At 42.9% G+C, this 60,948-nt stretch overlaps 2 protein-coding genes and 1 non-coding gene across 3 annotated transcripts; 2 read left to right on the top strand and 1 right to left on the bottom strand.

The window, feature by feature from the left end:
- The first annotated feature begins 8,840 nt into the window (after positions 1-8,840).
- On the top strand, positions 8,841-38,687 carry slu7 (SLU7 homolog, splicing factor). Its single transcript, XM_007906657.2, has 16 exons — positions 8,841-8,992; positions 9,905-10,108; positions 12,398-12,551; positions 14,056-14,136; positions 14,854-15,018; positions 17,062-17,133; positions 18,228-18,275; positions 18,980-19,111; positions 19,993-20,090; positions 25,424-25,491; positions 25,599-25,738; positions 26,529-26,690; positions 26,929-27,033; positions 27,815-27,892; positions 29,176-29,289; positions 38,059-38,687. Exons 2-16 carry the CDS (start codon positions 9,936-9,938, stop codon positions 38,236-38,238), a joined length of 1,770 nt encoding a protein of 589 aa, XP_007904848.1. The 5' UTR covers positions 8,841-8,992; positions 9,905-9,935; the 3' UTR covers positions 38,239-38,687.
- A 5,907-nt stretch (positions 38,688-44,594) lies between these two features.
- Positions 44,595-52,191, top strand: LOC103187242 (C1q and TNF related 2). Its single transcript, XM_007906656.2, has 3 exons — positions 44,595-44,940; positions 48,598-48,849; positions 51,309-52,191. The coding sequence occupies exons 2-3, from the start codon at positions 48,603-48,605 to the stop codon at positions 51,938-51,940; spliced, it is 879 nt and encodes a 292-aa protein (XP_007904847.1). The 5' UTR covers positions 44,595-44,940; positions 48,598-48,602; the 3' UTR covers positions 51,941-52,191.
- A 3,807-nt stretch (positions 52,192-55,998) lies between these two features.
- Positions 55,999-56,070, bottom strand: trnae-cuc. Its single transcript has one exon. It is a non-coding gene; the product is annotated as a tRNA-Glu (tRNA).
- Between the last annotated feature and the right edge of the window lie 4,878 nt (positions 56,071-60,948).

The following is a 60,948-nucleotide window of genomic DNA, read 5'->3' as shown; positions in this document are numbered from 1 at the left end:
ACTCAGAAGGTTGTGGGTTCAAGCCCCACGTCAGGACTTGGAATCACATAGTTTGGGCTGACACTCCAGTGCAGCACTGGGGAGGTGTCACGTTGCCAGAAGTGCCATCCTTTGCATGAGACTTTAAACCGAGGTCCTGTCTGCCTCTTCAGGTGGACATTAAAGATCTTGTGGCACAAAATTGAAAAGAGAAGGGAGTTTCTCTCTCCCAGTGTCTACCTAACAAATCCACTAAGTCACTCACTGTTTGGGGGACACAGCTATGTGCAAAACTGGCTGCTGCCCACAAAATACACATTATATCCTGTGAAGCGCTTTGAGACGTCTCAACGATATGATAAAGCGCGATATCAAATGTAAGGATTATTATTATTACAAATGAATAAACTCTCCATTCTCAGTGCTTACCGAATGCCAGTGCTGTTCTGTACTTAACCTCGCCATTGAATTCGCCTCAGTGGAGAAATGTGTAAACCCAGCACGTTCTGAACTGCATGAGATCAGAAACTTGCCTCATCATGAACAATGGGTGTGAACCAGAACACATAACATCACCCGACCACCCAGCTCAGTACAGTACTACTTTAAATATCACTCAGCGGAGGTTAATTTTCGGGTTGAGTTAGCGCCATCAGCAAAATGTTCAGGTTGAGTTAACCATGTGTAAAACATAGGTTTTCAGAAGGGATTATACATGCCTTTAATTATGTTATTAACAAAGAACTCACACTCACCTGTAATCCTTTTCACTAGTCGTTAAGGCAACTTTAAATTATAGCCCCAACCCCCTACTCACACACACACACACACCGAATGTACATGAAGAGAGTCTACTAGGGCAAGACATCACGATCGATTGTGAGTCCACAACACCAGGGGAGGAAACTGGAATAAGGAAATTATAATGTCAGTACTGTTAGAACGAAGAGGGTGGTGAGAATATGGAACTCATTGCCCAAATCTGTGATTGCAGGAAAAAGCATCAACTTATTTACATTTGTAAAGCGCCTTTCATGTCGGTAGGACGTCCCAAGGCACTGAACAGTCAGGATTAGGACCCGAGCAGGGGAGAGTGCAGAGAGGGTTGGAGGGTGGCTGAAGGCATGGTCAAAGAGGAGGGTTTTAAGACTTGCCTTGAAGGAGGCAAGGGAGGCAGCGAAGGGAACGTGAGATGGAGTTCCAGAGGGTGGGGGCAGAGAGGCTGAAGGCCTGAACGCCGATGATGGGGATAGACCCGACAGGGGACATGGAGGGAGGAATTTAGGAGGAAACTTGATGTGTGCTGTATTGTTCTGTGTAATTCTATTCAACTTGAAGCCAAATCCCAAGCATGGCTCAGCAGTGCTCCTCACTCCACTATTACCAAGAGGTTAGAGAGAATCAAGAAAGCTCCATGTCTGACAGAACTGTGGCATAATTTGTTCAAGTTCATGTTTGGCTGGGGGAAGACTTGAAATTATGCATTTGTTAATTTACTGTGAGTTAGGCTTACAGTCCGGTTGATTTTTTTAATGAAGTCCAGAGTTGTTCACAGATCTGCTGTGAAGGGAGTGTCACATGCACCTTATTTCACTTATGTTGCTGTTTTGCAGTTCCATTAATGTCAAAACACCTCAAAGCACTTCACAGGTCGTTGCTGTAAAGTGGAGTTAGTGGCTGTGTTGTTTTGTAGGCGAATACAGTAGCCAATTTAGATTTCAGTAAAGTCCCAATTACGTTACAATATATTCTATGAAGAGCTTTGAGATGTCTCAAAGACGTGATAAGGTGCTATATCAAATGCAAATGTAAGGACTAGTATTATTGTTATTACATCAGGCATTCAGACTTGTCTTTAATAAGCCCCAGATGAGGGTCTAAGGTTTAATGTGGTTTTGCAACATTAAAGTGGTATCGTGAACATTATACAATGTGGTGGAGACTGAATAAATGAAATCTGAAACAATAATAATAATAATCCTTGCATTTGATATAGCGCTTTTCACGTCTGGAGGACGTCCCAAAGCGCTTCACAGAACACACTGTAAAGTGAATTGACTGTATATTTGTGGGCGAACAGATCAGCTGATCAGCACCTGAAGGACAAAGATATGTTTAAGGTTTCATCAGAACTCAGGGGTTGTGATGAATGGTCACATCATGAAATGTTAATCTACTTTACGCCTACTGAAGTTAATGAGGCAGAAGCTAACAGACCTGACTGAGATCAGCCAACGGGGAAATCAACTGGGATTTGAGCCTGCAAAACCTCTATCACTTAATGCTGTACTAAGCAGTGCCTTTGCTCACTGGGCCATTGTGAAGCTATGAGGCAGAAGTTCTGATGTGGAGAGTTTTGAAAATCCCAATGTCACTTGGCAGCATTAGCTGTTAACATCACCCCGAACAATAGCCTGATGATGTCTCTCTCGGTTGTTCCATCAGTCACGATGCCATAAACTCTGGTGTGGGAATCAGGGCAAATCTATTATGTTGTATAATGTGATCCAGACGAGGGGTCTAGTGGTGTTATATAAATCACAAGAGCAAAGCTCGAGTCATTTGTGAAGGTCAGACAGACTCTTTGATTAAACTATGGCCTTTAAATCCCTCCACTATTTTATATAATATATACTTTCCTTGATTATTCCAAAATATATAATGATTCAAAAATAATTGGGTCACTCAATCCATGACTGTTTGTGGGACACTGCTGTGCGTAATTGACTGCAGTGTTTCACCCACAAAACACATTCAATCCACTTTACAATATATTCTGTGATGCTCTTTTGAAATGTCTCAACAACGTGATAGGGCGCTATATCAAATGCAAGGATTATTATTATACTGTGACTTTGCAATCTACCCTTCTCTTTCCTCAGCCCTCCCCACACACACACACACACACAAGCATAAGGTGGAACGCATGTCATTTGTCTGTTACATTTGGTGCTTCCAATGGTTGACAGGAAGGATTTGATACACATTTTGTGTATGAAAAAAAGATTTGTACAACTGCTTGAAAAAAATGCCAATTATCATATATTTTGAGGGTAAAGCCCATAAATACTTTTTGCGAAAATTAAGAGGTGCAAATGCAAATATCAGTGTTATAGTTTACACAATCATGAGCTTTCAATGGTTGAAGATATGGTTAAAGTGCAGGCTATTCTGGATACTATTTTTACTGTCAGACAGGGCAGCTGGTCACCAATGGACCAATTTATTTATGGACAGCAAATAAAACAATGACAAATTGCCATTAAAACAACACAAGGTTTTTCAGCAGATTGGATAACCCTCTCAAAGGCGTTTAACCGTTTATCACAAAAACTGAAAACCTATGGCAGAACTCGTCTGATTGGAGGCACATTAATAAGAAATAAATATTAACTAATAACGTTACAATCACATACAAATTTACATTTATACAATTTTGGGAGGACATCATAGAGAGCTTGGCACCCAAGCTGGGGGAGGGAGCTGAGGCCAGGGGGTGTTGAATACTCCTTTAATTAACAAAAGGGCCAACAAGAAAAAGGGCAGGAAATACAACACCACCTTGCATTTATATAGCGTCCTTCACACGGGATAGAGTCCTGGAGCGCAACAAAAGGACACTGGGATTGGGACAAAGTGTGTGGAGCAGACGGGTGGATTATTGATAATTACTCACAGCAGTGTACCACAAACAGTCGTGGAGTGAGAGGCAAGTTTTATTTTGGGGCTTGTTGGCCAGGATACCGGGAGAGATAAACTCAATTCTCTTTTTGAATAGTGCCGTGGGATCTTTAACGTCCACCTGAACAGATGGGACCTCAGTTTAACATTACATCCAAGGACTGCACCTCCCCACCCACCCCCACATCCCAGCACTGCATCGGAGTGTCAGCTTAGACTATGTGATTCCAAGTCACAATGTGGAGCTTGAACCCACAACCTTCTGACTCAGACAAGTGTGCTAATACTGTCACAGAAAGAACAGAAAGTGCGGTCAAAGAGGATGATTTTGAGACAAACCTTGAAAGAGGTGAAGAAAGGAGCAAGTTGGAGGGACTCCAGGATGGGAGTTCCAGAGAGTAGGAATGTTGATGGTTGTATGAGTATTTATTACAGGCATTTTTATGGAATAGATTAAAAAAAAACTTTTTAAATGGTCGTGAGTAAAATGTCCTGGAAGTTTGTAACGTGATTTCTACAGATAGATGCTGTGAAGCCAGGTTGAATGCTATGTGTTGTCATATGGCATTGGGATTAGAGCTTGTGGTTTGAAACAGTAGCATCAGGAGGTTCTGCAGCTCTGCCACATGCTGATGGAATTTTAAAACCCACATTGCATCTGCTGGAAGGTTTAGGCCTATAAAGCTGCTGTGTTTCACATCGCATCTGGCATGGGACTGCTGATCCTGACATTTAGTGAGACAGCTGATACACCTTTGGCATTCATCGTTGCTTTTACTGATGATTTCTGTTCATACCCTTGCTGAGAGCAACCCATCGCCCGTTCCCTTAAAGCTGGGATTCTTGCTCGCCTATAAATACCCAGTTAGATGTGATGACGATTTCAGTTTGATTCCTTGAACACTCTAATTGACAGGGAAATTATTTAATTGTGTAACAGTGTTAGCTTTGACCTTAGCAGCAGAAAATCTACAGTCAATTCACAACACAATACAGCAACAACAACACAATTGCATTTTTAAAGCGCTGAGTCCTCCCAAAAGGAATCCTCCCACAGGAATCCTCCCAGATGAATATAAAGATGAAATGTCTGTCTATATGTCAGTCTGTGTGTCAATCTACATTCAATATTGGATTCTTTGGTTGCAAGCATGACTGCAATGGGTACAGTTAGTCTAATAAATGAAGGCAATTAATAAATGTAATGCCGATTTCATTGGCAGTCACTAAGTGGTCACCATTTAGCCAGTTTTTACAGAATGAATTTTAGCTACATTTTACAGAATATTATTTGATAATTAAATGCATTGTATAATATTACTTGTTAGATTCCTGCTTTTATATTATTTTAATCACTCTAAGGTTTGAAACAAATACATGAAGCATTGCTTCAGCTGTAGAAATCTGTTTTTAATGTTTCTGGATGTGGAATAAAAGTGCCCCTTCGAGTTCAGTCCCCAACAGTGACAATTCCTTAAACAATGCCCTGCTTTGCAGAGCCTGTGCTGGCGAGACACCACAAAATGATTCTATATTGCAATCTCCCCCATTGTTGTCAGCAAGGGATTTCTTCATGTAGATCAGTGAAGGGGAATAATACTGAATGATCATTGTTGAGTCCTGTAGCTTAGTGGTTAGAGCACTCACCTCACAAGTGAGAAGACCTGGGTTCGCTTCCAGGGCAAGGCAAAACGTTGGGCAAGTTTTGTTACTCTGCACGCCTGTTTACCCAGCAGTAAATGGGAACCCAGTTGTTAGTTGATTGGCAGATTGCTAATCCTTAAAAAAGACATTTGGGGAGAGTGATTCTCATTCTGGGTGAATTGTCTCAACATACGTGGAATAAAAGCTGTATGTTACACACATGAGGTAAAGGTTCATCACATCGCTGTTGACCACAATAACACACTGCAGATATCACTGGGTGTGTTAATCCACTACTGTTTGTGGGACAATGCTGTGTACAATCAGGTGCTGCACTTCGCCCACAAAATATACAGTTAATTCAGTTTAGAGTATATTCTGTGAAGCGTTTTGAGATGTCTCAAAGATGTGATAAGGTGCTATATCAAGTGCAAGGATTATTATTATTATCACTGTAAGACTGTTACCTTGCGTAGCCCTATCATTCTAGGCCTGCATTCTGCCCAATTGGAGGCATTGCACCCAGTGATATCTGCAGTGTGTTATTGTGTTCGACAGCGATGTGATGAACCTGTGTGTAACATACAGCTTTTATTCCACGTATGTTGAGACAATTCAACCAGAATGAGAATCACTCTCCCACCAGTGGTTTTAAGCACAAAAGTTAGGCAGCTGTGTGCTTACTCTCAGGCACCAAACACGAGCTGTAGTCATAGCAACTTCTGTCTAATAACTCCCACTCAGCTTTCTGTGACATAACAGTGCCAATCGTAAAACACACTCTTGCTGTGGAAACTATTCCGACACAGAATAACTGAATTATTCACCATTGAAAAATGGTAGACCGCCTGCTGAATAAAATCTGAATCATATTGGAGACATTTGCCCCTTTCTATTAGCATAGAATTGTACAATTTTACATCAGCAACAACTCGGATTTATATAGCACCCTTCATGCAGGTAGTGTCTCGAACAGTGGCGGAGCTTGACACCAAGCTGGGGAGAGGGGAGGTGACCGTAGGCACAGGTGCGATATCACAGTCCCACTTTCCCTCTCTCAATCTCTCTGTCCCCAAACCCTTTTATATTTTCTATTTTGAACAATTTGTCCAATTCCCACTTAAAAGCTATTATGGATTCTACTCAAACCATTGTTTTTGGCAGAGCATTCCATGTCCTACTCACCCGCTGTGTAAAAGCATTTCCTCTAACCTCTCCTTCAATAATCATTCATACATTTGATACCGTGCCTTTCACATCAAGAGGACATTTCAAAACGGTTTCACAGGATTCTTTACTGTTAGAGCCAACCATGAAGTAAATACCAATTTTAATTGGGGGATTGTTGGCCAGGACACTGGGATAAACTCCATTTGTTTTGTTTTTTGGTGATGATCTTAAATTTATGCCCTCTAGTGACTGATTTATTGACTAATAGATTAATTCCTGAAGCTAGGGGGCAGAGTTCTGAGGAAAGAGGTAGGATTTCTCTTTATAGAGAAAAGGAAATTGAGTTTGAATTTACGCTAATCCAATATCAAAAATAGACACATTGTCAAAAAAATTGCAGTTCACTTTAACAAAGGGGAAATAGAAATTTCTTAGAAATCTTCTGGAAAAAATTACAAATATGTAAGTCACTTAAGAATGTCTGTAATTCAACCGTGTGATGTGCTTGAACACAAGAGGTCAGGGTTCTGCCAAAGGCTGTGTTAATATTGAGAAGATGATAGGAAACTGAACCCAGACAATGTCTTCAATATACTCAAGACTTTTGTTTGCGAAATCCAATTTAACAGGTTCTTTTGGAAATGTTCTTTATTAATTTAATGTTGCATGATTTGGTATTGATCTGGCACTGGGGGCGGGGATCCTTCCCATTTGTCTCCTGATCGCATTTCAAAGCCCCAATGAGAAGAGTGGTCCAAGCTGGACAAGCAGTGAAAAGCTTGCCAGACAGTGCTCTCCCTGGCAAGCTGTGAGGTTTTAGCTAGTTAAGCCCAGGCAGTATCTCAACGCACAAGGTGTCCAAGCCTTGGCTCTTGCCAACCTGTGTCTAATACTTTTTGGAATTACCTAAGTAGAGTGCGTCTTTCCAGGAAGAGAGTGCACATTCCGTTCTAGACACCGGCAAATGTTCATGCAAAGGTGGCAGACATAAGTGGAACTCTCAGTCTGGTTTGGATGCTGGTGATGGTTTTCCACATGTCAGACACTGGTCAGACCAAAACTGTGTTCTACATTGAAATTTTTTTTCCCCCTACAATATTGCTACTGCTCTAATTCTGCAGCAAACTGTATACAGAGTGTGGGATATCTGATCCGGGGATAACATTCGAGTGGATTATTTTGATGCAATCAGGGCATTGTGTAAATGTTTTTTTTATCTATTTTAATCCAGAATCGAAAATATGCAAATGTATATATAATTGTTCTTCTACCCAAATATGTAAGTGCAAAAACAGCACCTAAATCGTTTAATCTTAATACAGTGGGTTTGTTTCAATTTAACATTTCTAAATGTCTGTTGCAGTAAACAATCAAATGGCTAAACTATTGATAATATATAATATATGTCAAAAGGTGAAAACTGAGGCCATTATAAAGAGGGGAGAGCAAGCGAGGTACGTTTTACAAGGTGTAAATTGATGGATTAGGAAAAAGAAGCCTTTTCAATGTGAACTGAAACTAAGATCCTGTTTGTTTTGAAATATATATGACCCTGTATGTGTACGCAATGCAAAATTACATTTATACAGCACCTTTCACGTCAGGAGGATGTCCCAAAGCATTGGACAGTCAGGGATTTGGATCCAAGTGGGGTGGGGGGATGGAATTGGGATCAGGGAGGATAATCGAGGGTGTAGTTGAATAGGAGACCTTTGAGATGTGCCTTGGAGGCAAAATAGGGAGTGAAACGAAGAGGATGTGGGATGAGTTTCCAAGGTTGGGGGTAGAGAGGCTGAAGACACAATGGCTGATGGTGGGTGGGCCAGGCGGTGGACATGGCGCAGGCTCCTCCTGAACAGAGTGGGGTGGGGGGGGAACAGGTTGATATTTATAATGTATATATGTGTGTTCGCAGATTCAGTTCACCATCGGTGGGCGCGCTTTCAGCCGCTGAATCCCTCCACCTCAATTCCACCTTCCCCATCTTTAGGTCACATCTGAAGACCTCCCTCTTCTGACTGTGCTATGGTCACCTCGAACCCGGCTCCACATCGTGCTCCGCCACTGTTAAGTGGTCTGGGAGGATACCTTGCCTGAGGGGCACTATATGAATGCAACTTCTTGTTGTTGGTTTACAAAAACATGGTCACCCTACACTAGCACTCCTTTGAAAAGCAGTTTGATGCAGTGAGAGAGGGGGTTAGGGTCGATGTTCTGGAGTGGATCATGAGATCAGATGGGCTGTGAAGGGCCGACTCCACTCCGCTCACTCTGTGACGTCTTATTGTAAAGCCAAGATGGCGGATGTGAAAGCGGGTTATCAGGCGAACACGGCGGCGGCGCCTGCGCACAGAGACCGGAAGTGGTCTCGCGCGGCCCTTGTTTACGTTGGCGGCGGCGCGAGCAGATTCCGTTGGTTCTCGACAGCAGCGGCGGCGGCCGGAGAGAGAGAGAGGGAGAGAGAGAGCGCGCGCGCGCGAGGCAGGAGGAGGAGAGCAGAGCTGGTGACACAGAGGCTGTGAGAGACAGTTTGTGTTTTTGTGGCTCGAGGCCCGGTCTCGTGGCGAGACTCTCCGTCACTCGATTTCCAGGACAGGTCCAGAGGCGGTGGCTTTAGGCCCGCGAGGGGGACGCAGTGGGGGGGGGAGAGATGAGGGACTGCGTGTGGGTGAGAGATGTGTCTGTGGTGAGGGGCTGAGGTGCCAGGAATAGGGTTTGGGGGAGGGGCTGAGGGTGGGGGGTAGAAGGTGAAGCGCTGAGTGGGTGAGCGGTGTGTCTGTGTGGTGGGGGTTCAAGGTGTGTGTGAAGGTGAGGGCAGGTCGAGGGGGCGCGTGTGGGGGAGTCGAGGGCGCGCGTGGGGGGGGGTCGAGGGGGCGCGTGGGGAGGGGGTCGAGGGGGCGCGTGGGGGAGGGGGTCGAGGGGGCGCGTGGGGAGGGGTCGAGGGGGCGCGTGGGGGAGGGGGTCGAGGGGGCGCGTGGGGAGGGGGTCGAGGGGGCGCGTGGGGAGGGGTCGAGGGGCGCGTGGGGGAGGGGTCGAGGGGGCGCGTGGGGGAGGGGGTCGAGGGGGCGCGTGGGGGAGGGGTCGAGGGGGCGCGTGGGGGAGGGGGTCGAGGGGGCGCGTGGGGGAGGGGGTCGAGGGGGCGCGTGGGGGAGGGGGTCGAGGGGGCGCGTGGGGGAGGGGGTTGAGGGGGTGCGTGGGGGAGGGGGTCGAGGGGGCGCGTGGGGGAGGGGGTCGAGGGGGCTGATGTAAATGTAACTTGGGGTGCAGGAAGGGTATGTGGAAATGTTCCCCACTGAAGGTTTGAAATCCTGTACGATTGGCTTTGCAGTGTAACGGCAGCTGAGTGGGAAGAATCCCCGCGCTGGTGAATTACTATAACAAGTTGCATTTATGTAGTGTCTTTGATGTTGGTGTTTCTTCCAATCCACAGATTAAAATCAGAGTCCTGAGGAGAGAGCATCATGGCATCTGGAACAATGCAAGTTGCAACCTCTGCAACCTCCGAGGTGTCTGGTGGGGTGATGGGCCTTGATGAGCCAAAAAAGATGACCAGGGAGGATTGGAGAAAGAAGAAAGAGTTAGAAGAGCAGAGAAAGCTTGGTAACGCTCCAGCAGAAGTTGATGAAGAGGGAAAGTGAGTAACATTTTAACATTTGTTGTGAGGAAATAATATGCATATTATGTAATATCAGAATAGTGAGAATGACATTTTCTCTGTAGAATGGCACAAAGTATTTATTTTCCTTATTTAAAGATGTAACTTTGAAATAGTTGGAGTTGTGAAGAGGGTCAACGCACTTTCCAGTGGAATCAATATCAATTCTACTTTAACTATGTATGTGTACGGGGGTGAGAGAATTTACCTCCAGTAAGAAAGTGACCATTAAAAGTGAAAGAGGAGGAGTAGTGAATAATGTGATTTTGATTCTGTCTGTTGCCTAGTATATCCTCATAAGGGATACAGTGCAGTTGATTTGTCTGTTCAAACATTAATAAAACCTATATTTGAAAGTAATGTGGTGTCAAGTAAATTTGCAAATAAATTGGAGAGCCAGCCAGGAGGCAATATACGGGGACCGTGTAATGAGTCCGTCTAGCTCAAGTGAATAATACCACCCATAATTCGGACCTGACAGTTTACTTGACCTGCGTAAAGGTGTAAGGTTGGAAAGAACAAATCCCGTTAGGTGATAAGGATTAAAAACCTAACACCGGAGGAGGATACTGGTTAGTAACAGAGGATCGATTGCTTATTCGGATGCTTGTCAAGTTTATTGATTACCAACAGAAACAGCCATGTGTTAAGATTAAAGAAAAAGGCAAAGGGGACCCAAGGGGGTTGCCCAATTCAGGGTAATGTTGATACATTGCAAAAACAACTTCAGGATGAAGTTGAGTACTCGGCGAAGCACAGGCAAGAATTTTGACGAAAGGCGTCTAAGGGAACAGGCTAAATCCCAGGAACCTAGTGACAAATTGGAGGAGCATTACCAGCGCCAGCTAAAAGAAAGACAGGAAATGGTGGACTGTCTGCGGGCTCGGGTTAGCGAGCTGAGCGGGATGGTGGGTGCACAACAAGATGTTGTGAACTTAACCGCGCAATACAGTGGATACTATGGTGAGGGCTCAGAGATGTGGTGAGTTGGAAAAGCAAGTAAAAGACCTCCAGCAAAAAATATTGGATGCAAGAGGGACCTTGAGGGAGGAGATAGAGAGGGGTAAGACTAAAACCGGGGGAAATCACCAGGGATGTCAGCGACAGATTATTAAATTGAAAATGGCACTGGGACACAGGCAAGTTAGGGTAGCCCCTGTACAGCATGTTGAACCAGGGGAAGGAGCCAAAAATGCTGATGATATTAATTGGGATAATCTAGAGGATAAGGGACCCCTCCTAGAATGGGACAAGGAGAGAGAAGAGGAAGTCAGGGTCCCAGGGAAAGACCAGGAACATGTTATAATTGGGGAAAAGCTGGGCATTATGCCTACGGATGTCAAGCAGACCAGGGGGACCACCCTTTGGAGAAGCTCCATGGAATAATCTTAATAGCATAAAGCAATATTTTAAGACAGAAAAGGGAGAGATTGGAGGCTCTGTTGAATGTTCAAAGGATCAATCACCCACAAAATGGGAAGCCAGACAGGGAGAGGCACACGAAAAATTAAAAGGGCATAAAGTAGCGGCCTTGGTTTGGGGGAAAAAAACTGAAAAAGTGCAGAAGAATAAGGATTCACTGCAAGGTTTAAAAGACATAGCAAGACAAATTAATTCTACAAAAGAATCAAATCTGGAAGAAAGGTTGGGACAAATGGTTACTTCTGAATTTGAAAGGTTACAGAAGGAGTTAAAAGCGATGAGACAACTGATTGAGCAACATATAGTTCCTAGTGTTCCATTGATCTGCCTCCAGACAGAACACAGAGATGACTTATTGGCTAATCTGAAAGCACTCAAACAATTAAATCTGCTTGATACTTGTGAGGAGTCAGAAAAGGTCAAAATGCTGTTCTCTCAAATAAGGAAATTAACAGAAGTTGAGCAAGAGAGTAGGATGGGTTTAGTGGGGNAAAAAGCAAGAGAGAGAAATTTAAACAACATTTTTTATATTCAGGCTGCAGCCACTGACTATGAGCAGTTGAAATTCACTGACTGCTAGCACTCTGGCTTGTGAACTTGTGTTCCTGCTTACTGCTAGGTAAACAGGCGTGTGGAGTAAGGAAACTTGCCCAAGGTTTCACCCCTCCGGGAATCAAACCCAGGTTTCTCGCTTGCTCTAACCACTGAGCTACAGAACTCCACAATATTTTATGCAGCACTTTGAGACATCTCGAAGATGCGATAGGGGGCTATATCAAATGCAAGGAAACATTTGTTAAAGGACCATCAAAATTTAAACTTACTTGTCTCACTCTCTCCTGATAGAGATATCAATCCCCACATTCCTCAATATATTTCATCGGTTCCATGGTATATAGATCCCTCCAAAAGACCAACACTCAAACATCAACGGCCACAGTTTGAGCAGCAGCAACAGTTCAGTTCTATTGGAGACTGGTTCAAGAAGGGAGTAAAGCAGGTACGCATTGAAAGTACTGTCTCATGTGGTGTCCCTCAGGGCTCTGTCCTCGGTCCCCTCCTCTTCACCCTCTATATGCTCCCCCTTGGTGACATCATCCGCAGACATGGAGTTAACTTCCACATGTATGCGGATGACACCCAACTCTACCTTTCCTCCTCTACTCTCAACTCCACGACCACCAATGTCCTGACAGCTGCCTGTCCGACATCGAGTCCTGGACGAGAGACAACTTTCTTCAGCTCAACATGCGAAAAACCGAGGCCCTCCTGATTGGCTCACGTCAGCGCCTCCGCACCTCAGGCGCTGACACCATCAGCATCCAAGGCTGCACTCTCCACCTCTCAAAGCAAGTCAGGAACCTCGGTGTTCTGTTCGACTCTGAGCTGTCCTTTCTCCCTCACATCCGCACCACAACTGGCACCGCCTTCCAGCACCTCCGGAACATCGCCAGACTACGGCATTACCTCACCCCTCACGCTGCTGAAACACTGTTCCACGCCTTTGTCACCTCAAGGCTGGACTATGGGAACTCTCTCCTCGCCGGCCTTCCCGCCACCTCCCTCCACAAGCTGCAGGTCATTCAGAACTCTGCAGCTCGTGTACTGTCCCACACCAGGCTTCGCGACCACATCACTCCCACCCTCGCTCGCCTCCACTGGCTCCCCATCCCCCAGAGGATTGATTTCAAGATCCTCATCCTCACCTACAAGGCCATTCACGGCCTTGCTCCCTCCTACCTCTCCAACCTACTATCCCCCTACCTACCCGCCCGTACCCTCCGTTCCTCCGGCTCCGGTCTGCTCCACGTCCCCCGCCCCAATCGCCCTACCATCGGTGGTCGGGCCTTCAGCCTCTCAGCCCCCAGGCTCTGGAACTCTATCCCCCAGTGCCTTCGCCGCTTCCTCCCTCTCCTCCTTCAAGGCCGGTCTCAAAACCTTTCTCTTTGACCGAGCCTTCAGCTCCCCTCTCGACTCTCTTCCCCCTCCTCGCTCCCTCCCTTCCCTCCCCTCACTCCCTCCCTTCCCTCCCCTTACCCTGACCATTTCCCCCCTCCTCGCTCCCTCCCTTCCCTCCCCTCACCCTGACCATTTCCCCCCTGCTCGGGTCATGACCCAACTGTGCAGTGCCTTGGGACGTCCTCCTGACGTGAAAGGCGCTTTATAAATGGAATCTTGTTGTTGTTGAAATGTTTTTCTCTCGCATTCTGCAGCCTTTGGATCTATGGCTTGGGGTATTATAAACTGGCTGGTAGATGTGTCTGAAATAAATTTCTTAGTGTTTTCTGCAGTGGAGAAAAGATTTGGCAGGGCAGGTAATTAATTCAATGTGTTGCCGTGCACCTACTGAATTGGGAGCAGCTTTAACTGTAACCCCTGGGGAAACATATTCCTCCTGATCTTTTCTGAATGCAATCTGTATTTAGTGGGAATTTCAAATCTCTAGGTGGATAACTTCAGGAAAAGTTACACTTTGTTAAAAATGTTGTTTGCTCCTTTTGCAGGGTGCTGTTTTAACCAAATACCGGCGAGGTGCATGTGAAAACTGTGGAGCTTTAACACACATCAGGAAGGACTGTGTGGAAGTAAGTGATTTTCACGTGGTGTAATTCTTGGTGTACACTTTTGTGGAATGTATTGAATCCGTCTTCCCTCTCCCTGTGTTCCTATCTAACTGGGACAACAGAGCTACAAATGACCTGTTTAAGCACTCCATGGCTGCTTATGGGACATTATTGTACACAAATTGGCTGGAAGCCCATTCATAACAGCTTTTAAGAGAGAAGTAGATAATTATTTGGGGGGACAAGTTTGCAGGGATATGGGGAGAGAACGGGGGAGTGGGATTGAATTGGATAGCTCTTTTCAAAGAGCTGGCACAGACACGATGGGCTGAATTGCTACCTTCTGTGCTGTATAATTCTATGATTCCCCCACAAAATACAATCGCTACACTTTATAGTAAAATCCTGTGAAACACTCTGAGAGCCTAACATTCTGTTTCTCTAATTGATTGGTGGTCTCTGGAGTTAATAATTCCATTTTTTTAAACAATCCACGATTATTTGTGCAACACTGCTGTGCATATTCATTTTACAGCATATTCTGTGAAGCACTTTGAGACGTCTCAACAACACAAGGCACATATCAAATGCAAGGATTATTATTCTAATGCTCTATATTAAACATTTTCCTGTCCTTCATCCCTAGTACTCCTTCCCTTTTCCCTATACTTCTGAATGATTTATTTGCACATAGATCCTGCAAACCTTTTTCCCTGATATTTTACGTCATTTGATTAGAGACCCAGAAAAGTGGGAGCAAAGTTTACTGGCAGCAACATTGCTCCAGATGAGCACATACAATCAACGTTTCTTTTTGACTACGATGGAAAGCGAGATCGTTGGAATGGATACGATGCAGAGGAGCATATGAGGATTGTGGAGGAATATGCAAAAGTTGACTTGGTGTGTAATAATGCATTACGTTTCCTTTCAGCAGAATAGAGTAATAGCTATTACTGAAAAGTCCAAACTAAGTCCAGTTTTAGCACCAAGTGGTTTCTGCTACACTGAGTGCTGATATTGCCAGCCCTATTCAGGGCCGTACATGAGCGATGTTTTAAGAGCTATTTCATTTGTTTAAAGTGTGCAACCCTACAATTGTCTTAATTTATTTCTAAGTTTAACAGCAATCCCTAATTAAAAGAATTTGATTAGACCCTTTACTTGTTTAAAAAGCCCAGTTTATTTTGAGACATGCTACAGTGTTTAAGAAAATTGTTGAGGCCTTTATTCTTTATTCTACTAACCTGTGCTTAAATGTTGTTAAGTTTGTGACCATAGACTTTTGGGACCAAAACCAGATCAGTTTGCAGTGGAACAATTGAGGGGAGGATTTATTCGTTTTTATTGCTTCAAAGTGCTCTCACTATGATCAGAGAAGAGTGGCACATGTCTATTAATCCTCAACGAGTGCTAGTTTCTAATCTTATTGCAGAACCAGGAGGGTGACCTGCTGTTTAATATTAAAACTGCTCCTTAATTCTAGTGGCAAGGCTTTGGGGAAACCAGATTCGTTGGCACTACCTGTATTTATAAGGTTGTGGCATTGGTCAATGCTCTAACCAAACCAAGGTGGTTGGTCCCGGCAGTTGTTTCCAACACGTATTGCATTCCCACTTTGTGGAAATGGTGCAAAAAGTGAAGTATAAACTAAGCATAACTAACTTTCTTTCCTCATTCTTTTATGAGATTTCCTAGCTTATTGCCTCTTTATAATCCTCTGAGCATTGTTGAAGGTCTGTCTGTCAAAGCACTGACAAAAAAATTTGACTTGCTGAGGCAAGGTTTAAAAAAAATTCTACTTTGTGGTCTGTAGAGGGAACCAAAAGCACATCTGTTAATCAATGCAAATGAACTTTGACACACATTTGTTAAACTGATTCCTGTACTGTGCTTGAGGAATGTTTGAAACTATTACAGACCGAACAAAACCAGCAGCTAATGTTTAAAATTGCAATATTTCAAAAAATGAACAGTAAAGTTACTTGGAGAGATGGATTTAGGGGAGAAATTCACCATTTGTATCTTAAACCTTTGTTATACAAATCTGGATCCTTTAGTCTGGATACTTTTTTAAGCCTTTCTTTCCTCCCCCACCCCATTCAATTTTCTCTGCCTCTTCTAATGGGTATAGTTCCATTGATGTCAGCCATCGGCCAATTTACCACATAAGCCCAGTTAGTCATGTTATTAGGCTATTCGATTGCAGGGTGTATCACAACTGTATTTGATCCTTTCCTCGTCTAACACCCACCTATGTACACCTTCCAGAAAGTCTCTGGATAGTCTAGATAGAAGAAACTTTGTTTGGTAATTTAGCACATGCCAGGTTTTCAGTGACCTATTGAGAAACTAGATGATGCTTTCAATAAGTGAGCTAACAGAATAAGTAATGTTTCTGCGGCAAAGTATGGTAATTCAGTCTAATCAGGAGTTATATTCCAAAAAGTTGCTGGTAGAAACTGAAGTCATAATGTTCTTTTCTAACTCTATAAAATTGAAAGTGTTTTTAATATGCACTGAAGTGCATTACTAGAATGAAATTTAGTTACTGGATGTTTCAATTTGAGAAAAACACAGCTTTTATAAGAAATTCTATCATTTGCCATGTTTCAACTAATGAAAACATAATCTCTAGTTAAATACATTAGGTAAGGGCATTAGTTAAATAAATCTGTAAACTGCGCTCAATATTAGGGTTTAATTATGCAATGAAAGTGATTATAGATCCCGTAAAAGTGTCAATGATGTTTTGTGTGCCTTGTTTCTAAACATTTAATGATATCCCAAGTATTTTTTCATGTGTAAAAGTAAAATTTAAAAAAAACTTACTTAGCAAACAAGTATCTTTTGTGCAGAACACAATAAACGATACCGAACCATAGAGTGAAGCTGAGGAAGTACTCAGCAAAAGGAATAACAGATATTTGAATTATCTGATTTCAGGCAAAACGTACACTGAAAGCTCAGAAACTGCAGGAAGAACTGGCCTCTGGAAAGCTGATGGACCATGTGGTGGTGAGAAGAATAAGTAAAACATTACAACAATAAAGTAAAGCAGGGTGCCGAGGACTAGATACCCTATTCGAGAAACGTCCGCGGGCCGCAGAAGCAATATTCTTGTGTTTCCTTCCAGAAACATAACAGATGAAGTGTAGTTGGGGGGGTGACGGTGAAATTGGCCCTTGGGCCGGATGTGGGTTGATTTCATCCAGTTTAGCCAGTGGGCCATCCTGAAGTAAAACATTAAAACAATCTCTTAATATTATTTAAATAAACTAAAAATCTGTTTCCCTGAAAATTGAGTAGTATCTATAGTCACATGTTTTAGAAATGACTAAATTGCATGTTTGTGTTTACTTCCCAAATGTAGAATAGAATATTTTTCTGTTAAACATCCACTGACCCTTCATGACATGAGGCATTGTCCCTTTCCTACCCAGGAAAGTTCCTATGTGCATTCAATCCCTCTGCCTTTTAGTCCTTATTTACAAGGTGACTACGGAGGTCAAGTGGGATTACAGTGGAGTATTGATAATTGTGCATTACTTGCTTTAATGGCTTAAATCATTTATTTGGGTTCTTAAAATGTTATGACCTTCTATCTTACTCGTAAGTGTATCCATTTGTTTTCCAGTAGAGGGGTTTATGGCGCCCACGCCTGACCAACCTGCAGCTAATTTGCTGGCTATTGAATAGAACAAACCTTTTGAGGAATTGCTTAAATTGTGAATATAATCTTGCTTTTTTTTGTAAACCTACCACTTACTAGCTGTGTAAATAGAAGAATTTTAGCTTTGGTGCTAAGATTATATGCAGGCAGATGTTTTGAAACATGAATCTCAGGGTATAACATAAAACAGATATTTCACATCTGGCATTTTGTGTTTCCAGTGTTTGGCAGAAAAGATCACTGAAAAATAAAACTAGCAAAAAGAACATCTAAATGTATAACACTAACTGAAATAGGCTAATTAGAAAATATTATGAACAAACTGGACATTTACTACAATGAATTTTGGAAGTTAAGACCTATGTTTAAGCAGGATATAGATCTGTAATTACTGTTGTTATTGCTGTGCGCCTGATCCATCTTACTTTCATTATAACAGAACTCCTCAAGACGTCAATGGGGAGAAGAAGACCATAATTCTCCAACAGTATGTGTTTTAGTTTAAACAGCTGAGTTATCATTGCTGATAAGTCCTTGTAGTTCAGATAAAAGCGATGGTTGTGAAATATTTTTACTTGCAAAATTAATTTTCCTCCCTCCTTGCATTTTCAGCAGTAAGCAGTAAGCAGTAAGTTATTGTGAGATATGTTACTACTGGTGTTAATGGCTTTCTGGTGTCTTACGGAAGCATGAACCCAGACAGTGTCATGTTCATAGCCTACCTCTATCCTATCCTTGTGATGTCCATTTCCAGGAGTCACAGAAGTGGAAGCACTGAATTATTTTTTTCTTTAACCACCCAACCACTCCAGTTGTTGTGCCACATCTCTCACAATTGAGAATAGCTAGCTCAGAGGAGGCCAGGATTGGGACTTGAATTTTCTGGCCTGTATGGTCCAACATCCCACAAGTTGATATATTTAACCTTTGAATCATCGGCGGAGCAGATTGCCGCAACTTTAATCGTAATCAAAGCAAATTGTGGGTTTTAGGTGGATAAAGCCTTTTTTGAGGTCAAGCTCATTCTATAGTCCACACTTCCCTGGCAATTACCTGTACGAACAAAGTGGAATGCTTTTTCATACAGTATTGCTATCAGGCTTCTAATAAACAAAAGTATTATAAAGCAGTAATGTTGAATATGGCATTTTTTGTAAAAAATGGTCATTTAATTTCTTTTGTCATTGTCAGGATAAAGACAATAACAGTGAAGATGAAGATGAGGATAAGTACGCTGATGATGTCGATATGCCGGGACAGAACTTTGACTCCAAAAGAAGAATTACTGTCAGAAACCTCCGTATCCGTGAGGACATTGCTAAAGTATGTATTTGTGTTTATTACTTATTTTGGCTTAAGTGCTATATTTTCTGCCCCATCTGCTATTGTTGTGAATGCAGGAAGCACTGTATAAAATGTCAGGATTATTATTATCAATCCTTAGCTGAAATGCCAGCCAGATACTGCTTTATAGTTTTGGCCAGTGTTGCTAGGAGAATAGTATGTTGTCTACATAATACATACTTTGGTTGCTCATCTGTACTGAAAGTGGTGACATAACCTGAAATACGATTCCAAGGGCATTAGCTTGATGCGTGATGCTTCACCCAACCTATTGTTTGTATGCAGGGCAGGACAGGGAGGATTGTCACATTATTTGATGAGGTGGCTTGCAGCTAAGGTTTGATGATGTCAAGTGAAGTCCACACCCACATACCTGATTGTAAAATATAATTTCCTGCAATGATGAATCCTTGCTTTTAAACAGTGTTTGGGCCACTGTTGCTACAACTAGCCTAAGTCTGTCTGTGAACTGCCAATGTAGCATTAACTTCAGTGGAGCTGTCCTAGAATGCAATCAACTCATTCGCATGACTGGCATCACCAGAGATGTAGGAATAGGCAATTCCTGGGTATTTCATTCAAGCAAGAATTTCTCATTATTCAGAGAAAGTTTTTTTTAATATATGTTTAGGGAGAGTACTGTGAACACAAAGCAGTCTCAACTTCATTTTCAATTTTAAGAACCGTTTCAGCTAGAATGAAGAATATATTAGAAACAGCAGACTGCTCCAGCATTGTGCCTGGAAGTTGGGAATATGGTGTCATGATATAATTGCTAATGTGATTTTTTTATTAAATATGTTAGTGTTTCTACTGCTTTGCTTGATCCACTAAAATGTTGGGGTTTTATTGCTTTTCAGTACCTCAGAAACCTGGATCCAAACTCTGCATATTATGATCCAAAGACCAGAGCCATGAGGGAGAACCCATATTCCAACACTGGCAGGCACCCAGACGAGTAAGTCCATGCAGCTGTGTACTAATTTCCACAACTGTCCCAGAAACCCAGATGCCTGTCTGGTTATAATTACCCAAAAAGGATTTCAACGGTCATATATCTGTCAGACACGTGATATGTTTTATTACAAACAGGTTTTGTCTTTTTGCCAGCAAAAAGCCATTTCAAACTTTTTTTCCTTTGGACAAGACAAACACGAGGGATTGTGCTTTCGATATCTTCTTGTATAGGAAATTTGATGTATTAAATGTGAGTCTCCCACATCTGAATTTTTAAAAGATGAATGAAAACATTTTAGTACAAATAGTTGGAGAAAGTTGAAAATGTTCATATAATTCAACACCATGGCATATGTGATAGATTGTGCAGTATCAATGGTGATAGCTTTTTCTCTAGTGATACACTTTTTTGTGCTTTTTTTTCATTCCATACAAACTTAAGAAAAAAAACTCATTCTGAAATAAAAACAAGCAGAATGTTTTCAATGCTACTGCTGTTTCCAGGATAGAGAGAAAACATAATACTGTTGAATAGACCGCTGATCGCACTTGGCTTAAATTGAACTTAACGATTCATCAGCAAATCTGGCTGGACCTTATCAAATCTTACCACTCTGCCATTGCCTCTAGCAAATTGTCGTTCTACTCCCAAGACAATGTTGGAGGCCAGCTTCCTCTTCTCCACCACCAACCAGTTCCCTGCCCAACCTCTTACGCCTTGCCGATCATCACTTCCAATGCCAACTGTGAGGCGATGCTGGACTTCCTTGAATCCAAAGTTGAGGGGATCCGCTCAGCTGCCTGTGCCCTTCCATATACTATCCACTTCCCATCACCCACTCACACCCCAGCCCCTATCCATCCCTCCCTCCACACCCTCGAATCTCTCTCCCACTCCTCTCTCACCACCACGATAACCCGCATGAAACCAACCACTTGTTCCCTCGACCCCAGCCATACCCCTCTTCTTACCTCCCAGCTCCACCTCCTTACCATCTCCTCTTCGACTGTGCCTATGGTCACCTTCCCCCTTGCCCCAGCTCGGCCTCGGGCTCCACCATTGTTAAGCGCTCTGAGACACTGTCCATTGTGGAGGGTGCTATATAAATGCATGTTGTTGTACTCACAGACGTCATACACTTCTCCCTGTCCACTGATATCATTCCCACCCCTTTAAAAACGTCTGTCATCACTCCTATCCTTAAAAATCCCTCCTTGGACCCATTCCTGCTTGCAAACTACTGCCCCATCCCCAACTCTCTTTCTTCTCCAAGGTCCTGGAACGAGTCATTGCTTCCCAGCTTTGTTCCTTCCTCTCCCGCCAATTCCTTCACAAAAAGGTGGAAAGGAAAAGATAGGGAACTATAGGCCGGTTAGTCTCACATCAGTGATAGGAAAAATTTTAGAATCGTTGATTAAGGATGTGGTAGTGCGGTATTTAGGGGAGCACAATATAATTAGGCCAGGTTAACATGGCTTTACAAAAGGGAAGTCATGTTTGACAAATCTCATAGAGTTTTTTGAGGACATTTTCAGTAAACTAGATAAAGGTGAATCAGTGGATGTGGTCTATTTGGACTTCCACTGACCAGAAGGCATTCAATAAGGTGCCGCATAAAAGGTTAGTCCAAAAGATAAGGGCCCATGGAATTGGGGGGAGCATATCAACATGGATTGGGGAATGGTTAACTGGTAGGAAACAAACAGTAGGGATAAACGGGTCTTTTTCGGATTGGCGGGATGTGACTAGTGGAGTGCCACAAGGATCAGTCCTTGGGTCTCAGCTATTTACCATCGACATCAATGATCTGATGAGAACATCGAAGCTAATATATCTAAATTCGGGGATGACACAAAACTAGGAGGAAGTGCCGACACAGAGGACGACATTACAAAAATGCAGCGAGACAGATAGGTTAGGTGATTGGGCAGGTAGGTGACAGATGAAGTATAATGTAGGGAAGTGCGAAGTCATCCACCTAGGTAGCAAAAACAGAAGAGCGGGTTATTTATTAGAAGGGGAGAGATTGGAATGTGTTAGCGTCCAGAGGGACTTGGGTGTCCTTGTACACCAATCACAGAAAGTTAGTCTGCAGGTGCAGCAGCAATTAGGAAGGTGAACGGTATGTTAGCATTCATTATGAAAGGATTAGAGTATAAGAGTAGGGAAGTCTTGCTGCAACTGTATAGGGCCCTGGTGAGACCACACCTGGAATACTGCATCCAGTTTTGCTCTCCTTATTTAAGGAAGGATGTACTTCCTTGGAGGGGGTGCAGTGTAGATTTACTAGGTTAGTGCCAGGGATGAAGGGGGTGAGTTACGAGGATAGGCTGACCAATTTGGGCCTATATTCTCTAGAATATAGAAGAATTAGAGGGGATCTTATAGAAACCTATAAGATCATCAAAGGGCATGATAGAGTAGATAGTGGGAGATTGTTTCCCCTGGTTGGAGAAACTAAAACCAGGAGTCACAGCCTTAAAATCAGAGGCCAACCCTTTCGCACTGAGTTGAGGAAGAACTTTTTCACTCAAAGGGTGGTGAATGTATGAAACTCACTACCCCAAAGGGCTGTTGACGCTCAGTCCTTGAACATATTCAAGACTTGCGATAGATACATTTTTATTGCAAAAGGTATTAAGGGATATGGGGATAAGGCAGGGTCAGGTTATTAGCTGGAGTTAGATTAGAAGATCAGCCATGATTGAATGGCGGGGCAGGCTGGAAGGGCCGAATGGCCTACATCTGCTCCTACATGTTATGTTATATGTTAAACCCCTTCAATCGGGATTCCGTGCCGCCCACAGCACAAAAACAGCCCTGGTCAAAGTGACAAATGACATTCTGTCCATCTGCGACCTGAGCTTCCTCTGCCTCCTCGTCCTCCTTGACCTCTCTGCTGATTTCGATACCGTTGACCACTCTATCCTATCCACCGCCTCTCCTCTCACCTCAACCTTCATGGTTCTGTCTTTGACTGGTTCAGATCGTACCTCTCACGTACCTCTTCATCTCCACAAACGGTTTCTCCTCTAGTCCCTGCACCATCTTGTGCGGCGTTCCTCAGAACCCTGTCCTTGGTCCCCTCCTCTTCAATATCTATATGCTCCCTTTTGGTGACATCATCCGCAGACGTGGGATGAACTTCCACGTGTATGTGGTTGACACCCAACTGCACTTCTCAGCCTCCACCCTTGACTCCAGGACCACTGCTGTCCTGATAGAATGTCTGCCAGACCTCAAGACCTGGATGAGAGCTAACTTTCTTCAGTTGAACGTCAGCAAGACTGAGGCCTTCCCAATTTGCTCCCGTCAGCATCTCCACAACTCGGGCGCTAACAGCATCACCATCGACGGATGAACACTTCACCATACTAAGCCAGTCTGGAACCTTGGAGTCTTGTTTAACCCTCAGTTACCCTTTCTACCCGACATCCGTGCCATGACCCGCTCTGCCTTCCCCCGCCTCCGCAACATCGCCTGGCTCCGCCACTGTCTCACACCACAGGCCACCAAAACCCTCATACACACATTCATAGCATCCAGGCTTGACTATGCAAACTCATTGCTTGTCGGCCTCCCCAACTCCTCTCTCCACAGGCTGCAGATCGTCCAGAGCTCTGCAGTCCGTGTCCTCTCCCGCACCAGGTTCCGTGACCCTATCACCCCCATCCTCGCCCATCATACAGAGGATACAGTTCAAGATTGTGGTCCTCACTTTCAAAGCCCTGCGTAGCCTCGCTCCTCCTTACCTCTGACCTCTTAACCCCCTACCATCCTGCCCGCTCCCTCCACTCAGTGGGCTCCGGCCTGCTTCACGTCTCCTGCCCCACCATTGGTGGTCTGGCCTTCTGTCACTCTGCCCCCACCCGCTGGAACTCCATCCCGCAATCCCTCTGCCTCGCCCCCTCCCTTGCCTCCTTCAAGACCCATCTCAAGGCCCTCCTCTTCGACTGCTTTCGATCATCCTCCTTCCCACCCCTGCCCTCCACCCTCCTCAATCCCAGCACCCCAGCTCGGGTCCGAAACACTGCCTGTCCAGCGCCTTGGGACGTCCTCCCGACGTGAAAGAACCTATTCAAATGTAATTTTGTTCTTGTTGTTGAATAACTCCTGAGAGGAGTGTTTTTCTTGAGATGCAATGAGCTAATTTCTTGAAGATTTTCTTAATTCATAAAGATGACTTCACATTGCATTCCCCTTTATGTTGACCATGATGTAACAGATCCACCCATGAGTCTGTATTATATCCACCATATGTTTCTCTGTACACAAAGTTAAGAACAACCCTTCATATTGCTTAAGCACATCTGGCAACAATAGACAACATGTCAAAACCATGCTTCAGGTACTAATTAATATCAGTGTGTTTGTTTTCTGGGTAGCAGGGTGACCTTTTGTTTTGTGCATACAGCTTAATTTCCTTTCACATGAAATGAGCTATTGAACGCTCACTTAGCCTTCTATGTGGGTCACAAGATCAAAAGACTAAGAGTTAGCAAGAGGAATATAAGCATGAAAATATTTGGCTTATGGACAAGTTTGTATCTATTGTATTAAAAGGTTAGATTAGGTCAATATTCTGAGCCAAAAGAGACCTCGGGATCAGTCTCTTCCCAACAGAAGGGGTGTGATGGGATCCCGCCCAAACTGAGATCAGTACATTGTGTCCCTCAACTGTGCAAAATGCTCTTTACCACTCAGTGAAAGACCTTACTTTAACATCTTGTTTATTACAATGTTAAATTGTGTATAATTTAACAAAACTTTTGTTTAGGCAGGGGCATAAACATAAACAGTCTTTATCGATTAAGATGTGGATTCTGTTGTTAATCTGTAAAATGAATACTTTTTCAGACATTCATTCACTTTTCAAATTTTGTATATGCATTTCATTTTGTATATCCATTTCCAAGATACCTGTAGCCCCTTAGCATGTCAGTAATGAAAGTGTAATGTTAATGTTCTGCTCAACAGTCGAGACAAATTCTTGACAGAAAATAACTAAATACCCTATCAGCTGCAAGCCACTTCCTATAAAGCCGCTGAGGCCCAGTGTCAAACTTTCAATTTGACAGAAACTTGACTCAATCACTCAGATGTGTCTATCAATTATAAACTGACTGCTATAATTTTATTGTCTAATTTGGAAGTATTAGTTTATTTGGGATCCTACCTAGACATGCTCCAAATATCTCAGGATGAATATGTTTTGAGGAAGGTTGGTGAAAACTAAAACCTTATGTAATGTGGTGGCATGAATGAGCAATGTTGTCCATATTCATGAAATCTCAGCGATGAAATATTAATCATAATTTGTATATTTTTTCTAGGGTTGGCTACGCAGGAGATAACTTTGTACGTTATTCGGGTGACACTGTCAGAATGGCACAGACACAATGTAAGATTCTTGCTGCTTGTATTATAAATTGATTTTTTCTTTCTATATGTTTTTGTGACCATGTGACTTGATGGCATGATTGTGAATTTGTTTCCTTCTTGTGACAGTATTTGCGTGGGAGGCCTATGAGAAAGGTTCCGAAGTGCACCTCCAAGCTGATCCTACCAAGCTCGAAGTCCTTCACCAATCCTTTAAGGTTAAGAAAGAAGAATTTGAGAAACAGCAGAAAGGAAGCATATTGGAGAAGGTAAAATATTAAGGCTATTCTAGAGTGGGTCCAGACATACACAAATTGTATTGTTTGATGCACCTCCAGTTACCAACAGGAATCGAGGCTTGTGGCTACTATTACGAATGTTAGATCCCAGCAACAAACGTATAGAATCCCTTATCATCATTGTTCTCCTCTGAACTGTCTCAAGAGCCTACAGAGCTCCTGAGGTAGTGCCAACCATAACTACGTGGTACTCCATCTGCAGCCTGATTAGAACATTAAAACACTTTAAAATCTACACAGTATAATTGCTGCAAAGCAGCTGTGCTTAGGGTCTTAGGCTATTTAGATGTGTTTTTTGGATGCTGCCTTTTTTTTAAAAAAAAAGTGCTGATTGGGAGGGGAATTTTTTTTTTAATTCAAATTTCTGGCAGCTTGTTAAAGCAAATTGAAAGATGGTAAACTTTTCTGTAGCACTGATGTGATTTTGGAGAGTGTGTTTATTTTTGTTTTATTTGCGGATGCCAAATTTGAATCGCAAATTAAGGTAAATCATTAGGAGCAAAACTGTTCTACCAGGGCTCATTTGATGGTCATTATTCCAGAGTGAAACTGAGCAATACAGACGGACCCACACAATCTTGGGTTCAATCACTTCAAACCCCTATTTTAACGTTGAGCACAAAAAACCACAACCATCGCCGATCATATTAATTCTGACTTCTCAGACTTCAATCCATTTTTTTCTACCCATTACTTTTAGAACTTTTCTAGATTAAACTTTAAATAGTTTCTTCAATTCCTTAATATCCTCTATTTCCAGTATGGAGGTCAGGAACACTTGGATGCACCACCTCGTGAGCTCCTCTTAGCCCAGACTGAAGATTATGTGGAGTATTCAAGGCATGGTGCTGTGATAAAGGGCCAGGAGAGAGCTGTTGTACAGTCCAAGTATGAAGAGGATGCCCTGATAAATAATCACACAGTGAGTGACATTACTTTGCTGTTTAAAAAAAGATTTGTCTCTTAGAAATCTAGTTTATCCATTTTACTACTTCACTGCATTGCCATCTGAATTACAGCTATAGTAGTCTAGAAATTTGGGCGGGAGGTAGTTAAAGGCCTGGTCCAAGAGAGAGGTTTGATTCTTTGGAAATTGTTAAATTGCATCTTGCACCAGATAGTGCTGGCGTCTATTGTGATCATTCTGATTTTTTTTTAAGAGTGTTTGGGGCTCCTACTGGAAAGAAGGAAGATGGGGCTACAAGTGTTGCTACTCGTGTGTGAAAATGTCGTACTGTACTGGAGAAGCAGGAAAGAATACAGTTGTAAGTCTTGTCCTCTTCATGCTATAACCTTTGACAGTTTTCAATAGTTAAATTGTAGAACCACTGTAGACTTTTAGTAAGGTTTTTTAATCAGGATTAGCATGCTTATTGATTAATTTATAACTGTTTGCTGTCTGTTTTAGATTCACTGCTTTCCAGTCTTAGATATTAATAATAATCCTTGCATTTGATATAGCGCCTTATCACATCTTCGAGACATCTCAAAGGGCTTCAAAGAATATACTGTAAAGTGAATTGACTGTGAATTTTGTGGGCGAAATTCGGCAGCCAATTGCACACTGCAGTGTCTCACAAAACAATTATGAATTGAGTGCCNTTTTTTAATATATGTGCGTATATATAGCTTTTATTGGGTGCCTTTATCATACGTTCCTAGGAAGTTGATGCAGAGTAATTCATCACTTCTCTCACCCTGTCTTCTTAGGTAGTTCACATAAATTGTCCTTGGCTGTTTACTACTGTTAACATTTGTACCCACTATCTCATTGTGTCTTTGGAATGAAGAAAGGTAAATTAAAAGTGAGCAGCACTGGGGGCACCTAAAGAAAGCAGCAGAAATATTCGATGCTCGTGTAACCTCCAGTTGTCTGGTTGAAAAGGAAAATGTTTTAAAAGATTTCAAATCAGAAAATTGTTAAATATCAAGTGAAAAGTTGCTAAAAAGCATTGTGGGGAAAAAATTCTAAAGGTTGATTTTATTGCATGAAATCTATTGTCCACATTGTAAAATGTGCTTGTGTTTCTCTGATTGATTTTGAAGGAGGGTCCTCAGTGTCCCCTTGAAATTCCGGAAATAGATGAACAAGAATTGCAGAGCGTGCCCAAAACACTTGTGGAGGCAAGTACTCAGCTGAGATCACTGTGTTGTATGCAAATGAATTCATGTCAAATGGAATTAAATAATACCTTTCAAATTAATATGTGTAATTATTTGGTAGTGTTAATCTGATTTTTTTTATTTTAGGCCATTATCATGATACTAAGCTAGGAAAAGTAGTAAATAGTGATGAGGATAGTAGCAGACTGCAAATGGGCATAGATGGACTGGTAAAATGGACAAACATGTGGCAGATGAAGTTTAATGTAGAGAAATATGGTGATGCATTTTGGAGGAAGAATGAGGAGAGGCAATCTTAGCCAGATGGTACAATCTTAAAGGGGGTGAAGGAACAGAGAGATCTGGGGAATTCATGTAAGTAAATATTTGAAGGTGGCAGGACAGTAGATAAAGCTGTGTTCAGGTCTGGGCACCACACTTTAGGAAGGATGTCAAGGCATTGGAGAGGGTGCAAAGGAGATATACCGGGATGGTACCAGGAATGAGGGACTTCAGTTATCAGGAGAGGCGAGAGAAGCTCGGATTATTCTCCTTGGAGCAGAGAAGGTTAAGAGGAGACTTAGTGGAAGTTTTCAAAATTATGAGGGTATTCGATAGGGTGAACAAGAAGAAACTACTTCCGCTGGCGGGTGGGTCAGTAACCCGAGGAACCGATTTAAAATAGTTGTTAAAAGGAGCAGAGGGGAGGTGAGGAGAAATTTTTTTCACACAGCGAGTTGTTTTGATTTGGAAGGCACTGCCTGAAAGAGTGGTGGAAGCCGATTCGATAACAACTTTTAAGAGAGAAGTAGATAATTATTTGAGGAGGACAAGTTTGCAGGGTTATGGGGGGAGAGTGGGGGTATGGGATTGAATTGGATAGTTCTTTTCAAAGAGCCGGCACAGACACGATGGGGCGAATGGCCTCCTCCTGTGCTGTATAATTCTGTGATTCTATGACTGATCATTTGTCCCTTATCACTGATAATTGCAGAAGATACAGATCGTTCTTGTTTTTAATGCCCTCCGTGATGGTATATCCTGCTGACAGAAATCAAATTCCACTTTGAATATTTGTAGCAGCTCAATGCCAGGACTATTTAAAGCAGCTATGGTTTCAGATAGGTGGGCTTTTTGTAATGTTAATAATTATGATTGTTAAAAAAAATGTTTCAAGTATTCTTGCACTGGTTTGTTGGTCTTGTTAAATCATACAAAATGTCAAAGGAGTTTGAAAATCAGCATTCAAATTCAAAACTTTTTGCATTTCACACTGCTTTAACAGCCACTTGTATTGGTTACAGATGCACAAAGAAAAGCAAAAGGAAGAAAGGAAGAAAAAAAAGAAGAAACATAGGAAGAGTCACAGCTCAGATAGTGAAGCTGATGACGCAAAGAAGAAAGAAAAACTGAAAAAGGTACATTACATATGTTCTGTTATTTTTCAGTTTAGTTTAATAATTCCTCTTCTGGTAAATGTCTGATTTGACCGATGCTGCCTAGTATTTAATCGTTTGTTAAAAAATAATGTTTGGCTCCAAAGGCTCACTTGATCATTGTGTTTCATTGTCCATTGTGAAACTGAGCCGTACAGAGACACAGGGTCACAGATTGTTTGTTTACCTCTGATCTCTCCTGAGTTTGCTGATCTGAGTGTGGGTGGCAATTAGTTTCCCTACAGTGCCTGTGTTCAAAACCTGTTGAATTGTATTGAAAGTTTAAATGCAATCATCTAATGTAGTACCCATCACCAGGGCCAATGGAAAATTGCAGAAATGTTTGCCCAAAATTGCGGGATGTTGATTGGTGCTGTTGAGGTACATTTCACTGCCAAGCTACTTTTTTCATTTTATTGATTAAAACTAAACATGAGGAAATAACACATTATTAGATTGTGGCAAAAAATATATTAATTTCTTCAACAAAAACTGGGTGGCCCATTTGACAAACGCATTTGATCTGCCACAAAACAGACCCTCAGGACCAGTGTCCTAACTGCGGGGCTACAGGAACTCACCACCACCTGCCTCTCAGGGCCCAGCACCACACAGACACACACACACTCACAGACACAGAGAGACACACAATCTGAGAGAGAGATGCACACATTCATAGCCACACGCAAACAGAGGAGAGAGACATATACATTCACCCAGAGACACGTAAACTCACACATAGAGAAGAGGCACACACAGACACTCACAAACGCATACATACAGAGGAGAGAATTACTCACACAGACGCACACACACACACACACAAGAGAGACACACTCATATAGACACTCACGAACACATACAGAGGAGAGAGACACACTTACATAGAGACACTCACAAACACACACACAGACAATCTCAACAGCGGGGCTTCCGAGTGGAGCGATGACCATTTCCCACTTGTGTGTCCGGAGTCTCTCCGCCCACAATAGCGTTGAGTAAACAGCCGGCAGAGGCGGTTTTATGAGGTAGGCTGCTGTTTGTAGTGCCCCCCCCCCCATCACCATCCCACAATACAAGAAGACTCTGTTGCCTTCCTGTGGTCAGGGTGAAGGACGTCACTTCTGGGCTGGAGAAAAATTTGAAGCAGGAGGGAGTGGATCCAATAGTTATGATTCACATAGGGACCAATGATGTAGGTAGGACAGCTGGGGACAAGTTGAGGAGCAAGTTCTGGGAATTAGGAGTTAAGCTAAAGAGTAGAACTTTGAAGGTATTAATATCGGGATTATTACCTGAGCCAGGGGCAAATTGGTACAGGCAAAAAAAAAAATTAAGTGCTGAATACCTGACTAAAAGAATGGTGCAGAGGGCAGGGGTTTCACTTTATAGGCCACTGGCACCAGTATTGGGGGAGACCGGAGCTATTCCAAAGGAATGGACTCCACCTAAACAGGGCTGGGACAAATGTCTTGGCAGCACAAATAAATAGGGAGGTAGACAGGGCTACTAAGGGGAGGGTGGGTAAATACAATCACATGTAATCCGTCACAGTTAGGACCGATGAAAGTGGGAAAGCAGATAAACCAGGGAGATGAGCAAAGTGTGTCAAGTAGGAAAAGGAAGCCCAGGGATAGGGTACTGGTGAATAGGACTAATAGCCTGAAGTCAGAATTAAAGGTGTTATATCTAAATGTGCGAAGCATTCGAAACAAGATAGATGAGTTAAATGCACAAATAGAAACAAACGGGTATGATCTAGTAGCCATCACCGAGACATGGTTATAGGGAGATCAAGGGTGGGAGCTAAATATTCCAGGTTACATGGTGTATAGGAAAGATAGGCAATGTGATAAATGAGGAGTGGGGGTGGCCCTGCTAATAAAGGATGGGATAAAAACAGTAGAGAGGAAAGATTTTAAATCAGAAAAGCAGGAAGTAGTCAGTATGGGTAGAGGTACGTAACAACAAGGGGCAGAAAACTCTAGTGGGAGTAGTTTATAGACCCCCAAACAGCAGTCAACAGTATCGCTCAAGGTATAAATCAGGAAATTAGCAGACCATGTAGAAAGGGAAAAACATTAATTGTGGGTAATTTTCATCTGCACATAGATTGGGACAACTAAATTGGGAAAAATATGATAGAGGAAGAGTTTATAGAATGTATTAGGGATAATTATCTAGATCAGTATGCCGAGGAGCCAGCCAGGGAACAGGCCATATTAGATCTTTTGTGCAATGAAGCAGGGCTGATCAGCAAACTGGAAATTAAGGCTCCTCGAGGGCAAAGTGATCATAATATGATGGAATTTAGCATTACGTTAGAGAGAGAAGTAGTTAAGTCCGAAGCAAAGGTTTTAAATTTAAGTAGAGCCAATTTTGCTGGTATGAGAGAGGATTTAGCCAAAATAAACTGGAAAATTAGACTTAAGGATTTGACAGTAGACCAGCAATGGCAGACGTTTAAGGAGATAGTGCAAAATTCCCAGCGAGCACGTATTCCTTTGAGGAATAAGAATGCCATGGGAAAGGTGGCCCAACCGTGGCTAACTAGAGCAGTTAGGGAAAGTATAAAGTTAAAGGAAGAAGCCTATAAAACAGCTAAGATGAATAGTAAACCCGAGGATTGGGAGAACTTTAGGGATCAACAAAAGAGAACCAAAAAAGTGATTAAGAGGGAGAAAATGGAATATGAGGACAAACTGCAAGAGTTTTTATAAATATATAAAGAGGAAGAGGCTGTCAAAGGTAAATGTGGGTCCGCTACAGGTAGAGACGGGGGGAATTATATTAGGGGACAAAGACATGGCAGAGTCATTAAACAAGTACTTTGCTACTATCTTCACCTTAGAAGACACTGAAAACCTACCAAGAATAGAGGGGAACCAAGAAGCAATGTTAGCGAGCAACTTGGGGAATTAATATTAGTAAAGAAATGGTTTTAGGTAAATTGTCAGGTCTTAAAACTGATAAATCTCCTGGACCTGATGGCCTACATCCTAGGGTTTTAAAAGAGGTGGCTACTGAGATAGTGGATGGCTTGTCTTTGATCTTCCAAAATTCTCTGGATTCTGGAACGGTTCCCATTGATTGGAAGATTGTAAACGTAACACCACTATTTAAGAAGGGTGGGAGAGAAAAGATGGGAACTATAGACCAGTTAGTCTGACATCAGTTGTAGGGAAAATTCTTGAGTCCTTAATTAAAGATGTTGTTATGGGATTCCTGGAAGACCATAACAAGATTAGGCAGAGTCAACATGGCTTTACAAAAGGGAAGTCATGCTTAACTAATCTTTTAGAGTTTTTTGAAGATGTATCGAACAGGTTAGATAGGGGGAACCAGTAGATGTAGTATATTTAGATTTTAAAAAGGCATTTGACAAAGTGCCACACAAAAGGCTATTGCACAAGGTTAAGGCCCACAGGATTAATGGGAACATATTAGCATGGATTGAAGAGTGGCTAACGGGTAGAAAACAGAGAGTAGGGATAAACGGGTCATTCTCGAATTGGCAGGATGTGACTAGTGGAGTGCCACAAGGATCAGTGCTTGGGCCTCAGCTATTTACAATTTACATCAATGATCTAGACGAGGACATTGAATGTAACGTATCTAAATTCGCGGATGACACTAAACTAAGTGGGAGAGTAAGCTCTGAGGATGATGCAAAAAGATTGCAACGGGATATAGATAGGTTAGGGGAGTGGGCGAGTAGGTGGCAGATGGAATTTAATGTGGGGAAGTGTGAAGTTATTCACCTCGGCAGAAAAAATAGAAAAACAGATTATTTTCTAGAGGGGGAGAGATTAGATAGTGTTAGTGTTCAGAGGGATTTGGGTGTCCTTGTACACCAGTCTCAAAAAGTTAGTTTGCAGGTGCAGCAGCAACTAAGAAGGCGAATGGCATGTTAGCGTTCATTGCAAAAGGTTTAGAGTACAAGAGTAGGGAAGTCTTGCTGCAACTGTAGAAATGTAGAAAGGTGAGACCGCACCTTGAATATTGTGTGCAGTTTTAGTCTCCTTATTTTCAGAGATTCATAGATTTTTTTATTCATAGAATTTTATGGCACAGAAGGAGGCCATTCGGCCCATCGAGTCTGTGCGGCTCTTTGACAGAGCAAGTCACTTTCACTAACCCCAATCACCAGCTTTCTCCCCATAACCCTACAAACCCGTCTTCCCAGATACCTATCCAGTTCTCTCTTAAAAGCTGTTATCGAATCGGACTTCACTACCCTTTCAGGCAGATCATTCCAAATTCAAACAAGTCGCTGAGTGAAAAAATTTCTTCTAACCTCCCCTCTGCTTCTTTTGGTAGATATCTTAAGACTGTGACCACGGGTCACAGACACACCTACCAGCGGAAACAGCTTTTCCCTGTCTCGTCTGTCGAAACCTTTCATGATCTTGAAGACCTCTATCAGGTCCTCGTGCAACCTTCTCTGCTCTGATGGGAAAAGTCCTAACTTCTCCAGCCTGTCCTCATAGCTAAGGTTCCCCATTCCTGGTATCATTCTCGTGAATCTCCTCTGCACCCTTTCCAGTGCCTTAATGTCCTTCCTGAAGTAAGGTGCCCAGAACTCGACGCAGTACTTCAGCTGAGGCCTAACCAGTGTTTTGTATAGATTAACCATAACCTCCCTACTCTTATACTCTATGCCCCTACTAATAAAGCTCAGTACACCAAATGCCTTTTTTACTGCCTTATCTACCTGCCCCGCTACCTTTAATGATTCGCTTACTTGAACACCCAGATCTCTCTGTACGTTCACCCCCCTTAAGATTGAGCTACCAAGTCTATATTGCCTCCTATCATTTTTCCTATCTAAGTGTATCACCTCACACTTATCCACATTGAAATCCATCTGCCACATGTCAGCCCATTCCACCATTCTGTGTATGTCTGCTTGCAGTTGGTTACAGACCTCCTCCCTATTTACTACCCTACCTAACTTTGTATCACCTGCAAACGTGGAAATAGTGCTCTCTATGCCCAAGTCCAGATCGTTAATATATATTAGAAAGAGCAGTGGTCCCAATACCGATCCCTGGGGGACACCGCTGCACACCTCCTTCCATTTCGAGAAACACCCATTAACCACCACCCTCTGCTTTCTGTCGCTCAGCCAGTTCTTAATCCAAACTGCCACTGACCCTTAATACCGTGGGCCTCTTTTTTTATTAATCTCTTATGCAGTACTGTGTCAAAAGCCTTTTTGAAATCCATGTAAATAACGTAAATAATAGCTCGTGTACTGTCCCGCACCAGGCTTCGGGACCACATCACACCCACCCTCGCTCGCCTCCACTGGCTCCCCATCCCCCAGAGGATTGATTTCAAGATCCTCATCCTCACCTACAAGGCCATTCACGGCCTTGCTCCCTCCTACCTCTCTGACCTACTATCCCCCTACCTACCTGCCCGTACCCTCCGTTCCTCCGGCTCCGGTCTGCTCCACGTCCCCCACCCCAACCGCCCTACCATCGGTGGTCGGGCCTTCAGCCTCTCAGCCCCCAGGCTCTGGAACTCCATCCCCCAGTGCCTTCGCCGCTTCCTCCCTTTCCTCCTTCAAGGCCGGTCTCAAAATCTTTCTCTTTGACCGAGCCTTCAGCTCCCCTCTTGACTCTCTTCCCCCTCCTCGCTCCCTCCCTTCCCTCTCCTCACCCTGACTATTTCCCCCCTCCTCGCTCCCTCCCTTCCCTCCCCTCACCCTGACCATTTCCCCCTGCTCAGGTCCTGACCCAACTGTGCAGCGCCTTGGGACGTCCTCCTGACGTGAAAGGCGCTTTATAAATGGAATCTTGTTGTTGTTGTCCACCGCATTTCCCTCATCAACCCTCGCAGTCACCTCTTCAAAAAATTCTATTAGATTTGTTAGGCAAGATTTGCCTTTAACAAATCCACGTTGGCTGTCTCTAATTACCTCATGTTCCTCTAAGTAGAGATTTATTCTGTCCCGGATTATGGTCTCCAGTAGTTTTCCTATTACCGAAGTTAGGCTGACTGGCCTGTAATTTCCGGGTTTGTCTTTCTGCCCCTTTTTGTAGAGGGGGGTAACATTAGCCACTCTCCAGTCTCTTGGCACCACTCCTGTGTTCAGTGAAGATTGAAATATAATGGCCAAAGCCTCCGCTATTTGAACCCGTATCTCTCACAGCAACCTTGGGTGAAACCCATCTGGTCCTGGTGACTTATCAATTTTGAGCCCAGTCAATCTTTTCAGAACTTCCTCTCTGTCTATAGTAATCTTATCTATTTCCTCTACCCTCGTAGATTCACTACGTTAGTTCCTGGGATGAAGGGACTGACCTATGAGGAGAGTCTGAATAAACTAGGGCTATATTCTCTAGAGTATCAGAAGAATTAGGGGAGATCTTATTGAAACATATATAAGATTCTTAAAGGGCTGGATAGAGTAGACACTGAGGGTCTGTTTCCGCTGGTAGGAGAATCTATAATCAGGGGTCACAGTCTTAAAATTAAGGGTCAGCCTTTTAGAACAGATTTGAAGAAACATTTCTTCACTCGGAGGGTAGTGAATTTATGGAATTCACTACCCCAGAAGGCTGTAGATGCTCAGTCCTGAACATCTTCAAGGCTGAGACTGATAGATTTTTAAAAAATAGAGGGATTAGGGGATATGGGGATAGGGCAGGTAATTAGAGTTAGGTCTGAAGATCAGCCATGATCTTATCGAATGGCGGGGCAGGCTCGAGGGGCCGAATAGCCTACTCCTGCTACTAATTCTTATGTTCTAATACAATACAAATTTACTTTTATATAGCTCCACTACCTCTGAGCTACACAGTGGATTGATTTTGAAATCTTCATCCTGTCCTTAATTCTTTAAGATAATCACAGCCTTGCCCAAACTTAATCTCCATCATCTCCTCTGTCATACTCTTTCCCCCCCCCCCCCCCCCCAACACACACACACTCCTTCCTTTCTGGTAACTCAGGCCTGCTCTTTGCCCATTTCAACATTGGTAGCTGAGCTTTCAGCCACTTTGTGCCTGCATATTGGAACTCTCCCTAAATCTCTCCCTCTCCAGTTTCATCTCTGAGACATGAATTGCTTTTCATGTTACTTAACAGGATAATTGTGTGATATTGTGAAGAAATTGTAGTTTCAATTCAATTATAGACCTACGATCATGCTCTAAATTTCAGGAATATAGTTTTTGAATGCCAACAGAATCCTGAAATTTTAATTATACCCTTTAAGTCCCTCTGCAAGCTGCTCTTTCATGATAACAGATTTCAAATTGGAAAAGTAATTGGCAACACATACTGTGGCACCTCCATTCATCCTGGAATCAGAATTGTAATTGGTTAGCATTGCTGTTGTCATTTGTGGAAATCGTGTATAATAAATTGTGATGTCTCTCTGTGCAGGATTTTATACAGTTCACAGAAGGTGTGATAAACCCGTTTTTATTTTCAATGTGGATTAGATCTACATATTGAAGAAGAATTCTCTGATGTAACTTTGGTGCATTGAATGTCCTGGTTCACCACTTAATGGTGCTTGATACTGTTATGCTGTAATAAAAGGCATCAGCGAAGCATAAATGTACCAGGCATTTCTCCCCAAGATTTTATTTGGAATAGCTCTTAGACTCAGCATAACCAAAATAACTAAAATGAATAATTCCAATGAATTGTTAATGAAAGTTATGGATGTGTGTTTGAATTGTGAGAAAATCAAAATGATGGCTAGTATTGCATCCTGTCTGCTGTTGATTAACATTTTTGTGATTTTAATATGCAGTATCCAATATGAATTATTTCAATCAATTTAGGAACATTTGTTTAACGTCTTTCACATCAGGAGGAAGTCCCAAGGCGCTGGACAGTCAGAGATTTGGACTGGAGCAGGGGGTTGGGATCAGGAGGGGTGGCAGGCAGGGAGGGTAAAACTAAATATAATTTGTATGAATAACAAGAAGCTTACATTTGTACAGCGCCTTTATATAATTCTTTGATACACAAACTAAATGTCATTGGCCCAAAGCGGGGGACTCACTGATTATAAATTTGGTTCAGGTGTTGCATTTAATAAAAGAGGTTATGCATATCTAAATCTGTTCGCCTTGCCTGTCATTTAGATATCTGATTAAATTCTAAAGATCCTTCAAATCTGAAGTGCTTGATCTACATCTAACAAGACTCCTCAATTTGAATGCTAGAAACAAGATACTGAAAATTCATGATATTTTTAACCCTTACAATGGCAATCCTAACTTAGAGGTATGGAATAGTTAAAAATATAAAATTATTTGCATTATCAAATCAATCAGGAAATTGAACACATAACAGTGTACATTGAAATTTGGTTAATGAAATATCGGATGGTTGAATAGTTCAGTTTATTGAATAAAATTTCAAAATCCCAAACCATTTGTACACCTTATCTAAAAATCTAGATCGGTTAACTGAATACCGGATATATGACTAATTCAGTTTATTGAATAATTTTCCCTGTGACATTCCTGTATTTCTTTGCCAATCTCCTTCAAGTCAGTTTATTGTTTGTCCAGTTAGGACCACGTGTCCTGTTAGTGGACTACTTGCGAAGTATCAGGAGTAGACTCCAAACCTGTTTTATATTCCTAGTGCATCACCAACTAGACAGCACAGTTAACATGGTACCATGTGCTGTGTATATTAGAAATTTTGGAAGTGATGTGTTTGTGATATTGGAGTGTAGTTATATGAATGGGCTTGACGTTTTGTCTTCTCGCTCAGGCACTGATTGCTGAAGAGGCTCGTCTGAAACAAGTTGAACAAACTTTACAGTTGGACGAGCGGAAGAGGGCTTACAACACCATATATGAAACTAAGGAACCAACAGAGGAAGAAATGGAGGCGTTCAGAATGAAGCGCCAGCGACCCGAAGATCCTATGGCCTCTTTCCTTGGGCAGTAATGAACAGCCTTTTTTTCCCAAACCTAAAAAGAATATATTGCGTGAAAACGTGATTTCTAAACTTCTGGAGAATCCTGTATTTGTCTATTCCTGAAAATAGCTCGATCTCTCAGTTCTTGACTTCTTTTACACCCACAAAATATAGTCAATTCACTTTACTGTGTATATTTTGTGAAGCGCTTTTGAGACGTCTCAAAGACATGATAAGGCGCTATATCAAATGGAATTATTATCATTGTCTTCTAAACTTGGAAATTGTTTTGCATCCAATGAATTTAGATTACTTTTGAAAGGCTTTATGAATGTCATGTTGGATGATGCCTCAACTCTCAACTAGATTTTTTTCATCATGTCTATATGAACAAGAGTTCTGTGATCTGTAAAGTATTTTAAGTTTCTAACTTCCTGCTTTATTTTGTCAAAAGTAAATAAAATTTAAAATGTTTATATTTGATTGTTCTAGTGCAAGTCTACTCCTGATAACTACGCAGCAACAACAACAAAATAAACTGAATTGAAGGAGACTGGCAAAGAAATCCAGGCCAACTCTAATCCAAAGCAGTCTGGATAGTTGCCCTTCCTGTCTGGTCATCAATGAAACTTCAGAGTGTAAATAGTAGACATTCTGCAAGCAAAGCCTTAATAATTAGGGAGGTCCTGTTTGGAGAAATAATAATCTTTGCATTTGATTTGGGGCCTTATCACATAGTTGAGACATATCAAAGTCTTCACAGAACATAGTGTAATGTAAATCGATTATTTTTTGGCCCAAAAATATTGTGCTGTGCGGTTTCCATTTTATTTCTGAGCCACATAGACTTCCAGTGTTTATCATCTGATCATTTTGCAAGCAACCAGGAGGTAAAGTATGTGTGACTAAAGGTGGAAGAATAAAAATTAATGTTAAACTAAGCTTTAACTTCAAACTTATCTTCATCATGTTTTTTCAAAACTATAGGACAGGAATAGTTTTCTACAGGTGTTTTAAAGCCCCAATACATTGGTGCCTCAAACCTTGCTCATGTCTTGAAGTAGCTGGAAAAGAGACATCTGGGGGATATCTAATGAACTGCACATTCCAAACTGGTGCAGTTCAAAAACTAAGATTTATCACCTGCCATAGCCGGCCAGGATTGTATTGAGGGTGGAATGTAAGGGGCCCACGCTGGTGGTTGTCAATAATGTTTTAGTTGCTACCAATCTGTTCTGTTGGGTTATTTACTAAAATTGGTAATTTCATCTTTTAAGAAGCTGCTGTGAAATCCTGGTAGTCTTGATTTATTCCTTCAGGGTAAATTTTGGAAATTCTAAAATACTAAGCCAATTGAAGCCTGGAGCAAGACATTAAGCTTAATAATTGTAACAGAGAACCTTCTATAATAATAATCCTTGCATTTTATATAGCCCCTTATCACATCTTTGAGACATCTCAAAGCGCTTCACAGAATATATTGTAAAGTGAATTGACTATATTATGTATGCGAAATGTGATCAAAGTCAGGGCAAATATCTTATAGAATCATAGAATTATACAGCACAGAAGAAGGCCATTTGGCCCATCGTGTCTGTGCCAGCTCTTTGAAAAGAGCTATCCAATTCAATCCCACGCCTCGGCTCTCCCCGTATCCCGGCAAATTTGTCCTCCCCAAACCTAACCTAAATCCATAAACAGGCTGTTATTGCTGTTTATTCCTCAGCATGTGTATGCATAATCAAGCCTTCAGTCATCTAATAGTCTTGTTTCATATTATTTTTTTTCCACTTAACTGGAGAATTGGATGAAACAGAATTTCTATCTACAAGGAAAATAATAACCCTTTGCATTTGATTTTGCACCTTTCGTGTCAAGAAGGTGTCTTGAAGTGCTTCACAGGTTTTACTGTACAGTGTAATGACTTTTGTAGGTGAACATAGTTAAAAGGTAGGTAAATGTAGTTAAATAATTTACCCTCCTTAGATTGAAATAGTATCAGAATGACTTCCTCTGCCTCCCACTATTTATTTGATGCCTAAGTAAAATGTTTATTACGCTCTCTTTTGAGGTTGATAGAGAGCTCTGTCATCAGAAACCACTCAGCCCAAAGGAAAATTTTCTAGTGCATAACTGCGCAGTTTAACTTGGGGTGGAGTCCCACTTCTCGACATATTTACAAAATTCTGTAGTGTTTTTTAAAATTTTATTCTTCAGAACTAAAATGAGTTTTGCGTGGGCTTCAAACATACACATAAACCTGATGTGTCAGCTTTAGAATTTTGAGCTCCAGAAATAAGTTGTGTGGAACTGCTTCAGATCAAAATGCCTAATGTTGCCAGGATTAAGACTGAGCAAACATTGACAAAGGAAAAGTGACTGAATAGATAGGGTGTGTATGTTTCAATCTTATGGCAGAGTTGCCCTTCATCAGTTTAGAGGTACTGAAGGCTTATGAGAGAGATGATTGTTATTGTGCTGCATTCAGGTCATACCACATCCGTGCCATGACCCTCTCTGCCTTCCCCCAGCTCTGCAACATCTCCCGGCTTCACTGCTGCCTCTCCCCTCAGGCTGCCGAAGCCCTTATCCATGTGTTCATCACATCAGGCAGCTCATGTCTTCTCCCACACCAGGCTCTGTGACCCCATCACTCTCGCCCGGCTCCACTGGCTCCCCATTCCCAAAGGAGAGAGAGTTCAAAGTCCTCGCCTTAAAGGCCCGGTGAGGCTTTGCTCCTTACCTCTGTTATCTGCTAATCCCATATCAACCTGTCTGCTCCATGTCACCTGCCCGAATGCTGATGTTGACGTGGAGTGGTCGGGGTTTCAACCCCTCGTTTCCCACCCTCTGGAATTCCATCCCACATTCCCTTCTCCTTGCTCCCTCCCATGCCTCCTTCAAGGCACGTCTCAAAACCCTCCTCTTTGGCTACCCTCCCTATACTCCGCCCTCCCTGATCCCAAACCCCCACCCCGCTCGGGTTCAAAACCCTGACTTCAGCGCCTTGGGACGACCTCCAGATGTGAAAGGCGCTATACAAATATAATTTTGTACTGTATTTTGTATTGAACACAACACCACAAAATAGCATCTATTTCACAGCCCATTCATCACGCCTGAGATACATGGTGTGATTAAGTTTGGAGCAGATATATGCTATTACATCCTGTTTCACTTCCTCTTATATTTTTGATCTAAGCAACTCCTGATCGTCTCAAACTACCGGCATTAAAAATTATCTGGGATTAAGTGAAACACATCAATGGGTTGTGCGATGCATTCTTGGAATTACTCCAGAAGCTTTTTTGGGGTTTGCAATCGATCACATTAAAAGGAACACAGCTGACACAATTTGTTTCAATTTGGCATTTGTTTTGAGAGCGACATTGCCAAAAAGCTCTTTTGAAAAAAAATCATCTGGCAAAAGGACTGAAATTGTAATCTTGATGAAGAATCTTGGGCTAACATCTGGCTTGGAAACCTCTACTTGTGGTAGATTAAAAGAACTTGTGATGTCTAGTGTAAGAACACTCCAAAAAGTGCTGACGTCCTGTTTTTAATCCCTTATTTGGAATAATTCATAAATCTTAGCAGCAAACAGAATAGTCTTGTAGGCAGATGTGGGTTATTTTGGTGGTACTGTAGCTGATGTCTAAGCACTCAGTTGCCACAGAGCCATCACAATCCTGGACAGCATATTACGACTGAAAGTAAGTTAAGTCCTTCAATATCAAGTTGTATTGAGTTGTGGAAGTTACACAGTTTAGCAAATAGAAAATATCTACTTGTTCATTTGAGATGCTGTACTGCATGAAGTACGTCCCCTAATCACTCCACTTCACCCCCTCCTTAGCCTCCTTCAAGTCCCACCTCAAAACCCTCCTCTTCGACCATGCCATCGGGCACCCCCCTTCCCCTCCCTCCCTGACCCCAGCTCGGGTCTGAAATGCTGTACACTGTCCAGCGCCTTGGGATGTCCTCCCGACTTGAAAGGCTCTATACAAATGTAATCTTGTTGTTATATAAATGCAAGCTGCTGTTAATAAATGTGATTAAGAATAGTGTAGCAAATTTATTTTGTATTTTCAAACTGAAGCAATGTGTGATCTTGTTTCAGAGTATGTGAGTTTCTTATCTTGTGTAAATACATTACTAAAAAAAAAGAACAACAAGATTCCATTTATAAAGTGCATTTCACGTCAGGAGGACGTCCCAAGGCGCTGGTATAAAATTCTCCAGGAACATCTTGCCTTTTGCCATTGAGTGCTTTTGTCATTCAGAACTCTGCAGCTCGTGTACTGTCCCGCACCAGGCTTCGCGATCACATCACTCCCACCCTCGCTCGCCTCCACTGGCTCCCCATCCCCCAGAGGATTGATTTCAAGATCCTCATCCTCACCTACAAGGCCATTCACGGCCTCGCTCCCTCCTACCTCTCCAACCTACTATCCCCCTACCTACCTGCCCGTACCCTCCGTTCCTCTGGCTCCGGTCTGCTCCACGTCCCCCGCCCCAACCGCCCTACCATCGGTGGTCGGGCCTTCAGCCTCTCAGCCCCCAGGCTCTGGAACTCCATCCCCCAGTGCCTTCGCCGCCTCCTCCCTTTCCTCCTTCAAGGCCGGTCTCAAAACCTTTCTCTTTGACCGTGCCTTCAGCTCCCCTCTCGACTCTCTTCCTCCTCCTCGCTCCCTCCCTTCCCTCCCCTCACCCTGACCATTTCCCCCCTCCTCTCTCCCTCCCTTCCCTCCCCTCACCCTGACCATTTCCCCCCTGCTCGGGTCATGACCCAACTGTGCAGTGCCTTGGGACGTCCTCCTGACGTGAAAGGCGCTCTATAAATGGAATCTTGTTGTTGTTGTTGTTGTTGCCTATCAACTGCTCTGGGGACAAAATTCCTCAGCAAAAAAATGGCAACAAAAATAAATGTTTCTAGAATTAGCAAGGTTTGAGGAAACTGAAGTCAAACTCACTCAACCGTAAGGGGAAAAATCCTCTACTTGTAGTGAAGGTGAGGAACTGAATTCTTGCTTTTTGTTATGAATGAAATCCGATCATTCTCCAATGAAGAATGAACCACATGTTATGAAGACTTGCTTTGAGGTTGATGCCAATATTTAATTGTGTATATTTATATTTATATCATAGAATATATATTCTTTCTTGTTGCTTCAATTGCATTTTCATTACCTTATACAGTCAGGGCTTTGACCTCATTTAGTCTAAGCTGACACTCCAGTGCAGTGCTGTGGGTGCACTGGATTGTTCAAGGTACCGTCCTTTTTGGATGAGACCTTAAACTGAGGTCCTGTGTGCATGTTCAGGTGAATATTAATGGCACTATTCAAAAAGAGAAGGGAGTTTTTCCTTAGTGTTGTGGCCAACAATCTCCCAAATAAAATGTCATTCACTCCATAGCTGTTTGTGGGATGTTGCTGTGCACAACTGGCTGCCCGGTTTCTCCCACAAATACAGTCTTTACAATATCCTGTGAAGTGCTTCGAGATAAGAATAATCCTTGCATTTGATAGCGCCTTATCATGTCTTTGAGACATCTCAAAGTGCTTCACAGAATATATTGTAAGGTGAATTGACTGTTTTGTGCGTAAAACACGGCAGCCAATTGCACACAGCAGTGTCCCAAAACAGTCGTGGATTGAATGACCAATTTTTTTTTTTGGAATGGCTTATTACTCCCGGAAAAGCGATCTGCCAATCGATTAACAACCGGGATTCTACTTATTGCTAGGTAAACAGGCATGTGGAGTAAGGAAACTTGTTCAACGTTTCGCCCTGCCCGGGAATCGATCCCGGGTCCTCTCGCTTGTAAGGCAAGCACTCTAACTAATAAGATACAGGTCTTCACAACATGGGCTACAGGGTTTTTATAAATTATTAACTGTCAGAGTAAGGATCAAAGTGCTGAGACTAAGGGTTGGGGGACATTGAAATGCTGATGGCATTGCTCTGCATAAATTACAATTTCAGAGTTTTTATGGAAAGGAGGAGTTAACTGCTTTCATGTCTGAATCCTTTTCACTATTAATCTCTGTGATGGTGCATCGAGGTCCCCAAAATAATAATAATAATCCTTGCATTTAATATAGTGCCTTATCACGTCGTTGAGATGTCTCAACGTGCTTTACAGAGTAAATATATTGTAAAGTGGATTGACTGTATATTTTGTGGGTGAAACAAGATCTGAAGTTAATCCAGAATTAAAGGTTACAACAAGTTAACACCAGAGACGACTTTCAAAAGCAACTTGATCCAAAAATGATGCATTCCAACATGTATAACCATGGGTCGACATGTGCAGTCATTTTTTTTCATGCAGTCAACATTTCCAATTGCATGTGACACGAGAAGCAAGTTTTCCAGCTCATTACATTACATAATGAGAAAAGTATGCACTGGAGGGAGCTGGAAAGCCAGCCAGGGGGAGCAAAAAGCTGCTTTGAATTACAAAAAAAAGTGTGGAGGGGGGAGTCAGGAAGAATGGACATGAAAACGCTTTCAAAGTACTGTATCTGAAATGATTTCAGCTTTTACAAGAAACGGTTGGTTGACGTAGCGCTGTTTAAGCACTAAAGTAAGTGCATACTACTGCTAAACAAATGGAAAATCAATAGGCTTGCCCTTGCCTTTTCTGACAAAATTTATAAAAGGATCTTTTCTGGTGTTGCATTTGAGAGGCGAGGGCTGCTCTAAGGGAAGCGGCTGCAGATCTGGTGAGTGTGGTTTGTAGATGTTTATTTGACCTTAACTTTTTAGCGTGTGCTCGCTTCTCTGTTATACTTTTCTTTAATTTCTTAATGGCTAGGAGTGATGGCTTTAACACTGTCTGGTCTCAAATTTGTGTCATGAATCATCGCTGAGAAGCTGGGTTAGTTTGGCTAAGTTGGTTTAGTTAGCAGTGCAGAAGGGAAACGCCTGGAGATTCAAATCATTTGATATTATTTGTTAGAATGTCTTTTTTTGGGGGTGATGGGGGAGAAAAAAAAAACCTAAATAGTTTTCATCTTCACAGCCCAAAGAGTTTTGGAAAAGTTTTCACTCACATGTATTAACCAAGCGATGCTTTTCTTTTACCTTTAACTGATTTGAATTGGTTCGCAAGGCGCCTTCTTGGCAATGCTCTTTCGGTTTCGAAGAATCCAAGTTGATCTGACACTGAACTGGGAAATGTAAAAAGGCACCAACAAGTTTTGAGGGACGAATGTCTGACCGGGATTGCAAGGCACAGACTCTTATTAACAGATTAACTCTACCAGTGTGGAATTTGCTGTGCAGTTTTCAAAGTGCATTTTTCTCAGCACATAACTGCAACATAGCTAAAGCCTGACTCACTTGACACTGATAAAAGGATGTCCTGAACACATGCCCTGAAAAACTAAGATGTATAAAAACTATCACAGGAGGGATAGAACTATTTCTGCACTTCTGTGATTTCAGTAACTCAGCAAATGTTTGAGAGTTCTGAATTCTTATACTGTGTTAGCGTTAGCGCTTTCAGCCACTACGCCCCGAAACTCTGGACTATTCTCCCTCTAACCCTCCGTCTTGCCCTTCCCTCCCCATCTTCAAGTCGCACCTAAAGACTTTCCTCTTCGACCGTGCCTACGGTCACCTCTCTCTCACCCCAGCTCGGCAACATGCTCCGTCACTGTCAAGCGTTCTGGGAAGCTACGCTGCATAAAGAGGCACTATATAAATGCAAGTTGTGTTGCAGTACAGAAATTGGCTGATTCAATATTGCCTGTGTTGTGTACTACATTATATCTTGGGTGCTGTCTCTCTCTTCTCTCTCCCTCTGCCTTTCATGTGATTTCAATTGGCCCCAAGGTGTGACATTTCTGGCCTGTCATATATGCAACAGAAATTCCAAATCTGATTGAAATTCTGAGAAGTGGCAAGAAAATGCAGACTCGATCCCCTCAGCACAAAACTGGTCTCTTGTAGCCTACAGTGTTTTTATTAACTCTCTCTCTCTCTCTTTAGTTTTATCTTCTTCTATACTAATAAAACAACAATGTCGGTCTGCATTTCAAGAAGGATCTCAACAACAGACTGATGTAGAGACATGATTTATACCCCATATGAAAGGTCTTGCAACTGGGAGTGACATGGGCATATTTGTTTTCAGGTATCGCCTATCGTTAATGAGCTTTTTTCAGTTTTGCTTTTTTCTGTTGCATTTACACCTGGTGACCGCCGAGTCAAAGTGGTGCTGTGTATATGTACACGCACGCACCGCAGTTACACTTGGTGGCCACACTGGCTGACCATGGCGCTGTGGCATCGTGCGTCACAGAACACGCATGTAGCCAAGCAGCGGGAACAAAATAAAGAACACACAAAGCTAAGTCGTGGCAACAATCACAAAATTACATTTTTAAAGTGCTGAGTCCTCCCACTGAGTCCTCTCACAGGAGTCCACCCCAGTTGAGTATAGATAAAGACTAAATGTCTATCTGTGTGTCAATCTACATTCCATATTGGATTCTTTGGTTGCAAGCGAAGTTGCAACGGATACAACTAATATTTTATAATCGTACTAGATCCCAAAGACCCAGTATTATAAGTTAAACAAGTTAGCCGATCGTCAAATGCTTGTGATGAATTTGATCATACCAACCCTATTATTTTCCCATGACGGCATCAAGTTGTTTCTTAATTGAGTTCAATGTCCTGGCTTCTTTCACCTCAATTTGCCTCATCTTGAACCTCTGGGCCAACCAGTGGGACATGGTGGTGGGCGCCCCCAAGTACGGAGTCATGGTTCTGCATGGCCCAAGGGAAGACAGCAAGGGAATTGATTGGAAGATACAAGGCATCAGTCCCAATTGTACCTCGGGGTCAAAGTGGACACCAACTTCAGCTTGGACATTGTCCTGAAGGATCACGCTGAGAAGGGGTGAAGGGCACTCTGCTCTCGCTCATCCCTCTTCAAGGACAGCGAGGTCCCAATGCAGGTCAAGCTTGTGGCATACAAGGCCTGTGTGAAAACTGTCCTCCTTTATTGATCTGAGCTCTGGGGGATTGCAGTGGAGAGGCTTCCTCTGATCCATCTGCAAAGTCCAGGATCAAGCAGTGAGGTGGATTTGTGGCAAACATGGGAAACGGCTACAGAAAGTGAGGGCTCCAACCTACAGCGATCTGACACTAAGCATTCTAGCTAAGAGAGTGCGCATTGCATTTCAACAATCTATCTCTGGGATTTCCATATGTAGGAAATCTCAGCGTGGTTTGCAGACTCTTAAATTGGGTTTCCACATGTGTCAAACACCCGGCTAACTCACCCCCCAAAAATCCAAATGCATAGTCATCACACTTCGCAGTAAAATTTATGTGAATTACTATGAGACACCTGTTCGACGTGATCAGTTACTACTATCGAACGCAAATATTATTATAATCATATAATTGTCAGGCCAACAGTAGGGTCACTGAAGTAACCCCTACTGAAGTGTATCTATGCTGTTCCCAGGTAAGGAATAATAATAATCTTTGCATTTGATGTAGCACCTTATCATGTCATTGAGACAGCTCAAAGTGCTTCACAGGTTATACCACACGCCTCTGTTTACTTAGCAGTAAATAGGAACCTGGTTGTTAGTCAATTGACAGATCACATTCCAGGGGTAATAATCACATCAAAAAAACATTTGTGGGTCATTGCTTTCCGCTTTCACCCACAAAATATACAATTGATTCATTTTACAGTACATTCTGTGAAGTGTTTTGAAACGTCTCAACGACATGATAAGCCGCTATATCAAATGCAAGGATTATTATTATTACTGTAAAGTGGATTGACTGTATTTTGTGAGTGGCATCAATAGTGATAACCCTATATTCTATTAACTCACTGAAATTCACTAAAAGGGCTTACACATGGAGAGCAGCCCCTTGGGTGATGTACCAAGAGCTTGGAGTCGTAACTTGTGACAATTCACCATATTCAACGAGGAGAAAAACAATCAAACAAATGTTTCCATTTCTCATTTAGAATGTCTGCCTGTAGTTCGAAAACTGCAGAAAACAAATCTGGGTTTAATTCTACCAAATCACTATTAGTGCATCAAAATGGGGTTTTCTTGCTGACTGTTATTGTTTCTGGTGTTTTACGATTTTAGAAGCTCGGCCAAAAATTCAAGCCCATTTGTTCCTTTTGTTCTGCCAATCTGCCCTCCACACTCTGCCGTGCCTTTCAGAATGCACTAAGATTTGTCATGTGTTATATACTTACACCAGGATGTACAATACATGATACTGCATAAAAACATTAGTTTCATTTCTAACTATTCACATGTTGTAATCCTCTGCAAGATATCCTTTTTTTTTGCATTAAAGGCGTTATAACGTAACTTGTTTTCTTGTATTAGATGCAATGATGTTGTGGCTGGTTCTCCTTGCATGCACTGTGCCCTGTGCTGCCAATCAGCTTCCAATGGACCAAGCAAAGCCATTCATGAGGTTAGGTTCAGCCCAAGTCAGCTGCAGTGTGGCTGGTTCTCGAGGCGCTGTGGGATCTCCGGGTGTAACTGGAGCACCTGGAACAATCGGAAGAATGGGATTTCCTGGAAAAGATGGCGCGGATGGTAAAGATGGCCAAAAAGGAGAAAAGGGTGATGAAGGTAAAATAATTGTAGCTCCTTATACTCTGTTCAATTATTTATACTCTCTTCACTCACTTTGAGATGCTGGAACAAACACGCCCTTGAAGTGTTACATTATATAGCCTTGTTGCATTGGTGAGTGTGTACAACAACAACAAAATTACATTTGTACAGTGCCTTTCATGTTGGGAGGACGTCCCAAGGTGCTGGACAGTCAGGGATTTGGATACCAGCAGGGTGTTGAGATCAGGAGGGGTGGAAGGTAGGGGTAGAAGGGTGACTGAAGTCGCGGTTAAAGAGGAGGGTCTTGAATTGCTTTTAAGGAAGCAAGGGAGGGAGCAAGATGAAGGGACTGTGGAATAAATTCTTAAGGGTGGTGGCAGAGAGGTTGAAGGCCCGACCATCAATGGTGAGGAGGGCGGGAGTACAAAAACATATCATGGTAGTTTTATAAATGCACTAGAATAACCCACAAATGCACATTCATTGTACAACATAAATGTATGGTCTCACACGAGTAACACAGCTCCCGACTATCCCATAAATAAAGGCTTAGGTTTGCTTGCAGGATTAACATAAAATAACATGTAGGAGCAAGAGTAGGCCATTCTGCCCTTCGAGCCTGCCCCGCTATTCAATCATGGCTGATCCTCTAATCTAACTCCAGCTAATAACCTGACCCTACCTTATCCCCATATCTATTAATCCCTTTTGCAATAAGAAATCTATCTCAGTCTTGAATATGTTCAAGGACTGAGCATCAACAGCCCTTTGGGGTAGTGAGTTCCATACATTCACTGCCCTTTGAGTGAAGAAGTTCTTTCTCAACTCAGTGCGAAAGGGCTGCCTCTGATTTTAAGGTTTTAGTTTCTCCAACCAGGGGAAACAATCTCCCACTATCTACTCTATCATGCCCTTTGATGATCTTATAGGTTTCTATAAGATCCCCTCTAATTCTTCTATATTCTAGAGAATATGGGCTCAAATTGGTCAGCCTATCCTCGTAACTCATCTCCTTCATCCCTGGCACTAACCTAGTAATTCTACGCTGCACCCCCTCCAAGGCAAGTACGTCCTTCCTTAAATAAGGAGAGCAAAACAGCACACAGTATTCCAGATGTGGTCTCACCAGGGCCCTATAAAGTTGCAGCAAGACTTCCCTACTCTTATACTCTAATCCTTTCATAATGAATGCTAACATACCAGTCGCCTTCCTAATTGCTGCTGCACCTGCAGACTAACTTTCTGTGATTGGTGTACAAGGACACCCAAGTCCCTCTGGACGCTAACACGTTCCAATCTCTCCCCTTCTAAAAAAACCCGCTCTACTGTTTTTGCTACCTAGGTGGATGACTTCGCACTTCTCTACATTATACTTCAGGAGCTGAGTTAACAGGAGCTGAGCGGGAAGAATCCAAGCCCTTTATCTTGGATTCATGTTTCAGATACCCAGCTGAGTAATCTGACACATGAGAGTTGGGGTTAAGAGTTATGGACACGTCTTTGCACAGAGATACAGTAAACCTTGTATGAGTCTGATCTGTATAAATCATATAATCGCCTAAGTCAGGGAGGTCCAATCTTTTGGCTGCTGTGGGCTGGATTCCCTATTTGAGAAAGGTCCACGGGATGCATTCAGTGTGGGCCAGCTGGCGGCCCCAGACCATTTCCAACCTCACCCCTCCCTCCCTGGTGATCGTCCTCTCAGGGCAGCGGCAGGAGCCGGCGGTTGGGAGGACTCAGTGAGCAGAGCCTTTACTGCAGTCTGTCAGGAAGGTGAGCGCATCTCTTACCAACCATGTCCTTAGTAACCAATCACTGCAGATAGTCATCTGCACTTGTGAAAATGGGGGGGAGAAAGAGAGAAAGTGGAGGGGAGAGAGAGAGAGTGGGAGAAGGGACGGGAGGGGAGAGAGAGAGGGAGGAGAGACAGAGGGGGAGAGAGGGCCACTATCTACAGTGGTTGGTTGCTAAGGACGTGGTTGGTTAGAGATGCGCTCACCTTCCTGACAGACTGCAGTAAAGGCTCTGCTCAGTGAGTCCTCCCAACCGGCGGCACCTGCCACTGGCCTGAGAGGACGATTACCAGAGAGGGAGGGCGGGAGGTTGGAAATGGTGGAAATGGTTGCGGGCCGGATAAAATCACTCGCCGAGCCACCTGTTGGACCACACTGACCTAAATTGTACATCTGCCCAAATCCGTTCAAGAGTGTATATTCTATGCAAGTTTGACATAATTTATACTTTACATAAATCAGACTAAAAGTAATGTTACTCTTCTACCCCCACACCCCCAACCCCCAGCTCAGGTCCAAATCCCTGACTGTCCCGCGCCTTGGGAAGTCCTTGCTACGTGAAAGGCGCTACACAAATATTTGTTTTTATATAGTAATTTAAATAGTAATTTGTTGTTGTTGTTTGGTCCCAACTGATACGCCTTAGGTGAGGTTCACGATACACCAACATTATCTTTTCAGGTGCTAGAGGGAAGCCAGGAATATCAGGAAAACCAGGAGTGAACGGAATAAGGGGAGCCATTGGCAAGGCTGGTCCACGGGGGCCAAAAGGCTTTGCTGGTGATCCTGGGACCCCAGGGGTGGATGGACCTAAAGGTGGTGCTGGTGTGAGAGGAGAGCCTGGCATTCCTGGAATCTGTAAATGTGGCATGAATCTGGCGAGATGTGCCTTCTCTGTAGCCATCACCCGCAGCTATCCGAGAGAACGGATGCCCATCAAATTTGACAAGATCCTCCTGAATGAAGGAGGCTTTTACAACTCGAGCAGCGGCAAGTTTATATGCGGCATACCTGGGATTTACTACTTCTCCTATGACATCACTCTGTCCAACAAGCACCTTGCGATTGGGCTGGTGCACAACGGGCAGTATCACATCAGGACCTTCGACGCCAACACTGGGAACCACGATGTGGCCTCTGCCTCCACCATCATTTACCTGAAAAGCCAGGACGAGGTTTGGCTCCAGATCTTCTACTCGGAACAGAACGGCCTGTTTTACGACCCACACTGGGCAGACAGTCTGTTTACAGGCTTCCTCCTTTACGTTGATCAGGACTATCTCAATGAAGTGGAAGCCCAGCAGTTTCTGTGAAGGACACAAATAACTGTGTGTAGCACATCCGGCCCCACATGGTGGGCTGATAGAATAGAAGTTACATTTTTCACATACTTCAGCAGAATCTCTCTCCATCACTTTTTTATACTGTATATGAAAGGGGCTACCGAGCCCCTTCCAACCCCTCTTCCTGCCCCCAAATGTCTCAATGATACTTAGGACTGTGGAGTGTAGAGGACGAGTTTGATTCCCAGGCAGGGTGCAACCGTAGGCAGGTTTTCTTACTGAATACGCCTCTGTTTACCTAGCAGTAAATAGTAACCCGGTTGTTAGGTTGTTTGACGGATTGCTTTTTGGGGAAAAAAACCTTCCAAAAAAAATGTGGTCACTCTATCCACGCCTGTTTGTGGACACTACTGGGCGCAATTGGCTGTTGTGTCTCGCTCACAAAATATACAGTCAATTCACTTTACAGTATATTCTGTGAAGTTCTTTGAGACGTCCAAATGACAAGATAAGGCCTATATCAAATGCAAGGATTATTATTACTATCCCGCTACAACACGTTCAGTGCTTTGTGCCAGGGCTTAAAACCAGCACAAGCTTCACAAACAGACATTTATGCCATACAGGATCAGGCAAGCGTCCTCTCCCAATATCCCAAAACGGACATTTGTGGAATTTCCTGTTGCATGCCGGTTCATTGAGGAGGCTTCATTTCCCAACCACCAATATAGCAGCTTTACCCTTTCGCGCTGCTATGTGGTTGAGTTTAAGCTAGTTGTATCGTATTTGGAACTATCTGTTTCTGTATACTGTGGAAATGGGCAAGTGATTCTTTTGTATGTATGTTAATTTTTATTTCTATAGCTGCATCAATAGAGCGCAGCTGGTGTCTGTGTAACTAGGGTGTGAAGCTTTCATATTGTTGTCTAAGATGCCATACAAGCTGAATTTTTAAAATAAATAATGATTATTGGGAGGATGAGTGAAGTATTATTTATGGGTTGGTGGTGTTTTGACCAGATCTGACACGCTAACCAAGGGATTAAAGCGTTTAATGATCAGTGTCATGTTTTAATGGTATGGGAGAAGTCACAGAACATGGGACCAGGGGTTGAGATTGTAGAACTCTGAACTGGACCCTGGTGGGGAGCTATGTTTGTCCCTTAGCTCCCCTGGGTCAGAGTTCTCATTCCTGATTAATACCCCTGATCACTCTTGCTTGAAAGTATGTGTGTGTATGTGTCCGCCCACGCCCCCACCATTGGCAGTCGAGCTTCCAGCCTCTCTGCCCCAATCCTCTGGAACTCCATCCCACAATCCCTTCGCTTCACCCCCTCCCTTGCCTCCTTCCTCTTCGACCGCACTTTGGTCACCCTCCTACTCCCACCCTCCCTGCCCTGCGCCCTCCCTGATCCCAATCCCCTGCTCGGGTCCAAAATCCTGACTGTCCAGCAGCCTCTTGGGACATCCTCCTGACTTGAAAGACACTATATAAATGCAATTTGTTATTGTTCTTCTGTGTATGAGTTTCGGTGCATTGTAGGGTGACCATATTTTGTAAACCAAATCCGAGCACACATATATATGTGTAAAAAAAAATTGAACTCCCCACAATTCCTGATGCTGGCAATACTGGGGGAGCTTGTTGGATTAATGGCTGTGTTTCTCTGATGAGGATCTGTGTTTTAGAATTGTTTATTTTTCTCACTCAGTTTGTTGCTGAACTCAAGACAGGGTAAATTTGGCCCCAGGGATAAGGTTCCTCAACTGGGGACTGAACTCAGAAATCAGGGACAGAAAGACACCCAAGTGTATGGATGGTATGTGTGTGGTGTGTGCTTTCTGCGTGTGTGTGGGTGGGAAGTGAGGAGAAGATCGAGCTGTCACCGTCTTTCATCTGGTGAACAGTGTACACTTGTGTCCTTTATAGACTCCATAAGCCCTTAGGCGACGGGTTGTGCAAGGATTATTATTAGTGAAGCAATGCATCTTGTACAGTAATGCACTGCCACTACACACCCCATTGCTTTATATACTGAATATCCTCTTCACTTTTACATGTTCTTGGCACACATTACGAGTATTGATTCCAGCGTACTCCATTTGTGATAAACAGGGAGTTAAGCCCACACTATACTCTTGGTATTCCAGAGTAAGGTAAATTTCTTAAATTCAGCATTAATTTTGAAAAGCCAATTTTTAAGAATTACAGAAAAATAGGCTTCGAAAATTCAGGTTGATGTGAAGAGTTTTTTGTAAAGAGCACACTTTGAACTGCTTAAAAGTGCAAATCTAACCCAGGTGGAATTTCTCCTCTGTCCCACCACAAAGAGGCCATTGGAAACATCATGTGCAGCTTTGAACACATGGAAGTAACATGATCACGCACAAGTAACAAAGTTATCTAAATAGTGGGTGTATTATCCCACTGGCCAGTCAGCCTCCAACGCCAACTGCTGTGTTTAGCATACAATACAAACATCAGTATAGCCTCTGTTTATGTCAGTTGGTAACATTGTTATGAGGCTAATTTTTCCGTGTTTCATCCCTAAAATTACAATGTCATTGCATTTTGCTTGTGTTGCGCTTTCTGCTGTCCCCACCCTTACCCCTGCCCCCCCACCCCCACTCCACTGCAAGCGTCAGGATACATCTCAAGGTTTTTTTTGCAATAACATTGAGAATAGAGTCACTTGTGTCCTTGGACATTGTGCAAATTTTGCAATCCAAGCTCACAATTCTGTTTTCTCTATTTTTTTCCACTTGTTTCTCAAGGACGTGGCAAAAACAATACCAGCAACAGAGGAGTGATAAAAGAAGCAAGCTTGCCTTTGCTGCATTCTGGTCAGATTGCCAAGGCCATTCCCCGGGCAGAGTATTAATGGGGAACAGGCGATTTATATCAAAGCAACTCAATAGTCAAAGGGACAACGGACCAGGTTGATCAGTCAAAGGAGAGTTTGTGATAAATTGGGGACATGATTGCAATTGGATTTGGTTTGTTTGCAGTTTAACCCTGTTTCCGCTTATGAAAACAACTGAAAAATTACTGAAAACTACCCACAAACTACAATTATAATAATAATAATAATCCTTGCATTTGATATAGCGCTTTTCACGTCGGGAGGACGTCCCAAAGCGCTTCACAGAACACACTGTAAAGTGAATTGACTGTATATTTGTGGGCGAACGCAGCAGCCAATTGCGCACAGCAATGTCCCACAAACAGTCGTAGATTGAAAATGACCAATTTGTTATTGTTTTTTGTTTTGGAGGGATTATTATTAGGCTCTGTGTGGAGTAAGGAAACTTGCCCAAGGTTTCGCCCTGACCTGCCTGGAACTGAACCCAGATCTCTCGCTCGCAAAGCGAGTGCTCTCACCACTGAGCTACAGGACTCCAATTGATTCAGAACTCTGCCGGCTGTATTCTCACCCATTCTAAACTACGTATCCCCATCACACCAGGCTCCCACTGGCTCCCTATCACAGAATGGATCGATTTCAAGATCCTATCACTTGTCTACAAATGCCTACCTTTCTGATTTGCTTTATCCCCCTTTTTTTTGGTCAGCTGAGCGTCTGAAACATGCAGAAACAACAACAACTTGCATTGATATAGCATCCCTCATGCAGGTTAGATTCCTAGGGCGGGCGGAAACCATGCTTAAGAGTATCCAAACCAAACTGAGAATTCCATACATCCCACCTACACATGGAAATTCCAGAGGAAGTAGCACTATTCGAAAAGAGAGGCAAGTTTTCCGCCAGAAAAAATTGATCATTGACTTCATAGCTGTTTGTGGGACACTGCTGTGTGCAAATTGGCTGCCGCATTTGCCTAGGAAATAATAATAATAATCCTTGCATTTGATATAGCGCTTTTTACGTCTTCTAAACATCTCAAACGCTTCACAGAATATACTGTAAAGTAAATTGACTGTATATTTGTGGGCGAAATGCGGCAGCCAATTGCACAAAGCCGTGTCCCACAATTAGTCATGGATTAAAGTGACCAATTTTTATTATTGTTTTTTTTCTTGAGGGATTATTATTAGGCGTGTGGAGTAAGGAAACTTGCCCAAGGTTTCGCCCTACTGGGAATCGAACCCAGGTCTCTCACTTGAGAGGCGAGTGCTCTAACCACTGAGCTACAGGACTCACTACAGTCACTACATTTTACAGAAACTTTATGAGGCACTTTGAGACAGTCTTGATACTATAGAGGCTATATAAAATGCAAGGATTATTACTTTTCACTTTGCCTTAAACTCATCACAGTGGGAGGCAATGTCTTGCTCGGGGGCAGTCCTGAGGTGTACCTCTAGGGGGCAACAATCCCATTAAAAACAGCTTTGTTGGGAAACAAACATAAACAATAGGACTCGGGAATCTCACCCAACAGAACATTGTGACTGTGCCGGCAGCACCCAGTATAGCAAAGCATCAAAGCCAATAAAAAAAACACAGGAGACACAGGCTTAAGTAACTTCACACATCTTGCATACTAACCACTTAATCTCCACAAACGGTTTCTCCTCCAGCCCTCGTACCGTCTCGTGCAGCGTTTCTCAGGGCTCTGTCCTTGGTCCCCGCCTCTTCAATATCTATATGCTCCCTCTTGGTGACAACGTCCACAGACATGGGGTGAACTTCCACATGTATGTGGACGACAGCCAACGATACCTCTCTGCCTCCACCCTTGACTCCAGGACCCACTGCTGTCCTGACAGAATGTTTGTCAGACATCAAGTCCTAGATGAGAGATAACTTTCTTCAGTTGAACGTCAACAAGCCCGAGGCTCTCCTGATTGGCTCCCGTCAGCGCCTCCTCACCTCAGGCGCTGACAGCATCACCATCCATGGTTGCACACTCCACCTCGCTAAGCCAGTCCGGAACCTTGGTGTCTTGTTTGACCCTCAACTATCCTTTCTACCCCATATCCGTGCTGTGACCCGCTCTGCCTTCCCCCACCTCCCCAACATCGCCCAGCTCCACCACTGTCTCACACCACAGGCCGACGAAACCTTCATACATGCTTTCATTACATCGAGGCTTGACTATGCAAACTCATTGCTTGTCGGCCTCCCCAACTCCTCCCTCCACAGGCCGCAGATCATCCAGAACTCAGCAGTCCATGTCCTCTCCCGCATCAGGCTCCGTGACCCTATCACCCCCATCCTCGCCCGACTCCACTGGCTTCGCATCACACAGTGAATACAATTCAAGATCCTGGTCCTCACCTTCAAAGTCCTCCATGCTCTTGCTCCCCCTTACCTCTGCGACCTCATAACCCCATAACATCCTGCTTGCTCCCTTCGCTCAGCTGCATCTGGGATGTGAAGCAGGCCAGAGCCCGTTTCACATACCCCTCTTTGCTCGCCCTACTATTGGCTGGTGGACCTTCTGTCACTTTGCCCCCACCCTCTGGAACTGCATCCCATAGTCTCTCTGTCTCGCCCGCTCCCTTGCCATCTTCAAGACCCACCTCAAGACCCTCCTTTTCGTCTGGCTTTCAATCTCCCTGTTTCCCCCCCTGTCCCCCACCCTCCCCGACCCCGACACCCAGCTCGGGTCCGTAACTCTGTCTGTCCAGCGCCTTGGGACGTTCTCCCAACATGAAAGGCGCTATATAAATGTAATTTTGTTGTTGTTGTTGAACCAAGAGGTGGTGAGGTTTTGTGTCTTCTGCCTATTCGTCTTCAAAATATTTCTGGGAGAAAATCTAAATATTACTTATACAATTATATATTGCACACATTTGCCACCACAAGATTTCCTCTTTGACTTAAAGACAGGTAGATTGCATCAGAGACTTGTCAATGAGCAGCAGCTGATCAGTCTTGGGCCTAAGAGTGTCAACAAAGGCTAGCATTAAGTTCAGCACACAGGACTGCGGGAATTTTATTTTTATTAATTTAATAATTATTATTAACTGAGTCTTTTGTAGATCCGTATTTTCCCACTCAGTTCCATATTTACTTGTAAGTGAGCGTAGACTCATTTGTTACATCAAATAAAACTTAAAATTAACTTTTCAAAAACTTTCCAAGTTGGGCAGCTCGTCTGATTGGAGGGTCTCAAAGTGTCTTAGGCAATGTGTTGATTTGAGTCATAGCAGCAGCTACTGCCACACACCTGCTGTCACACACCTACTGCCACACACCTACTGCCACACACCTACTGCCACACACCTGCTGCCACACACTTACACCTACTGTTATACACCTACTGTTATACACCTGCTGCCACACAGGCCAACACAGCGACTGATCTCCCTGGGAAATTAGATAAATTATAAGAACCGCACATTTCATGCCAGGAGGATGTCTCAAAGCACTTCACGGAATATACTAAGCAGTGTAGTGACATTTTTTGTAAGTGAATGCAGCAGCCAATTTGCGCACAACAATGTTCTGCAAACAGCCATGAAGGTGACGTGAGGTGAATACTCAATGCACCCGGATCTTTGCTAGATTTAGGTGAAGGAAGGCAGCAACATATGACGAGATGCCAGGAAAACTTCCTTAAAAACAGGGCTTCAACTGAACCACCAGAACCGGTGAGAGACAGCTCAAAAAACTAAGTTATTGGTAACGAACAGTGAGGATGAATTATGTGATCTGATCACTGTGGAACAAATAATCATTCCGTGTAAGTGATCTGGATTGAAGAAGGTAAAGGAGGGGTAATAGCACTATACACACCGCCATTGTGAAACACCAGAAAACAAGTTTGCACAAGTACTGGTGTAAAAGGCTGAAAGGGATGAAAGAGGAATACAAGCGGATGAGCAAAAGCAAATTGTGTGTTTGTGTGTTTGAAATTCTCTGGTCTCATTCACTGCACACCTGTGCACCTCACAAACCTGACAACATCACTGTCAGTTCACATAATTGATTGGGTTTAAAAACTGTCGATTTCAGTTTACACTTGCTGCCCATGGGATTGCCCCAGGGAGGGAATGCACTTAGGTCAATGTGTTTGTGTGTCAGGGGGTCTTGTGGCAATCAGTTAAGTGAGTACCGATGCTTCACTCAGGGTCTCGCAGGTGGACAGACAGACGGACTCGGTTTGTTAAGCATCACTTGTGCATTCTGATGGCTCTGCTCTGTCTTCAGTTTGCAATAAAAGCTACACTGAATCCTACACGTTTTGGTGTTTTCTCTTTTTTAAAAAAAAGGCCAGATAAAATTGTTCACTCATTTCATGGCTGTGTGTAGGACATTTACTTGTCCCCAAATTGGCATTGTAACATTTCTCATATTTCTTCTTCTTTTGTTCCTCTTTCCTCATCTGTCCATATTATGATTCCCCCAGTCAAGAGTTAACTATAAAGTAATGAATTTCGAGACAATGACATGAGGCTTTAAGAACCCCCGCTTCAAAGCAGGGTATGTGTGATGCTGCTGTGTAGGTGTGAATATTTGAGTTCCTCTCTCCCGCCTTCCTTTCACAGGAAGCTAATGATTAACTTACTTTGGTCTGCATATAATGTTTTTAACTCAAACACTGCTCCTGGTCAGCAGAGCCCATTCCATCATTTAAAGTCTAGGGGATTGATCTTTCTCCAGTGTGATCTGGACTACCTATCCATTTGCAGATGCTTTAAGTGAATGCAGTGATATGTATGTGCATGAAAAAATCAATTTAGTCCCAGCCACCCCACCTTTGGATTATCCATTCATCCCATTGAATCTTCCACCTTCTTACCCATCTGTTGCATTGTCGGGAGTGCCGTGCTTCAGATAAAACTTTAAACCGAGATCCCGTCTGCCTGTTCAGGTAGATGTTAAAGATCCCATGGCACTATTCAAAAAGAGGAAGGAGTTTTTCTTTCCTGATGTCCTGAACAACAATCTCCAAATAAAATTGGTCTCTCATTTTATAGTTGTTTGTGGGATATTGCTGTATGCAAATTGACTGCCACATTTTCCTACAAAATATGCAGTTATTACACTGCATTACATTTCTGTGAAGCACTTTGAGACATTTCAACCAGGTATATATGAAAATGCAAGGATGATCATAATAATAATCCTTACATTTGATATAACACCTTAATACATATTTGAGAAGTCTCAAAGCGCTTCGCAGAATATACTGTAAAGTGAATTGACTGTATATTTTGTGGGCAAAACGCAGCAGCCAATTGCACACAGCAGTGTCTTACAAACAGTTGTGGATTGAAGTGACCAATTTATTATTATTTTTTTTGAAGGAATTATTATGCCTGGAAAAGCAATCCGCCAATTGACTAACAATCGAGTTCCTACTTACTGCTAGTTAAACAGAGGTGTGTGGAGTAACATTAAACTTGCCCAACATTTCACCCTGCCAGGAATCGAACTCAGGCCTCTCGCTTGTGAGGTGAGTGCTCTAATCATTGAGCTACAGGACTGCACTGATAATTATTATCAGTGTAAAACAGAAGTAACTGGTTGATTGCTGAAGACATTGAGAAGTGACAGTCCACCAGTTACTCACTCAGACCCTCTGGACTTTGACCAGAGTGTTAACTAACTCTGCAGCTGTTGAGAATTGCCCTCTGGATATTGCCACCAGTTCCAGACAGATGGTTGCCAGCTGTGGCTTTCTGTTTTCAGGCAGGGCTTAGCTGTATATTCATTGCTTTGCATTCCATCTTCAGATCTTTTCTTAAAAACATGGTACAGCACATAATGTACAATGGGACTGAGGACTGGTTTCATTCCAAATTCAAGAGCTCACTTCATCTCTCTGGACTTGCACTTGTTCTCAGTGTTGTTCGCTGAAGAACAGTTCCTATATTATATGATATGGTTATAACCCCACTCTTCGATCACGCCTTCAGTCACCATTCTACCCCCACCCTCTCTGACCTGCACCCCTCTTCATCCCAACCCCCAGCTTGGCTCCAAATACTTAACTGTCCAGCACCTTGGGATAGGCTCCCGACTTGAAAAACGCTATAGAAATGTAATTTTGTACTGTATAGGAATGGCAGCTTGAATTAAACACTCTGAGACCCTCCCCTGTGTGAGGGGTGCTATATAAAC

The sequence above is a fragment of the Callorhinchus milii genome, unplaced genomic scaffold, assembly GCF_018977255.1.
Source record: "Callorhinchus milii isolate IMCB2004 unplaced genomic scaffold, IMCB_Cmil_1.0 Scaffold13, whole genome shotgun sequence".
Taxonomy (NCBI): domain Eukaryota; kingdom Metazoa; phylum Chordata; class Chondrichthyes; order Chimaeriformes; family Callorhinchidae; genus Callorhinchus; species Callorhinchus milii.
This window is presented reverse-complemented; position numbering and strand designations above follow the sequence as displayed.

Excerpts from the sequence above, each read along its gene's own strand:
- slu7 (XM_007906657.2), top strand. The coding sequence starts at position 9,936 with ATGGCATCTGGAACAATGCAAGTTGCAACCTCTGCAACCTCCGAGGTG. Across the intron at positions 12,552-14,055 it reads TCAAGAAGGGAGTAAAGCAG|GGTGCTGTTTTAACCAAATA; the intron begins GTACGCATTGAA and ends CTCCTTTTGCAG. Across the intron at positions 20,091-25,423 it reads ACTGGCAGGCACCCAGACGA|GGTTGGCTACGCAGGAGATA; the intron begins GTAAGTCCATGC and ends TATTTTTTCTAG.
- LOC103187242 (XM_007906656.2), top strand. The coding sequence starts at position 48,603 with ATGATGTTGTGGCTGGTTCTCCTTGCATGCACTGTGCCCTGTGCTGCC. Across the intron at positions 48,850-51,308 it reads AGGAGAAAAGGGTGATGAAG|GTGCTAGAGGGAAGCCAGGA; the intron begins GTAAAATAATTG and ends TTATCTTTTCAG.